Raw genomic sequence first — 72,089 nt, 5'->3', positions numbered from 1 at the left:
AGAGACTAAAAAAAATACCATTTACCATTGCACCAAAAATATTGATACCTAGGAATAAATTTAACTAAGGATGTAAAAGACCTGTATTTGGAAAACTTTAGGACATTGAAAAAAGAGCTAGAAGACATAAACAAATGGAAGAACATACTATGTTCATGGATTGGTAGAATCACCATCATTAAAATGTCCATACTACCCAAAAGAATCTACAGATTCAATGCAATCCCCATTAAAATACCAACAGCAAACTCTCCAAAATTTTATCTGAAATAAAAAAGGCCCAGAATAGCAACTGCAACCCTGACAAAGAAGAAGAAAATTGGAGGGATCACATTATCAGATATTAAGTTATATTACCAAGCCATGGTTCTCAAAACTGTCTGGTACTAGCACAAGAATAGACATATAGACCAATTGAACAGAACAGAGATCCCAGTAATTGACCCAAGCCATTATGCTCAATTTATATTTGACAAAAGAGGAAAGAGCATATAATGGAGTCAAAACAGTCTCTTTAATAAATGATGCTGGAAAATTTGAACAGATACATGCAAAAAAAGAAAAGAAAAAGAAACTAGATCACCAACTTACACCATACACAAAAACAAACTCAAAATGGAAAAAGGACTTAAACGTAAGATGGAAAACCATAAAAATTTTACAAGACTCCATAAGCAGCAAAATAGCAGACATAGGTTGTAGCAATATCTTTACAAACACAGCTCCCAGTGCAATGGAGACTAAGGAGAAAATAAACAAATGAGACTACATCAAAATAAAAAGCTTCTGCACAATGAAAAACCATCAACAAAGCAACAAGAAAGCCAATGCATCGGAGGACATATTTGCCAATGATATTTCAGATAATGGTTTAATCTCCAATATTTACAGAGCACTTATACAACTTAACAAAAGGAAAATAAACGATCCAATCAAAAAATGGTCAAAGGATGTAAATGGACACTTTTCGAACGAGGACATACAAAAGGCCCAGAGACATATGAAATCATGCTCAAAGTCACTAATCTTCCTAAAGATGCAAGTCAAAACAACAATGAGATACTATCTCACACCTGTCAGAATGGCTATCATCAATAAATCAACAAATGACAGGTGCTGAGGAGGATGTTGAGAAAAAGGAACCCTCCTGCACTGTTGATGGAAATGCAAACTTGTGCAACCACTGTGGAAGACAGTATGGAGTTTCCTCTAAAAACTAAAAATGGAATTCCCATTTGACCTAGTTATCCCACTTCTAAGACTATATCCCAAGAAACCAGAAACACCAATCAGAAAGGATATATGCACCCCTACATTCATAGCAGCACATTTTACAATAGCTAAGATTTTAAAACAGCCTAAGTGCCCATCAACAGGTGAGTGGATTAAAAAACTGTGGTACATTTACACAATGGAATACTATGCCACTATAAAAAAGAACGAACTTTTGCCATTTGCAACAACATAGATGAAACTAGAGAGCATTATGGTAAGTGAAATAAGCCACTCTGAGAAAGATAAATATCACATGATCTCACTCATATGTGGGATATAATGACTAACATAAATCAATGAACAAAAATAGATCTATCTAGATACAATTGGTAGGGGAGGCAGGTTTAGAGAGCAACTAAAGGATTTGTATGCATGCATATTATCGTAACCAATGGACACAGAAACTGGGGCATTGAGGACTTGCCCATGGTGGAAATGATGGGTGAGGATGTCAATTGGGAAAAGGGAGACACATTTAAAATTATAGACAATAGTAAAAGGAAAAATAAATTGAAATAAAAGGGAAAAAGAGCAAGAACCATAAATAATGGTTGGATATAAAGATTATTTTACATTGTATAACAGATGTAAGAGAATTAGGTGTGGTAGAGACACCTAAATAATGCAATCCCCATTAAAATATTGGGATAAAATATTCTTTGGAACTAAATAATGAGTTTGAGACAGGTTTGGGGGTAGTGAAAACTATTTCGATGGAGGCTATAATGTGTGGCACAAATCTCAGTAAAAGATAAAATTGTGTGTTTTCCTGGACATTATATAAGTATGCTTCTGCCCTAGATTAAAAGTTGAATTTTCTTTACATTACATTATTTTTAGAAACAAAATCCATAGTTTATAAGGATGACTACATATTTGAATCACATGTTCTATTAGTTATGCTCTATTTTAAATTCATATAAAAGAAAATATAGCAATATCAAAAGAAGTCAGGGAAGGGGTTTTGGGATTAGAGCTCAGAGCAGATAAATATTTAATCTTTAATAATGAAAAATAAGTCCAGAGGTATGCAGTCCTAAACTATTTTGGAAAATCTAGATATATCAAGGATTGGATTGAGGCTGCTTCTTCCTCCCTCTTCTACCATACAGCAGTAACTATAACTTCAACCACAATAATCTCATTTCAGACAGAAGAAAGAGATAGACCTTGTAAGCACCTTCCCTTTTAGAAGTCCTATTTAAAACTTATGATATAATTTAATTGGAAAAAATATATTCAACCTGACCACACTTCTGCAAGTAAAATTGAAGCATCTAGTTTTTATTTCAGGAGGCAAAATGCTCACTTAAGGACTAGGGCTCAGTTTCAAAGATAAGAGCTAACAGATCTTTAGTAGATAACAGGTTGATTCTGCTACAGATGGGCAAACCTGAATCATTATCTCTCTTATTCTCAAAGTGACTTTTCTAACTTTGGTTCCTATCTTAAGAAACTACTCAATTTCTCAAGGAAAAATCCCAGGAATTATCACTGATAACTTTGTATTATCCACCTTCATCACTCCTACATCCAATTAAGCAATATGACTTATTCAATATCTCTTTCCATATTCATTCTTCATTATAATCATTAGGTCATAATACCTATTCTCTCATCTTAATTTAGAATGTAAGCCTTGAAATTTGTGTTTGTGTATTTGGCCTTCCTCTCTCCATGCTCAAATACATAGTAAATACCAGATGTATTTATATAAGCAAATCTGATCACTTTGTGCCCATAAAAAATTACTCAGGGACATCTCATTATTTTAAGATAGAGCTCAAAACCTCTAGAATGTACTAGATAATTTTGCATAGTATAAAACTCATTGTTTAAGGTAATATACTGCTCTGTAACAATTATCTTTCAAATATGCATAATTTCTTTTTCTTGTTCTTGACTTACTATAATGCAAAAGTTTTAACATGGATATTGAGTAAAACTGGTAAGACTGGAAATGCTAACTTTTGTTACAAATCAAGATGGGAATAAACTTTGGAAGAAGAGGTGGAGGGAGAGGACAAAGAAAATGGGCAGGATCAACTCACCACCTTCAACTATTTCCACCACTCTCAGTATTTGAAGAGTGTTTTAGAGAAACTATTTAGGAGATATTAAAAATGACAGTAAGAGTAAGTGTATGATGTATGGACATGCTCCCAGAATCAAACTGAAATTACAACGAAAATACACAAATAATCCTGAATAATCAAAAGAGAACTTGCTAGAGAGAACCCTGATAACTGAGAACAGAAAGTGGAGACCACATTGAGACTGGTAGGAGGGGCAGAGGCACAAAAAAGCTGACCTGGCTCTTACAGACATCAACTAAATAAATATATGCTGTGGGGGGTTTCCAATGAGAAATATGGGGTCTATTCCCCAAGCTGAACCCTTAGCAAACACCAGAACAGATAATAATATCACCCACAAAAATCTGGCTATGAAAAGCAGTGGGGTTTCTGTCTGCCAGGGAGACTGCTATAAAGCAAGCACCCTGTTAAAGGACCAACAGAAAAATCCCCTGTGGAACCCCTCACCTTGTGCTATGGCAGAGGGAGGGCACAATGGACTGGAGCTGTGTGAGCAGAAGTAAGAATAGGGGATCTGAGGTTAGAGATTAGTCTGCAAATAGAGGTGATATCTGGAGGCTTTGATATGTTGCCTGACCTACTTTGTCAGGAACAGCATTTTACACTTTTCTTATACTAGAAATTGAGAGGCATAACAGAGCTACCTAATATATAGTCAAAACCCAAGCCAGCAGCCAAAATGAGGAGACAAAGAAAGAACCCCCAAATGAAAGAACAAGAAAATTCTCCAGAAGAAGAAATAAATAAAATGGAGATAAGAAATTTATCTGATGCAAGAAATGCTAAAGGGTCTGCTGTAAAAAGAAGTAAAAAAGAGAAGGAATACAGGCACAAAAAATAAAAATGGCTATAAACAAGTACCTATCAATAATAACTTTAAACATAAACAGACTAAGTGCTCTAATCAAAAGATATTGAGTGGCTGAATGGATAAAAATACACGACCCATATATATGCTGTCTAAAAGAGACCAACCTCAAAACAAGGTACTCACACAGACTGAAAGTGAAGGGATGGAAAAGTATCTTTCAGGCCAATGGGAAAAAAAGCTGGTGTATCAATACTTATATCTGACAAATTAGAACTCAAAGTGAAGGCAAAAGCAAGAGCTAAGGAAGGCCACTTCATAATACTAAACAAATCAATACAACAAAAAGATATAACTCTGATAAACATATATGCACCCAATGCAAGAGCACCCAAATACATTAAAAAAAGCTCCTGGAAGATATCAAGAAAGAGATCAACAACAATACAATTATGGTAGGAGACTTTAATACCTCACTGACATCATTGGATAAATCCTCTAGATTAGGGGTGTCGAACTCAATCAGAGAAGGGGCCAAAATCTAAAATCCAGCCTAAATCGCGGGCCGAATGGTTTACTGAACAGTCATAAACTGTCATTGTGATGGAAACGCAGCGGAGTGCAGTGATGACAGCGCGGGTGCGGGCCACATTGCAAGGCCTGGCGGGACGGATTTGGCCCGCGGGCCTTGTGTTTGACACATGTGCTCTAGATTAAAAAAATCAGCAGAGAAACAGCAATCCTAAATGACTCACTAGATGAATTTAATTGACATCTTCAGAACATTTCACCCAAAACCATGAATTATACATTCTTCTCAAGTGGACATGGGACATTTTCAAAAATACACTCATATTGGGTCACAGGCAAAGTTTTTCCAAATTCTAGAATATGGAAATCCTATACAGCATCTTCTCAGATCACAATGGTATAATCTTATCTAATAAAAGAATAATATTCAAATTAACCCTCACTCTGCTACACCCACAAGCCACACACATAAGCCACGCCCACCAGCCAATCAGAGCGAGTATACAAATTAACCCCAACCAAGATGGCTGTGGCCACAGAGAAAGCAGGAGGGAGGCTAAGGATTCCCACTCCATGAAAGAATCCAAGCTTTTCACACACCCTGGCTGTCCCAGGCCTCTGCTTAAGGCTACAAAGTTTCAATTATAGAAGGTAAATATTCCCCTGCCACCATAGAATGAGCAGAAAGCTTGGCTCCACTACAGGCTACAAAGTTTCAATTGTAGAAGATAAATAAATCCCAGATACCAGGGCTTCCATTTGGGTCACCAGGGGCCGTGGCCAGCCTTCAAATCACCACAGGGCCCTTGCCCAGGCCACCCCATACCCCAAGGGAACACCCGCCCTGATCCAGGACATCCTATGGGCAAACCAGCTGGCAACCATCCATGCACCAGGTCTCTATCCTATCTAAATAAAGAGTAATATGCAGATTGACCATCACTTCAACACACAAGATGGCTACCCCCAGGTGGTCAAAGATCCTGCCCCCATGTGGACACAAGATGGCCACCAAAAGATGGCCAACAGGGGAGGGCAGTTGGGAGGGACCAGGCCTGCAAGAGAGGGGAGTTGGGGGTGATCAGGCCTGCATGGGAGGGCAGTTAGGGGTGACCAGGCCAGCAGAGGAGGAAAGTTGGGGGCAAACAGGCTCTGCAGGGGAGCAGTTAGGTATCAATCAGGCTGGCAGGGGAGTGGTTAGGGAATGATCAGGCTGGCAGGCAGAAGCAGTTAGGTGCAATCAGGAAGGCAGGCAGGTGAGCAGATGGGAGCCAGCAGTCCTGGGTTGTGAGAGGGATGTCTGACTGCCCGTTTAGGCCCGATCCCACTATGATTGGGCCTTAATGAGCAGTTGGACATCCCTCGAGGGGTCCCAGATTGGAGAGGGTGCAGGCTGGGCTAAGGGACAGCCCCCTCCCTCCCTGTGTACGAATTTCATGTATCAGGCCTCTAGTATTAGAAATAAACAACAATAAAAAACAATAAAAGATTTAAACACTTGGAAGCTGAATAGCATCCTATTAAAGAATGATTGTGTTACCAAAGACATCAAAGAAAAAATAAAAAACGTCCTGGAAACAAATGACAATGAAAACATAACAATCAAAACCTATGGGACATAATGAAAGCTGTCTTAAGAGGGAAGTTTATAGTTCAACAGGTCTACCTCAAAAAACAAGAAAAAAATGGTAGTAAATTGTCTTCTATACAATTTAGAAAGAGAGCAACAAGAAAAGCCCAGAGTGAGTAGAAGGAAGGAGATAATAAAGATCAGAGTACAAACAGTGACATAGAGACCAAAAACACAATATAAAAATCAATGAAACCCAAGACCTGATTTTTTTTTAAAGGAAAAACAAGATTGGTGAACCTCTAGCCAGGATCACCAAGCAGAGAGAGAGGACCCAAATAAACAAAATCAGAAATGAAACAGGTGAAATAACAAGAAACCCCACAGAAATATAGAGGATTGTTAGAAAATACTATGAACAACTCTATTCCAATAAATTGGACAACCTGGAGGAAATGGACATATTCCTAGAAAAATATAACCTTCCAAAACTCAATCAGGAAGTATATAAAAATCTCAATAGGTGATACCAATGGAAGAAATTGAAGCCATCATTAAAAAGCTTACAACAAACAAAAGCCCAGGGCCAGATGGCTTCACAGGGGATTATACCAAACATTCAAGGAAGAACTAAAACGTATTCTCCTCAGACTATTCCAAGCTCATTCTATGAAGCCAGCATCACCCTAATACCAAAACCAGATAAAGACAACACAATGAAAGAGAATTACAGGCCAATATTTCTCATGAACATAGATGCCAAAATCCTCAACAAAATTCTAGCAAATTAGATCAGAAAGATCATACACCATGACCAAGTAGGATTTATCCCAGGAATGCAAGGATGTAAATCAATAAACATGATATATCTCATAAACAAATTGAGAGATAAAAACTACAGCCATATCAATTGATGCAGAAAAAGCATTTGGCAACATCCAATACTCTTTTTTTTTTTTTTTTAAAAAAAGAACAAAAAAAAAAAAACCCCAGCAAAATAGGAAAAGAGGAATCATACCTCAACATAATAAAACCCTTAAATGAAAAACCTACAGCCAATATCATACCAGGACAGCGGTGGAGCAGTAAGGAGTGACCAGGCTGGTGGATGGGGCAGTTAGGGGTGACCAAGCCAGCGGGGAGTGGGGGAAGTGGGGAGGGGGAGAGGGCGCCACAGTTATGGGTGATCAAGCAGGCAAGCAGGTGAGAAGATAGGAGTCAGCGTTCCCAGATTGTGAAAGGGATGTCTGACTGGTAGTTTAGGCCTGGTCCCCAGGATCTGGCGTAAACTGGCAGTCTGACACCACAAGGGGTCCTGGGTTGGATAGGTTTAAGGCTAGGATGAAGGGGACCCCCCCCCCCCGCCTTCATGCACAAATTTTGTGCACTGGCCTCTAGTCAGTAATAATCTTGAATTTAAATGGATTAAATGCTCTAATTAAAAGACATATGGTAGCTGTATGGATACAAAATCATGACTCAACTATTTGCAGTGTACAAGAGACCCACCTAAGAACAAAAGATTACATAGGCTGAGAGTGAAGTAATGGTAAAAAAAATTTACCATGCAAATGGGGGAAAAAAGCTGGAGTAACAATACTCATATCTGACAAACTAGACTTTAAAATAAAAACTATCACAATAGACAAGAAAGTTCACTACATAATACTAAAGAGATTTATGCAGAGGATCTCCTTGGTAAATATATTGGATCTCCAATAGAGGAGCACCTACATATAAAAAAAAACATCTATAGGACTTTAAGGGAGATATCAACAACACAGCTATATTAGGGGTCTTTAACACCCCTCTGACTTCACTGGGTTCATCTTCCAAAATTAGCAAGGAAACAAAAAATTATCAAGAAAATAGTAACTCTAAATAAAATACTGGGACAGATGAATTTAATTTACATTTTAAGAACATTTCAGCCCAAATATGCAAAATATTCATTCTTCTCAGGTGCAAATGGAACATTCACAAAGGTAGACCCCATGCTAGGACAAAAAACAAGTCTCTACAAGTTCAAGAAGATTGAAATATTTCTGATTGAGTTTTAGAAGGTTGTATTTTTCTAGAAATATGTGCATTTCCCCAAGGGTGTCTAGTTTGTTAGAATAGATTTGTTCATAGTATTTTTTAACAATCTTTTGTATTTCTCTGGAGTCTGCTGTTATTTTGCCTCTTTTATTTCTGATTTTGTTTATTTGGGTGCTCTCTCTTTGCTTCTTGGTGAGCCTGGCTAGAGGTTCATCGATCTTGTTTAAAGAACCAGCTCTTGGCTTCATTGATCCTTTGTATTTGTTGTTGTTTGTTTGTTTGTTTGTTTTGTTTTTTGTCTCTATGTCATTCATTTCTGCTCTAATCTTTATTATCTCCTTTCTGGTCACTCTGGGCTTTTTTGCTCTTTCTAATTCTTTGAGTTATAGAGTTAGATAATTTATTATTTTTCTTATTTTTTTGAGGTAGGCCTGTAAAGCTATAAACTTCCCTCTCAGGACTGCTTTTATTGTGTCCCATAGATTTTGGGTTGTTGTGGTTTCATTGCCATTAGTTTCCAGGATGTTTTTAATTTCTTCTTTGATCACTTTGGTAACCCAATCATTGTTTAATAGCATGTTATTCAGCTTCCAAGTGCTTAATTTTTTAAAATTATTTTTATTATAGTTTATTTCTAATATTATGCCATTGTGGTCTAAGAAAATGCTTGATATGATTTCAATCTTCTTGAATTTGGGGAGATGTTGCTTGTGAATTTGGGGATATGTTGCTATGTGGTCTATTTTTGAAAATGTCCCACGTGCACTTGAGAAGAACATATGTTCCATGGTTTGGAGGTAAAATGTTCTGAATATGTTAATTAAGTCTATCTGATCTAGTGAGTCATTTAGAATTACTGTTTATTTGCTGATTTTTTTTGTCTAAGGTTTTTTTTTTAAATATATTTTATTGATTTTACACAGAGAGGAATTGAGAGGGACAGAGAGTTAGAAACGTCGATGAGAGAAAAACATCGACCAGCTGCCTCTTGCACACCCCCCACAGGGGATGTGCCCTCAACTAAGGTACATGCCCTTGACCGGAATCGAACCCGGGACCTTTCAGTCCGCAGGCCTACGCTCTATCCACTGAGCCAAACCGGTCTCGGCTGTCTAGAGGTTTTATCCAGTGATGTCAATGTGGTATTAAAGTCCCCTACTATGATTGTACAATCTTTCCCTTGATATCTTCCAGGAGTTTTTTTTTATTTTTTTTATTTTTTTATTTTTATGTATTTGGGTGCTCCTGCATTGGGTACATCTACGTTTATCAGGGTTATATTATCTTATATAGATCCCTTTAGTATTATTAAGTGGCCTTCCTTATCTCTTGTTAGGGCCTTCACTTTGAGGTGTATTTTGTCAGATATAAGTATTGATACTCCATTTTTTTCATTTCCATTGGCCTGAAAGATACTTTACCATCCCTTCACTTTCAGTCTGTGTGAGTTCCTTGTTCTGAGGTGGGTCTCTTGTAGACAACATATGTATGGGTCATGTATTTTTATCCATTAAGCCACTCAATATCTTTTAATTGGAGCACTTAGTCTGTTTATGTTTAAAGTTATTATTGAAAGATACTAGTTCATAGCCATTTTTATTTTTTTGTGTGCCTGTTTTCGATCTTTCCTTTTATTTCTTATTTTTATACCAGTCCCTTTAGCATTCTTGCATTGCTGGGTTGGTAGTGATAAACTCCCTTGGCCCTTTTTGTGAGACTAAGGAAGGTTATAAAAATCTCAATAGGCCTATAACTATGGAATAAATTGAAGCAGTCATCAAAAAGCTCACAGCAAACAAAAGCCCAGGGCTAGATGACTTCACAGGGTAGTTTCACCAAACATTCAAGGAAGAACTAAAACCTATCCTCCTCAGACTATTCCAAAAAATTCAAGAGGAACACTTCTAAGATCATTCTATGAAGCCAGCATCACCCTAATACCAAAATCAGATAAAGACAATACAATGAAAGAGAATTACAGGCCAATATCCCTCATTAACATAGATGCCAAAATCCTCAACAAATTCTAGAAAATCAGATCCAGCATTACATCAGAAAGGTCATTCACCATGACAAAGTAGGATTTATCCCAGGAATGCAAATCAATAAATGTGATATATCACATAAACAAATTGAGAGATAAAGATCAAAATAGTCATATCAATTGATGAAGAAAAAGCATTTGACAAAAGTCTAATACCATTTCTTGATAAAAACTCTCAGCAAGGTGGAAATGGAAGAATTATACCTAAAAATAATAAAAGCCCTATATGACAAACCTCAGCCAACATCATACTCAATGGGCAAAAACTAAAACCATTTCCCTAAGACCAGGAACAAGACAGGGATGCCCACTCTCACCACTTTTTTTTTTTTTAACATAGTACTAGAAGTAATATCCATTGTGATTAGACAAGAAGAAGAAATAAAGGCATACAAATTGGAAAAAAAAACCTAAAACTGTCCTTATTCGCAGATGACATGATATTGTACATAGAAAACCCTAAATACTCCATCAAAAATTATTAGATTTAGTAAGTTAATTCGAAAAGGTAGCAGGATACAAAATTAATGCCAAGAAATCTATGGCATTTCTATACACCGACGATGACCTTACAGAAAGAGATACTAGAAAAGCAATCCCATTTACCATCACATCTAAATAACATTAGCATACCTAGGAATTAACTTAACTAAGTAGATAAATGACCTATCCACAGAAAACTACAGGCCACTGAAAAAAGAGATAGAGGAAGACATGAACAGATGGAAGAACATATCATGTTCATGGATTAGTAGAATCAACATTATCAAAATATCCATACTACCAAAATCAATCTATAGATTCAATGCACTCCCCAATAAAATACCAATAGCATATTTTACAGACCTAGAACAAACTCTCCAAAACTTCATCTGGAATAAAAAAAAAAAAAGAGTGCAGCAATCCTGAGAACAAAGTGGGTGGGATATCAATACCAGATTTCAAGCTGAATTACAAAGCCACTGTTTTCTAAAAAGCCTGGTACTGGCAGGAGAACAGACACATAGACCTATGGAATAGCATAGAGAACCTAGAAATCAACCCAAACACTATGCTCAATTAATATTCGACAAAGGAGGCATGAACAAACAATGGAGTCATTCAGTCTCTTCAATAAATGGTGTTGGGAAAATTGGACAGATACATGAAAAAAAAATGAAACTATCAATAGTTCACCAATTTACACCATACACAAAAATAAACTAAAAATTCATAAAAGACTTAAACATAAGACCAGATACTATAAAAATTCTAGTGGAATCCACAGGCAGCAAAATCTCTGACATATGCCGAAGCAATTTCTTCAGTGATACTGCTCCTAGGGCAATGGAAACTAAAGAGAAAATAAATAAATGAAACTACATCAAAATAAAAACCTTCTGCACAGCTAAAGAAACTATCAACAAAACAACAAGAAAGTCCACTGCAAGGGAGAACATATTTGCCAATGTTATCTCCAATAAGGATTTAATCTCCAACATTTACAGGGAACTCATACAACTTAACAAATGAAAGACAGACAACCCAATAAAAAAATGGGCAACAAACCTAAATAGATACTTTTCTAAAGAAGACAGAGGGAAGGCCAAGGGACATGCAAAAACATGCTCAAAGTTACTAATCATCTGAGAGATGCGAATCAAAACAACCATGCGGTACCACCTCACACCTGTCAGAATGGCTATCATCAACAAATAAACAAAAGACAAGTATGACAAGGATGTGGAGAAAAAGGAACCGTTATGCACTACTAGTGGGAATGCAGACTGGTGCAGCCACTAAGATTTGGAAAGAGCCTAAGTGCCCATCAGTAGATGAGTGGATTAAAAAACTGTGGTATATCTACACAATGGAATACTACTCTGGGGTAAAAAAGGAGTTCTTACCATTTGCAACAGCATGGATGGAATTGAAGAACATTACGCTAAGTGAAATAAACCAGTTGGAGAAAGATAAATATCACATTATCTCACTCATTTATGGAATATAATGAACAATGTAAAGTGATGAACAAAAACAGATCCAGAGACCGAGAAACATCGATCTGACATTCAAACCTCAGAGGGAAGGTATGGCAGGATTGGGTAATGGGGAGAGATCAACTTGTATGCATCCATATAAGCCTAACCAATGGACACAGACAACAGGGGGTTGAGGACATGAGAGGGCGGTTGAGGAGGTAATGGGGGATTAGGACACATATGTAATACCTTAATCAATAAAGAAAAAATTTAAAAATAAGTTTGAAATCATATCAAGCATTTTTTAAGATCACAGTGGAATCAAATTAGAAATCAAATACAGTAAAAACAATTACCCCAAAGCACTAAAATTCATGGAGGCTAAATATCATGCTATTAAATAATGAATTGGTTACCCAAAGACATCCAGAAAGAAATAAGAAAGTTCCTGGGCACATCACTATCCACAATTTCTGAGACACAGAAAAAGTCATCCTGAGAGGCAAGTTCATAGCACTACAAGCTTACCTGAGAGATGATAGATAGATAGATAGATGATAGATAGATAGAAGTTAAGAATAAACTATTTAACTCTACAACTTAAAAAAACTAGAAAGAGAAAAATAAGAGAAGCCTAGTGTAAGTAGAAGATTCAAATAAATAAAATCAGAAATGAAAGTGGAAAAGTAATCACTAACAAAAATACTATGAACAACAATTTGCCAATGAACTGGAAGACTTGGATAAAATGAAAAAAAAAAATCCTAAAAATATATAATCTCCCAAAACTGAATAAAAAAGAATCAGAAAACCTGAATAGGCCAATAAAAACTGATGAAATACAAGCAGTAATAAAATTTAAAAAATATCCCAGCAAACAAAAGCCTGGATCTAGAAGGCTTCACAAGGGAGTTTAACAAACATTCAAAAGAAAACTAACATCTCTACTCTTCAAATTATTCCAAACAATCCAAGAGGAAAGATTACTTCCAAGCTCTTTTTATGAGGACAATATCAACCTAATTTCCAAACCATATAAAGATACTACAAAGAAAGCGAATTGCAGGCCACTATCCTGACAAGAACATAGACTTGAATTATGCATTATGCTAAGCAAAATAAGTCAGATGGAGAAAGATAAATATCACACAATCTTTCTCATTTGTGGAATGTAATGAACAACATAAATCGATGAAGAAAATCATCCAGAGACAGAGAAGCATTGATCAGACCATCAAACCTCATATAGAAGGTAGGTGAGGGTGGGGGAAGGGAGAGAGGTCAACCAAAGGACTTGTATATAAGCATAACCAATGGACACAAACACTAAAGGGGTGAAGGTATGAGAAGGGGGATAGGGGGCAATGGCGGAGGTAAGGACACATAAGTAACACCTTAATTAATAAAGGGGGAAAAAAGAAAATCCTCAACAAAATATTAGCAAATCAGATCCAACAATGTATTAAAGAGATTGTACACCATGAACAAGTATGATTTATTCTAAGGTTGCAAGGCTGGTACAATACTGGTGAATCATCATATAAACAAACTGAAAGATAAAAATCACATGATCATGTCAATATAGGCAGAAAAAGCATTTGACAAAAATCCAACTTTTTGATAAAAAGTCTCAGGAATAGAGGAAGCATATGGCAACATGATAATGGCCATATATGACAAATCTACAGCCAACATCATACTCAATGTGCAATAACTAAAACCATTTACCCTAAGAGCAGGAACAAGACAGGGTTGTCTGCTCTCACCAGTCTTATTCAACATAGTATTGGAAGTTTTAGCCATAGCAATCATACAAGAAGAAATAAAAGGCATTCAAGTTGTAAAGGAGAAAGTTAATCTCTAATTATTTGCACATGGTATGATATTGTACATGGAAAACAGACACCAAGAAACTACTAGACTTAATAAACGAATTTGGCAATGTGGAAGAATACAAAATGAACACTCAAAAATTGATGGCTTTTTTATACACCAATAATGAATTCTCAGAAAGAGAAATGAAGAAAAAGTCCCATCTACCATTGCAACAAAAAAAAAAATTAAGATATTTAGTAATGAACTTAACCAATGAGGTAAAAGACTTGTACTTGGAAAGTTATAAGATTTTGAAAACTAAGATAGAATATGTGAACAAGTGAAAGAATATATTGTGTTCATGGATTGGTAGCATAAACATCATTAAAATGTCCATACTACCCAAGGCAATCTACAGATTCAATGCAATCCTTATTAAAATACTAATCGCATAGTTCAAAGATCTAGAACAAATACTCCTAAGATTTACATGGAGCAAAAAAGGATCCCAAATAGCTGCAGAAATCTTGAGAAAGAACAATGTTGGAGGAATCACAATGCCAGATACCAAGTTATACTACAAAGCCACTGTACACATCCTGGTACTGACACAAAAACAAACATATAGATTAATGGAACAGAACAGAGACCCCAGAAATTGACCCAATCCATTATGCTCAATTAATATTTGACAAAAGAGGCAAGAGAATACAATGGAGTCAAAATAGTCTCTTTAATAAATGGTATTGGGATAACTGGGCAGATATATGCAAAAAAAAAAAAAAAAAAATTAAACCAGACCACCAACTTACACCATACAACAAAATAAACTCAAAATGGATAAAAGATCGAAATGTAAGTTGGGAATCCTAGAAGAAATCATAGACAGCAAAATCTTAGATATCTCTCATAGCAATATGTTTATGGATACATCTCCTAGGGCAAAGGAAATTAAGAAGAAAATAAATAAATGGGGCTACATCAAAAGTAAAAGCTTCTGCGCAACAAAAGAAATAGTCAACAAAATAATAAGAGAGCCAATAGTATGGGAAAACATATTTGGCAATGATACATTTGATAAAGGGTTAATGTCCAAAATATATAAGGTACTCATACAACTTAACAAAAGGAAGACAAACACTCCAATTTTTAAATGAGCAAAAGACCTAAATAGACACATCTCCAAAGTGAACACACAGATGACCAAGAGGCATATGAAAAAAATGCTCAAAGTCACTGATCATCAGATTGTTTAAAATTAAAATGACAATGAGGTATCACCTCTCACGTGCCAGAATGGCTACCATCAATAAGGTAACAAAGGACAAGTGCTGGCGAGGATGTGGGGAAAAGGAGACCCTAGTACACTGCTAGTGGGAATGCAGAATGGTGCAGCCATTTTGGAAAACAGTATGAAGTTTCCTCAAAAAATTAAATGTGGGGCTGCTATTTGTCCCAGTGATCCTACTTCTAGGATTATATCTTAAGAAACCCAAAACACCAATGAGAAAGAATGCATGCACCCCTATATTCATAGAAGCACAATTTACAATAGCTAAGATCTGGAAACAACCCAAGATTAATGACTAAAAAGCTTTGGTACATTCATACAATAGAATATTATGCAGCATTAAAAAAGAACAATCTCTTATCCTTTGAGACAACATGGACGGACCTGGAGAAGATTATGCTAAGTGAAATAAGTCAGTCAGAGAAAGACAAGTATCACATGAGTGGAATCCAATTAACAAAATAACCTGATGTATGGAGTAGATCCAGATACATGGAAGCATGCAGAGTCTCATACAGAGCAGAGTCTCAGATGGAAAGTGGGGCAGGGTAGGTAGGTGAGAGGTAATTAACCAAAGAACTTGCATGCATATATTCATAACCCATGGACACAGACAGTGGGGTGGTGAAGGCCAGAGGTGGGCTGAAGGGGGAAAAAAAAGTGACATATGTAATATTTTCAACAAAAAATATTTTTTAAAGAAAAAATATAAACTATTAAAAACAAACAAACAAACAAACAAAATCAAATCTAGATGGGAAGTATTCAGTTTTCCAACATTAACTGTGATGTTAGCTGGAACTTTGTTTTTTAATATATATATTTTATTGATATTTGTACGGAGAGGAAGGGATAGAGATAGAGAGTTAGAAACATCGATGAGAGTCATCGATCAGCTGCCTCTTGCACACCCCCTACTGGGGATATGCCCGCAACCAAGGTACATGCCCCTGACCGGAATCGAACCCGGGACCCTTCAGTCCCCAAGCCAACGCTCTATCCATTGAGCCAAACCGGTTTCGGCTGGAACTTTTATTTTTAATAGAGGATCTTTATCATGTAAAGAAAGTTCCCTTACTGCGAGATTTTTTTATTAATGGATTTTTAATTTTCTCAAGTCTATTTTATTTTTGCATCTATCTAGGTGATCTTATTTTTTTTTCCTTCTTTTACTTGTTATTTTAGCAAATTACATTAATTATCGATATAATCCAGAATTTGGACAAGCATTTCATTCTCAAAATAAAAGCAACTTGGTCATAATGTACTTTCATTAATTACTAGAGGCCTGGTACATGAATTTATGCATGCATGGGGTCCAGTTTGTCTGCCCTGATCAGCCCAATAGGGCTGGGGGGAGGGGATGCAGGAGGTTGGCTGGCTGGGCCCACTCTGGATCCAGTGGAGTGGGCTGATCAGGGGTGGAATTGACTTGGGGAAAGGGGCTGTGGGCAGTTTGGTCAAACTCCTGGTCAAACTCTTGCCCGAACTCCCAGTCTAGGGGACAATTTGCATATTAGTCTTTCATTATATAGGATTAAATGAATTTAGTTCCTGGCTTAATTTACTCATATGTTTTTAAGTTCTCTTGTATCTGTGCTCTTGAAGGCTGTTGCTATACTTTATTCTTTTCTCTCTTTTCTTTTTTTTTAATTAAAATTTTTGGGGTGGTATTGGTTAATACTATCATACATGTTTCAAGTGTAGATTTCTGTTACAATATTTGTATATTATATGGTGTGCCCATCACCCAAAGTCAAATCGCTCATCACAATATATTAGGATCCCCTTTTACCCCCACCCCCTTCCGCAATCACACTGCTGTTTGTGTTCATGAATTTTAGTTTTATGTCTCACATATGAGTGAAATCTTATGGTTCTTAGCTTTTTCTGACTCACTTATTTCACTTAGCATAACATTCTTCATCCATATTGTGACAAATAGCAGTATTTCATCCTTTCTTATGGCTGAGTACTATTCTGTTGTATATATGTGCCACATCTTTTTTGTCCAGCCCTTTATTACAAGACACTTTGGTTGTTTCCATGTTTTGGTTACCATAAATAATGCTTTATTGAACATAGGGTTGCATTTAATTTTACAAATACACCTTTGTTTGTTTTTAGTTTTTTGGCTATATACTCAGGAAAGGGATTGGTGAGTCATATGGTAGCATTATTCTTAATTTTTAAAGGAATTGCCAGGATGATTTCCATAGTGGTTATGGCAGTCTGCATTCCCACTAGCAATAAATGAGGGTTCCCCTTTTTCCACAACTTCTCCAACACTTGTTATTGCTTGTCTTGTTGATAACTAACACCCTAACAGGTGTGAGGTGGTATCTCATTGTAGTTTTGATATGCATTTCCCTAATTGCTAGTGAGGTTGAACATCCTTTCATAGATCAATTGGCTGCTTTTTGTATCTTTTTGAGAGAGGTATATTTTTAGGTCCTTTGGTGAATTTTTAATTGAGTTGTTTGTTTGGTGTTGAGTTTTGTAAGTTCTCTATATATTTTTGAAATTAAGACTTTTCAGAGCTTCTTTTTGTAAACATAACCCCTATGTTATTGGCTGCTTTTTTGTTTTGTTATCAGATTCTTATGTTGTGCAGAAGCTTTATAGTTTGATATAGTCCCATTCATTTATTTTTGACTTTACTTCCATTGCCTTTGGAGTCAAGTTCATAAAATATTCTCTACCATCAATGTCCACAGGTCTTATATTGAGGTCTTTGATACATTTTGAATTAATTTTTGTACATGGGGACAAACTATAATCCAGTTTTATTTGTTTGCATGTGGCTTTCCAATTTTCCTAGCACCATTTATTAAAGAGTCTATTTTTACTCCATTGTGTTTCTGGCTCCTATGTCCACAATTGTCCGTTCATATAGATATGGTTTTATAGCTGGATTCTCTATTCTGACCTATTGATCTGTATGTCTGTTTCTCTGCCAACATCATACTGTTTTAATTATCATAGCTTTGTAGTAAAATTTGAAGTCAGGTAGTATGATACCCCCAGCTTCATTCTCTTTTATCAGTATTGTTTTGGCTTTTTGGGGTCTTTCTAGTTCCATACAAATCTGATGATTTCTCATTCTATTTCTTTAAAAAATAATTAGTGTTTTTGGTAATGTAGCTGGTAATGGTTTTCTTTGAGTTCATCATATTATTTGCTGAACTCATAAAGTTCCAGTTTTGTGTTGTTTTTTTTTTAAACAACTTTTGGAAATTTTTTGTAATTATTTCCTCAAACATTTTTTTCTGACCAAATTCTATCTCTTTCACTTCTAAGTTTTAACTAATATTACACACTTTGATATGGTCTCACAAATCTCTGTTTATTTTCCTCTTTCTGTTCTTCAGATTTCATTATTCCTCTTGATTTATGTTTAAGTTAACTGATTCTTTCCTGTCTTGCTTTTATTCTGATAAACATCAAATAAAATTTTGTTTCAAATATTGCTTTTTTATTTCTAGTATGTTTGTTTGATTATTTGGTATGGTTTTTAATATCTAGGGAGAATAATTTTTGAGAGAATGAAATTATTGCCCAATAACTACATGCCCTTGCTCCCAGTCTGATACTGGATTTACAGCTAAAATAAAGCATAATGAACCTGAAAAATAAAAATAATTGTAGCTGATTAGACATTAGAATAATCAAAGGCCAGAGGCATCATGACCAAAACAACCAAACAACCTATCACCATGAGGTGCATGGAACACCTATCGGTTCTTCCACCCAGCTGGCAGGCTCCCGGGAACTAGAGCCATGCTACCATTGAACTGGCCTCTTGGTCCCTTCCCCCCAGTCCCCAGGCTCCAGGGAACTGGAGCCATGTTGTTATCAGACTTGCCTCTGGGTCCCTCCTCCTGGTCCACAGGCACTGGGAAGCCAGAGCCATGCTGTGATTGGACTGGTCTCTTGGTCCCTCTCTTTGGCCCCCAAGCTTCAGGGAACTGGAACCATGCCATGATCAGACTGGCCTCTTGGTCCTTTCCGCTGATCTGCAGGCTTCAGGGAACCAATGAATGCATAAATAAGTGGAACAGCAAATAAACGTTTCACTTTCTTCTTTCTACTCTCTATCTAAATATCAATTTTTAAAAAAGCTTACATATATTGAATGGTAATTATAGTTTTTTTAATGAATAGAGAACTAAAATCATATAATGAAAAGCTGAGGAGTGGATAGACACTAAATATTAAGACTTAAGCCCCTGGATATATATATTTAATATAACATTGGCTCATCATGAAAATTTTATGTGATTGGCATTTTACAAATAGTGCGGAGGAAAAGTGCTGGGAAATGAACAAAGTTGTGGCAGCCTGATGATGGAACAAGAAGAAGGAGTGGAAGGAGTTTCTGCAATGGGAATCTGAGTGGCTGTAGCTCATGAATGCAGAGATGAAAACTCAAATGTATGAGCTGAAGCAAGAGTGGCAGGAGCTCATACTGATGCTCAGCCAGCATCACCCCACCTGCATCATCAGGACCTACAAGGTTAAAATCCCTGACTCAAAAGGCAACCAATTCCTGAAGCAGTTGGAGAAGAAGTGACCATGGAAGACAAGAAGGAGGAGATGAGGATATGGAGGAGGAGGTCAGTCCCAGAGGGTTCTTCCTTGCTGCATGAAAAACTCTTCAATGAAGCTCAGCACAGTCAGCATCAGCCAGGCTTTTTTGTGAAACTCAGATCAGCCACATGTGGGGAAGAAACCCAGGCTGATGAAACCTAGGACCAAGCACTGAGACCAAAGTAGTCCTGAAAGGGGCCTGTTCTGTTAGAGCCAGGCTTGCAGGAGGAAGAACAGAGGATTTGGGCTGGAGAGATGCCCAACCAGGCAGCTGTGGGCACCTCTCTGGCTTCTCCACCAGAGCAGCCACCCAAAGGACCTCTGAGCCACCAGGAAAAGCCATGAATTGAAACCCAAATTAAGCTGAGTATGGAACTCAGAGTGAGACTGCAATTTGCCTGCCCCAATCCCTGACCACGATCCTGACCCTGATCCTGATGCAAGAGCACAGTGTCAGGCCCTGCTATATCCACCCGCCATGGTCCAGCTCAGATCTACCCAGAGTGGCAGCCAGGGCACATGATCGCAGGCTCTGCTGGAGTTGTTGTGGGTTTGAGGCACAGGTGCCCTTCCAAAGCACATACTCACTGAATGTTTACAGACTGGCTGCCCTGGCTGGGCTTTCAACTGCACATGTTTTTTTTTTATATTTTCTTTTTAAAAAATATTTTTTACAAAAAATATTTTATACAACCAATATATAAATGGATTTCTATAATCACTCGATGTGATACAGTATAAATATGCTATAGTTTGTTTGTTACTAACAGATATTCAGCAGTTATGGCTATTGCATGTAACTTATAAGTATTGTAGTCTCTAGGTGTTAGGGGTAGCAGGGGTGGAGTGTGGTGCATTTCCTTCCTGGTAAAACTTCAGAGTACTCAGTTCTGCATTGCTCGGTAAACATTACTCTTACTTAAAAAAAGAAAAAAGAAAAAAAAGAAAAAAAGAGGGAGGCCCAGGCCACTAGCCGGTGACACAGTTGTAGGTGTGCAACTGGCCAGCAATTATCCCACAGAGGGAGGCCCAGGCCAGCCAAGCCATCACATCCCAGGCTTGTTGTGAAGGGAAGAAACTGGTGGTAAGGGAGGGAAGGCAGCACTGCATAGATGGCAAGCAGTGGGAAGGGTATGGTTTGGGCCAGCTGCCTGCAGCCCGGGGAAGGAAAAGCCCGATAGGCCCTGATCTCCTAGGGACCCTACCCAAGGGGTCCTGGATTGTGAGGGGATGCAGGCCGGGCTGAGAGACGCCTGCCCTGGGTGCACGCATTTTCATGCACTGGGTCTCTAGTATTATATATAAGGAGCACTGAGGAAACAATGTAGAGTCTGATAATAGTATTGAAGTCATGGAAAGATGGAGCTCCCCGTAACATTTTCTTAGCTAGGAGGCCTAGTGATATCGGTTGCAAATCTCCGATAAGGGGTAAGAGGTTTATACCCCATGCAGGGGTCCCAGACACAGAGAAGCAGAGACTGGACAAAAACCTCGTGAAGCATTGGGCAGAGGAAACCAGGGGAATTCTATATGCCTGGCAGACTAGGACTACCCCTTCCCAATGAAGAAGCACTCATTTTGTTAGCCACCTTAGAATTATAAGTTCACTCTGAGGTCTAAGTACTGGAAAGGTTGTCCTGCTGTGTTTGGGTCCAGTAGAGGGCTCCATGGCAATACCCAGCAGTGACTTTGAAGGACCTTCTACTTTTTTTTAGTTTATGTCATTTGTTTCTACTCTGACCTTTATTATTTTTGTTTTTCTATTTCTTAGGGCTATTCCTGCTGTTCTTTTTCCAGTTATTTTAGGTGTAGGGTTATACTGTTTAAGAAAAATTTTTCTTGCTTTTTGATATAAACCTATAAAACTATGAAATTCCCTCTCAGTGCTGCTTTTACTCTGAACCCTGTATTTGGGGTGGCCGTGTGTTCATTTTCACTTATTTTAAGGTAATTTTAATTTCTTCCTTGATCTCATTGATAATCCATTCATTATTTAATAATATGATTGTTAGCCTACATGTTTTGGCATATTTTAGGACTTTTTTTGGTTTGTTGTGTTGTTTTTTTTTTGTTATGGTTGATTTATAATTACATGTCAGAGAAGATGGTTAATATGATTTCAATTTTCTTAAACTTATTGAGACTTCTTTTGTGTCCTAACATGTGCTATATCTTCAAGAATGTTACATGTACACTTGAGAAGAATGTATGTTCCTCTGCTTTGAGATGAAATCTTCTATAGATATCAATTAAATCCACCTGGTCTAGTGAGTTACTTAAGGTCTTGTTGACATTTTGTCTGGAAGACCTATCCATTGTTGACTGTGGGGTGTTAAAGTCTCCTACTATGACTTTATTGCTGTCAGTCTCTTCCTTAATATCCACCAAAAACGTTTTAATATATTTAGGTGCTCCTATATTTGGTGCATATATGTTTTATCCTCTTTTTGGATTGAGCCCTTTATCTATCCTTTAGAATAAAGAGGTAATATGCAAATAGACCCTCATGACCTTGCACAAGATGGCTGGCAGGGGAGGGTACTTGTGGGCAATCAGGCTGGCAAGGGAGAGTAGTTGAGGGTGACCAGGCCAGTAAGGGAGGGCAGTTAGGGGTGACCAGGCTGGCAGGGGAGGGCAGTTGGGGACAACGGGGCCTACAGGGAAGGCAGTTGGGGGCGACCAGGCCAGCAGGGGAGAGTAGGTAGGGGCGACTGGGCCAGTAGGGGAGGACAGTTAGGCATGATCATGCCAGCAGGGGTGCAGTTATGCATTGATCAGGCTTGCAGGGGAGTGGTTAGGTGTGACTAGGCTGGCAGGCAGAAGCAGTTAGAGGCAATCAGGCAGGCAGGCAGGCGAGCAGTTGGGAGCCAGCAGTTCTGGATTGTGAGAGTGATGTCCAACTGCCAGTTTAGGCCCAATCCCACATGATTGGAGAGGGTGCAGGCTGGGCTGAGGGACACCCCCTCCCTCCCCCCAGTGCTTGAATTTTGTGTACCAGGACTCTAGTATATATATAAAACCTACAATGCAAATAGACCAAATGGTGGAACAATTGAACAACTGAATAACTGGGCAGTATGTCATGCGCTGACCACCAGGGAGCGCGCGTGGAACATGATGAGCATTGGCAGCAGACTGCAGAATTCAGAACATGGTGGGTGTGGGCCACAGCAGAATGGTGGAGCAGGTGATTGGGGCCACCAGATAAAGATGGGGTGCCAGTCAGTGTCTTAGAGGCAAGCCTCTTGTAGTTACTGAAAATTCTTTGTTCCCACGTGTTATGGCCCCACCCAGAACTTGAACCAGCTGCCAACACTGGCTCTGCTCACACATGCTGCTTGCACTGGAGTGGCCACTTGCACCCACTCCTGGATCCCAGCGCCAGCCATGATTGCTCAGCATTGTCAGCGGGTGAAAGCGGGGCCAGCACTGTCAGCATGTGGAGTGGCAGCAGCAGGACCAGAGCTGCCAGCAGACAGGGGACCAGGGACTGTGGAGGGAGTGGCCTGGCTGGGGCACAAAGCACAGGCTGAGACCTGCCCTTGTGCCCACCACAGCTTCTTGGCCATAGTTCCTTGTAAGATGCACAAATTAGTGCACTGGGCCCCTAGTTATTATATAGTGACCTTCTTTGTCTCTTGACATGGCCTTTGTTTTAAAGTCTATTTTGTCAGATATAAGTATTGCTCCCAAGCTGCTGCTTCTTCTTCTTTTTTTTTTTTTAATTTTAATTTGCATGGAATAACTGTGTGGAGAGACCATACTTCTGCACAGGGCTGACTTTTTAAACCCTTCTGATTGGACCTGTGACACAAGGGTGCCAGGTCCTAGGAGAGCAGTTTTGCAGGACAGCATCCCTGATAAGGTTTATATTGTGAAAACAGACAAGTGAGAGCTGTGTTTGGGACTGAAATTTTGGGTTGGCTGACCTGACCTCTTTGTGAGTTTAAGTCCCAGAAAAAAGAGGTGGAGCATATCCCCCCTCCTATATGTTGGTAACACCACCCCAACAGGAAACAGCTTATATCATTTCTCTGAAGCCCCACAAAACCCTAGTGGATGAAGTTCAATGAGTATTAGGAGAATAGCTAAAAGCAGGATATTCTAAGAGCAAGACCCTCAGAGGCTATTGTCTTGGACAAAGAGAAAATGCCTAGCCCCTTGTGTTGGCTGGGCTGGCAATATTATCAAATGGAAAATATTTTGATTAATCCCATTGAACCTAGACAAATGAAAGTTCTCCTGAAGAAAAGGTAGCAGAATGTATCCAACCTGAACCTATACCAGGACCTAAAGGAATTAGAGTTGAGATATATGGTAGAGACTGAGGAGGGGTGAACTGGAGAAACCCAGCACACATCTCACTCTGAACTACCAGAAAGCAGGGACTGGGTGACGCAGAGCAACCCATGCACACTCAACCCCAAGCCCAGGGTCTGCTTACAGAGCAACCTGGAATAACCCAGCATGTGCCCCACTAGGGCCACAGAAGATGGGTGCATACATGTTCACCAGAGTTATATTCTCTTGTTATATCAACCCCTTTAGTATTATGATTGGCCTTCCTTATCTTTTCTTATGGCCTTCACTTTAAGGTCTATTTTGTCAGTTATAAGTATGGCTACCCCAGATTTATTTTCATTTCCATTTGCTTGAAAGGTATTTTTCTATCCCTTCACTTTCAATCTGTGTGAGTCCCTTTTTCTGAGGTGGGTCTCTTGTAGACAGCATATATATGGGTCATGTTATTTTTATCCAATCTGCCACTCTATGTCTTTTGATTGGAGTACTTAGTTAATTTACATTTAAGGTTACTATTGTTATGTACTTGTGTGTAGCCGTTTTTATTCTTTATGTCTGTGTTACTTATTTTATTTCTATTTTTTTTTTTTTTTTTACAACTGTGCCTTTAGCACTTCTTGAATTGCTATCTTGGTAGTGATAAACTCCTCTAGTTTTGTTTTGCTTTGTTTTCTTGCAAAGCTATTGATGTCCCCTTCAATTTTGAATGATAGCCTTGCTGGATAGAGTATTCTTGGATTCAGTCCCTTATTTTGCATAACTTTGTATACTTCATTCCATTCCCTTCTGGCCTGATGTGTTTCTCTTGATAAATCATTTGATAATTTAATGGGAGTTCCTTTATAGGCAATTTTCTGCCTCTTTTCTGCAGCCTTAAATATTCTATCTTTGTCTTTAATGTTTGCCATTGCTATTATGATGTGTTTGGGTGTGGGTTTATTTGGTTTCATCTTGTTTGGGATTCCCTATGCTTGTGTGACTTTTTTACTTCCCCAAATCAGGGAAGTTTACTGTCATTATTTCTTCAAATAGGTTTTCTATTCCTTGCTCCTCTTGTGCTTCTGCCACCCCTATTATACGTATGTTACTTCATTTCAAGTTGTCCCAAAGCTCCATTAGACTCTCCACCTGCTTTCTAGGAAAGTGCTGATGGGGCAACCTGAAGCAAGACAGTGTGCCCATCCAGGGGTGACAGGACTGTGCCACAAGTGCACTTCCAGAGGAACCTAGGGGCCCAACCTGCCATGGGTACAGGGCCTCACAGAAAATTGCAAATCAGAGAGCTCAGGGTCCTCACAGGGAGTCACATAGAGAAACTGTTCACACGCCTCCACCAACTGAAGTATATGAAGCAAAAAACTGAGGGACCAGATGCATGGGAAAATGGATACAACTAAGAGCAGAGACAATACTAAAGGGATTGTTATATCAATTGTAATATTGCCAGCCCAGCTTTCTATTTTCCCAATTGCTGTTCAGATTGGATATGTTTTTCTGCTTCCTCTTCTAACTCACTAATTCAGTCCTCCCCTTATTCTAGTCCAGCTGTTGCCAACCTTTCAGACCTCAAAGACCATCAGTGGTCTGCAGACTACCAGTTGGTGACTACTGTTATAGTCTGCTGTTGAAACTTTCCATTTTGTTTTTTATTGTATGTATATCATTCTTAATTTATTTTTATTTTTATGTAAGTTCTTGACTTTCTTATCCATCTGGTTTATGAACTGTATGTTCCATATTCTGAATTCTTTTTCTGACATATTGCATGCTTTCATTTCATTTAGTTACATTTCTTGGGACTCCTCTTTTTTCCTTGGAAGTTATTTCTTTGTCTCCCCATTTTGCTGTCTATTTATGGTCCTCGTTACCCTGCTTGGGTTTGAAAGGTTGAATATCCTATCAAAGAAATGGTACAGAAATTATTAGCCAAGATGCTGGGTGTTCCTTGAGTTTCATGCCTTTATTGTCTCTGCTCTTAGTTGTATCCCATTTTCCCATGCATCTGGTCCCTCAGTTTTTTGCTTCATATACTTCAGTTGGTGGAGGCGTGTGAACAGTTTCTCTATGTGACTCCCTGTGAGGACCCTGAGCTCTCTGATTTGCAATTTTCTGTGAGGCCCTGTACCCATGGCAGGTTGGGCCCCTAGGTTCCTCTGGAAGTGCACTTGTGGCACAGTCCTGTCACCCCTGGATGGGCACACTGTCTTGCTTCAGGTTGCCCCATCAGCACTTTCCTATGGCCTGAAGTGAGGTGTGTGCTAGTTTGCTCCAGATAGCCCCATCAGGATTGTCCCAGGGGCTAGAGAGAAGTAGATGCAGGTTACTCAGGTTTCACAGGGAGGAGACACAGAAACATGTCACGAATGGGAGAGATGGAGGAAAGTAAACTACTGAATGACACAGAGTTCAGAATCACATTTATAAGATTACTCAAGAATCTTCTAAAAACCTTTGAAAACTTGATGAGACCTCCAAGAAGCTTGGTGAGACCTTCAAGGACCTTAAAGAGAATACCAAAAATATGGGAAAGGACCAGTCAGAAATTAAGCATACAATGTCTGAAATAAATAATATACAGAAACTCAACTATAGATCAATGTACCCCAAGAATTAAACCAAAGATCTGGAATTTAAGGAAGAAAAAATCACTCAACCAGAGAGGCAGAAAAAAAAAAGAATCCAAAAGTGTGAAGATAGGGTAAGGAGCCTCTGGGATGGCTTAATGCGTACCAACATCCAGATTTTTGGAGTGCCAGAGGAGAGCAAACAGGATATTGAAGGCCTACTGAAATAAATAATGACCGAAACTTTCCCTACCTGGTAAAAGAAATAGACTTACAAGTTCAGGAAGCATATAGAACCCCAAACAAGAAGAATCCAAAGAGGAACACACCAAGACACATCATAATTAAAATGCCAAGGCCAAAAGACAAAGAGAGAATCTTACAAGCAGCAAGAGAAAAACAGCTAGTTACCTACAAGGGAGTACCCATCGACTGTCAGCTGATTTCTCAACAGAAACTATGCAGGCCAGAATGGAGTGGCAAGAAATATTCAAAATGATGAACAACAAGAACCTACAACCAAGATTACTCTACCCAGCAAAGCTATCATTCAGAATTGAAGGTCAGATAAAGAGCTTCACAGACAAGAAAAAGTTAAAGAAGTCCATCAACACCAAACCAGGATTACATGAAATGTTGAAGGGTATTCTTTAAGAAGAGGAAGAAGAAGGAAAAGGTAAAGGTAAAAAATTATGAACAACAAAGAGGTATTAAATACATACCTACCAATAAGTGAATCTAAAAATCAAGAGAATAAAAAAATTCTGAAAAACAAAATGGACTGGTGAATATAATAGAATCAGGGAAATAGAAAGAGGTTGGACTAACAATTCACAGGGGGAAAGAGGTCTGAGGGGTGTGGGAAAAGATTGGACAAAAATCTTACACCTATGGATGAAGACAGTGGTGGGGATAAGGGCGTGGGGTGGGGTTGGGAACCAGGTGGAGAGGAACTAAGGTGGGGGGCTGGGGAGAGGAACACCTGTAATAATCTGAACAATAAAGATTTATTTTTTAAAAAAAGAGCTAAGTAAGTAAATAAATAAATAAAATCTGGGCGGGGGAGAAAGAACTGGTCCCCTATATTAATTGTCAGTCTGCCCGTGTAGCAGAAGCTGATGATTTGTTGGAAGGGATGGGGCTGCACAGTTGCCAGGAGCTCTACCACAGTGCTCTGGCTGCTGCTGAACACATTGCAGAAGAAGGAGCTTCTAGCAGCAAGTACAGCTTGATGGGCCTTGAAGGCATAACCTTTGACCACCACTGACACATCACAGAACAGGCCCTGAAGTCACTGCACATTCAAGCAATCCAGAATGCTGTTGCCCAGTTTGGGATCTCTATCTGCAGGGTCTGGGCCATGGCGGTGCTACAGGGGCTCCTGGCAAGCTCCATGGCAGCAGCTGGGGCCTGACTTGGGTCCCAGGTGCACCCTCCTGCGCTGGAGCCTCTGCCTCCTCCTCAGCAGCAGCCATTCATTCTCTGTACCACAGTTTTCTAATCCACTTATCTGCTGATGGGCACTAAGGCTGCTTCCAAATCTTGTCTATTGTAAATTGTGCTGCTATGAATATAGGGGTGCATATATCCTTTCTGATTGGTGTTTCTGGGAATATATTCCTAGAAGTGGTATTACTGGGTCAAATGGGAATTCAGTTTTTAACTTTTTGAGGAAGCTATACTATCTTCCACAGTGGCTGCACCGTCTGCATTCCCAGCAGCAGTGCACCAGGGTTCCTTTTTCTCCACATCCTCACCAGCATATGTTTTGATTTGCATCTCTCAGATGATTAATGACTTGGAGCACGTTTACTTATGTCTCTGGGCCTTCTGTATGACCTCTTTTGAAAAGTGACTATTCAGATTCTTTGCCCACTTTTTTTTTTTTTAATTGGAACGTTTATATTCCTTTTGTTAAGTTGTATTAATTCTCTGTAAATTTTGGAGATTAAACACTTATCTGAGATATCATTGGCAAATATGTTCTCTCATGCTTTGGGCTTTCTTGTTGTTTTATTGATGGTGTACTTTGCTGTGCAGAAGCTTTTTATTTCGACTTAGTCCAATTTGTTTATTTTCTCCTTAGTCTCCATTGCTCTAGAGTAGGGGTGTCGAACTCAATCAGAGAAGGAGCCAAAATCTAAAATCCAGCCTAAATCGCGGGCCGAATGGTTTACTGAACAGTCATAAACTGTCATTGTGATGGAAACGCAGCGGAGTGCAGTGATGACAGCGCGGTGCGGGCCACATTGCAAGGCCTGGCGGGATGGATTTGGCCCGCGGGCCTTGTGTTTGACACATGTGCTCTAGAGGGATTGGGTTTGTCAAGATATTGCTATGACATATGTCTGCTATTTTGCAGCCTATGAAGTCTTGTGGAATTTTTATAGTTTCCTGTCTTACATGTAAGTTCTTTAGCCATTTTGAGTTTGTTTTTATATATGGTGTAAGTTGGTGATCTAGTTTCTCTCTCTCTCTCTCTCTCTCTCTCTCTCTCTCTCTCTCTCTCTCTCTTTCTTTCTTTTTTTTTTTTTTGCATGTATCTGACCAAATTTCCCAGCACAATTTATTGAAGAAACTGTCTTGATTCCATTATATGCTTTTGCAGCCTTTGTCAAATATTAATTGAGCATAATGGCTTGGGTTGATTTCTGAGTTCTCTATTCTATTGCATTGGTCTATATGTCTGTTCTTGTGCCAGTACCAGGAAGTTTTGAGAACTATGGCTTGGTAATATAGCTCTGTATCTGGTAATGTGATCCCCCTAACTTTTTTCTTTCTCAGGATTGCTCTGGCTATTCTGGGTCTTTTTTTTAAATGTTTATTTATTTATTTATTTATTATTTATTTTATTTTGTTTATTTTATTTTTTAAAGTATTACATCAGGTCTTTTTTGTTGTTGTTGTTGTTGTTCTAGATGAAATTTTGGAGAGTTTGTTCTAGATTTTTGAAATATGCCATTGGTATATTAAAGGGGATTGCATTGAATCTTGAGATTGCTTTGAGTAGTATGGACATTTTAATGATGTTGATTCTACCAATCCATGAACATGGTATGTTCTTCTATTTGTTTATATCTTCCTCTATCTCTTTTTTCAATGTCCTGTAGTTTTCCAAGTATAGGTCTTTACCTCCTATCTCTTTTTTCAATGTCCTATAGCTTTCTGAGAATAGGTCTTTACCTCCTTAGTTAAGTTTATTCCTAGGTATGTTAGTTTATTTGGTGCAATAGTAAATAGGATTGTTTTGTTGTTTGTGTTTTGTTTTGTTTGTTTTTTTAAATTTCTATTTCTTTGAGTTCTTTATTGGTGTATAAAAAGGCCATAAATTTCTGGGTGTTAATTTTATATCTTGCTACATTGCCAAATTCATTTATTAGGGTTAATAGTGTTGTTTTTTTTTATGGAGTCTTTGTTGTTTTCTATCTATAGTATCATGTTATCTGCGAATAAAGACTGTTTTATTTCTTCCCTTCCAATTTGGATAACTTTTATTTCTCCTTCTTGTCTGGTTGCTATGGCTAGCACTTCCAGTACTATGTCAATCAGGAGTGGTGAAAGTGGGCATCCCTGTCATGTTCCCATTCTCAGGGGAAATGAGTTTAGTTTTTGCCCATTGAGTATGATGTTGGCTGTATGTCTGTCATATATGGCTTTTATTATGTTGGGTATTATACCTCTATTCCCACTTTGCTGAGAGTTTTTATCAAGAAAGGATTTTGGATTTTGCCAAATGCTTTTTCTGCATCGATTGATATAATTATCTGATTTTTGTATCTCAATTACTTTATGTGATATATCACATTTATTGATTTGCAGATATAATACCATCCTTGCATTCCTGAAATAAATCTTACTGGTCATGGTGTATGATATTTCTAATATAATGCTGAATCTAATTTGGTAGAATTTTGTTGAGGATTTTGGCATCTGTATTCATGAGAGACTTTAGTTCTCTTTTTTACTATTGTCTTTATCTGTATTTGGAATGAGGTTAATGTTGGCTTCATAGAAAGTGCTTGGAAATGTTGCTCCCTCTTGAATTTTTTGGAATAGTGTGAGGAAGATAGGTTTTTGTTCTTTTTGGTAAAACTTCCCTGTATAGCCATCCAGACAGGACTTTTGTTTGCTGAAAGATTTTGACCACTGCTTCAATTTCTTTGGTAGTTATTGGCTTATTCAGTTTTTTTATTCTTCCTGATTGAATTTTGGGAGATTGTATTTTTCTAAGAATATGTCCATTTCATCTAAGTTGTCCATTTGGTTGGAATAGAGTTGTTCATAGTATTTTTCATAATCATCTGTATTTCTGTGAGATCAGTCGTTATTTCTCCTTTTTCGTTTCTGATTTTGTTCATTTGGGTCCTCTCTCTCTGCTTCTTGGTGAGCCTGGGTAGAGGTTCATCAATCTTGTTTATCCTTTTGAAGAACCAGCTCTTGGTTTTGTTGATCTTTTGTATTTTTTTGTTTGTTTGTTTTTATCTCTGTCTCTCTTTGTTTCTTGATGAGTCTGACTAAAGCTTCATTAGTCTTGTTTATCTTTTTAGTAATTTTTTACAATGTTGAGAATTCACTTCCCCAAATACTTTTGTTCATTGTTCCTAATTTCTCCACTGCATCTGTGGTCTCTTTTTCAGGTGCTTTCTTTCTCTACTTACATGTCACACACTCTGCTAATAAATTGCACCTAGTCTAGATGAAATATATTCAGAAAAACATTAATTATGGTCCTCATAAAAACACTGAAGAAAGTAATGTGTTTAATTTTCTGAACTGAGGATCATGTTTTTCAATAAGCTAAAATGCCTTTTTTTGTATCTAATAGAATTTAATCTCCATATGAATTTCAAACAACTCTATCCACCCAGTATGTTGTAAATATATTCTAATTAATAGTAAGATATATAAAAGTTAAAAATAAAAGTTGTCTTCCTATTATAATTATCAATAGGTTAATAACAAAATTGTACATAAGATCTTTTAGAACTGTCACACAATTTATTGTTTTTATTTGGTTTAAAACATGTAGATTAAATGTAGTACATTACTTTTTTGTTTTTTTACAATGACTATAAAGTGGCAATGTATTCTCCATTCCTATTATTGTTCTAAGTAATCTGCCTTCCAAATTATCATTGCTCTATTCACTATGGAACTGGTTCAAATTTTATCTTCTACTCAAAAATTTTCTTATTTTTCTCTTTTAGAATAACATATTACTTATTTACCTATGAAAGAGAAAATAATACCCAAACACAAGAATGAGATGTAAGAGAGGAACAAAAGTGCAGTTTTCACATTTTTGAAAAAAATCCAATGTAACTTTTATGAGAAAATAAATTAACAAACTTTCTTATTACTTTTATATTTTGGGAGTTGAGAAGGAATGAGAGTTCATGCTATTGAGTGCATACTTTTAAGCAATTAGTGGGAGAATCTGAGGCCTACAAATATTTTAGAGTTCTCTCACTAAAATCTTACAATATTTTCACAATTTTACCATTTTAATATCCAATAGGATATTGGAAAATTATTTTTTTTACATCATAAAGATGGTGGATATTGAGTGTAATTACCAATAGACACTTATCCTTAAGTGAACATTTTCAAGTGTATAATTAGTTAAAAGGGCAATTTCCATTCCATTTGGGTGAATTTAAGTAACTGAATCTTGATGGAAAGAAAAGATTCATTTTTCTAAAAGCAGCTACTTAACAGCAGGCATGTCAATCATTTTCTTTGTATGCGTAGCTTGCAATCTTTACTAAAAACTCTGAAAGGAGGCAATCTTACATGAACAACAAATTAACAGCAAGAAAATTTCGTTAAAGGCAATTGAACAATGTGAAGTGCAATGTAGACACGTATTAAAGGCATCTTTGGAATTCTAAAAAAAAACCCTCAAAATGCTTGAACTTCATTTTTATAAAGGAACACAACAATTTAACACAAGAAATCAGATCAATACATGTGCCCAAATCATAGGGTGATATATCAGTACTCATAAGCATTATGATAAAATGAGACAATTAAAATGTATGCCCTTTTCCCATGAAAAGTGCTTAAGCCAAAACCGGTTTGGCTCAGTGGATAGAGTGTTGGCTTGTGACTGAAAGGTCCCAGGTTCAATTCCGGACAAGGACATGTACCTTGGTTGCGGCACATTCCTAGTAGGGGGTGTGCAGGAGGCAGCTAATGGATGTTTCTCTCTCATCGATGTTTCTAACTTTCTATCCCTCTCTCTTCCTTTCTGTAAAAATTCAATAAAATATATTTTTTAAAAGAAAAGTGCTTACTATAATGAAAAATAAATAATAGGCATTTCAACACTGTTCTATTGACTATTGTAGTAATTACAAATTGTATTAAGCTGTTGGTAACAAAGATCAGAAACTAGATTTAATTTATTTTTCTCTCAATCAAGTTTAAAGGTGAACAGTCTGAACTGTTATGGTAACACATGATTATGGTTATTGCTTCCTATCTTGGCCAAATTACCTTTATTCTAAAGTCATTTCATTGTCAAAGATAGCATCTGGATCTCCATCCAGTTGTATTAGGGAGCAAAAAAAATAAGAAAATGAAACATAGAAAAAGATGTGTCATTTTCCCCCCTTACTCTTAATGAGCTTCTCCAGAAACCACATTCAACAATTTCTTTATGTATTTCACTGGCCAAATGTATTCTTATAATCACATCCAGTTACAAAAAAGGCTAAAAAATATAGTCCTTAAGCTGGTATATTCTTTCTCTAATAAAATCAGTTTTGCTTTGTTTTTGTTTTTTGCTTGAGAAAAAGAGAATAGATATCAAATGGCTAAGCTTTTATTGATAATAGAAAACTTCATCCAGCAGTCTCTGCCACAAAAGGAACAAGAAAGGTTCCTGCAGTTATTTATTAACTCATTCATACATCCTTTCCAAAATACACATTAGTTATTAAATAGCCCTAGCAGGTGGTCGGCAATCTCATTAATCAACAGAGCCAACTAGTATCAATAGTACAACAATTGAAATTTCTTTTGAGAGGCAAATTTTTTAAACTTAAACTTCTTCTAATGCCACTTTTTCAAAATAGACTTGTCCAGGCTGTAGTATTTTGTGGAAGAGCCACACTCAAGGGGCCAAAGAGCTCTTCATGGCTAGCGAGCCACAATTTGCCCACCACAGCCCTAGCCAATGGGGTTTAGTGTTCAGAACATTCCTGATCAAGGGCATGTACTTGGGTTGCAGGTTCAATCCCTGCCACTGGTTGAAGCATATGGGGGAGGCAACCAATCAGTGTGACACATTGATTTCCTCTCTCTTTCTTTGCCTCTTCTTTTCTCTCTATCTCTCACTCTCTCTTCCTAGCTTCCACTCTCTCTAAAAATCAATGGAAAAAATATCCTTGGCTGAAAATTAACAACAAAAAGTTAAATATATATAAATTACTATAACAGAATTCTATATAATAAAAGACTAATATGCAAATTGACCTTAAAGGCGAATGACCAGGAACAACTGATCACTATGATGCTCACTGACAACCAGGGAACAGATGCTCAATGCAGGAGCTGCCCCTGGTGGTCAGTGCACTTCCACAGGGGGAGCACTGCTCAGCCAGAAGCCAACTCATGGTTTGCCAGTGCAGCTGCAGTGGCAGGAGCCTCTTCCCTCTCTGCAGCAATGCCAAGGATGTCCTACTAATAGCTTAGGTGCCCTAAGCCATTAATCAGACAACCCCTGAGGGTTCCCAGGCTGCCAGAGGAATGTCTGACTGCCAGATTAGGCTTGATCCCCTGGGAAGTTGGCAAGTGGACATTCCCAGAGGAGTCCTGGACTGCGAGAGGGCATAATCTGGGCTGGTGACCACCCAAGTGCACGAGTTTTCATGCACTGGGCCTCTAGTGGAAATATAAAGACAAATTCTTGCAAGGACTGTGTAACATAGAGATAATAAAAAAATAGAGAATGACAATAAAATGTGCAATCATGTGTGTGATACAGATAAGCACAGATAGCTAAATTTATTCATTTCATCATACCAAAATATCTAATAATTGTCCCCAAAGTATCAGGTTTTATTATGTACTAGTAATAGTCCACAACTAAGATATAGATCTTTCTTTTGTGATTAATGCAAGCTAAGTGTATTTTTTCTTTTGTCTTATTCTTTATTTTGAATCCTAATCAAGTTTCATCTCAAATACAATCAATTGAAACAGACCCTCCTAAGATAGCGTGATTGAGATTCATTTTTCTGTTATAGTGATTTTCAACTAGCATTAACTTTCTCCCCAGAAACATTTGGCAATGACTGGGGATTTATTTTGATGTCATAATAAGGATGAAAGTAATTGCTGCCAGCATCTAATAGTTAGAAGCCAAGGATACTGCTGAATATCCTATATTGCACAGACTAGTTCTCCTTTTACCTAGACAAATTAAGATTCACCCAATCCAAAATGTCAATAGAGCTGAAATCACTGAAAATCACTGATCTAGGGAGTCAATCTGGCAAGTTAAATGCAATTACAAAATAGGGATTTATGTTCTAGTAGGAAAAGTATTTGATGCTGCTGGGCATTGTGGAGGTGCATGACCCCCGCAGGCTTCTTGGAGGACTTGAAATCTAGTTGATAGAAATTAGCCATGCTAAAGTGCAAAGAGGACAAATGGAGAGAAATAAGTGTGAAAGGTCAGATGCCAGTGTATTTATAGGACTAAAGGAGAAAGAAAGCAGCAAAGTATAGTGCCATAGGAAAGGAGGTTACTTAATTGGATGGCATAGGGTTACCTATGAAATGGTGACTTTGAGGGGAAAAACAGCTAAAATTGACAGTGTTGTCATACTTATCTTAAAATTAGAATTCAATAGTCCCTTTGATTTTGTTAATTATTGAATCAAAAGAATCCATCAGGATAAATAGAACATGAATACTTTAGCTTTAATAGATTTTCCTTGGAGTAAAAGCCAATAGGAGTTTCCTTTCAACAATTCATCTATGGCCATGTCTTTGTAAAAAAAAATATATATATATATTTTATAGTCCATGGTATTCTGCTTTTAAAATATTCTATTTTAGAATTTTTACCACTTTTTACATAATTCTAGTAATAATGTCATTAACATTAATACTTACAATGTCATTAACATCTTTTTAGTATTATAATGTGATAAACTCTTCACTTGTATAATGCTATTTAATCTTCACCAAAAATAAATTAATAAATAGGCAACAATAAGAACATAAAAAAACAAAACAATAACTGCTAAGAGGGTTAAATGATTTGTCATGTTTATATATTGAAATAGTTAGTAGATGATAAAGTCTAAATTAGAGTGGCATCTCCAGAGTTTAAACATTTAGGATCTGTGTTATATTGCTTCTGACTCCATAAAACATAACTATAAAGCAATTAATAAAATGTATTAAGGGATCTACTTAGACCCCATTTTATTTAGAGTCAACTCAAGGAATTCATAGCTATAACGTAGAAAGAGATTATATTGTTGTTCTGGTGTTATTTCTCTTAACTAAGCCCATATGGTTCTAATAGCTTGCAAGAGTTACATTTCAAAGAACCACATTCAAAGAATCTCTTATTCTCATCAGATATATACAAATTGTATTTATTTACCTCCTGCCAAATTCTATTATATTCTTATTTTCTACCCAATTTCCAAATCATTACAGTCATTCTATTCAAATATAATGGCCATATCAGACCTAATTTTATGCATTTGACTTTTATTTAAATACTAGAGACCCAGTGCACAAAATTTGTTCACAGGGGTGTGTGTCCCTCAGCCCAGTCTGCACCTTCTCCAATCTGGGACGCTTCTCACAATCTAGGACTGCTGGCTCCCAACTGCTCATCTGCCTGCCTTCCTAATTGCTCCTTACTGCTTCTGCCAGTCAGCCAGATTATCCCCTCACCAGTCCCCTGCCAGCCTGATTGATGCCTAACTGCTCCCCTGCCAGCCTGTTTGCTCCTAACTTCCCTCCCCTGCAGGCCTGCCCCCCCCCTGCTCTCCCCTGTAAGCCCGGTCACCCCCAACTTAACTCCTCTACTGGCCTGGTCACACTGGTCAACTGCCCTCCCCTGCAGGCTTGATCATCCCCAATGCCCTCCTGTGCAGGTCTGGTCCCTCTCAACTGCCCTCCCCTGCTGGCCATCTTGTGGTGGCCATGTTGTGTCCACATGGGGGCAGCCATCTTGTATGTTGATGTGATGGTTAATTTGCATATCACTCTTTTATTAGATAGGATAGAGGCCTGGTGCACAGTTGGGGGCCATATGGTTTGCCCTGAAGGGTGTCCTGGATCAGGGGGTTAACTTGGGGTATGGGGCTACCTGGGCAAGGGGCCTGTGGTGCTTTTCAGGCTGGCCATGCCCCTCAGTGACCCAAATGGAGGCCCTGGTATCTGGGATTTATCTTCTTTAATTGAAACTATAGCCTTTAGCAGAGACCAAGGCAGGCCAGGGCTGCGGAAGCTTGGCTTCCTCCATTGATGGGGGACAACCCAAGCCTTCTACTCTTTCCAGCTCCATGGTTGCTGCCATTTTGTTGGGATTTATTTATCTCCTATAATCAAAACTTTGTAGCCTTGAGTGAAGGCCTGGGCCAGCCAGGATGTGCGGAAGCTTGACTTCCTCCATTGCCAGGGAAACCCAAGCCTCCTGCTAGCTCCATGGCCTCAGCCATCTTGGTTGTGTTGATTTGCATACTTGCTCCTTATTGGCTGGTGGTCATGCTTGTGGGTGTAGTGGAGTGATAGTTAATTTGAATGTTACTCTTATTAAATAGGCTTTTATTTTTTAAAAAATATATATTTTATTGATTTTTTTACAGAGAGGAAGGGAGAGGGATAGAGAGTCAGAAACATCGATGAGAGAGAAACATCAATCAGCTGCCTCCTGCACCCCCCCCACTGGGGATGTGTCAGCAACCAAGGTACATGCCCTTGACCGAAATCAAACCTGGGATCCTTGAGTTCGCAGGCTGACCCTCTATCCACTGAGCCAAACTGGTTTCGGCTAGATAGGCTTTTAATAGATGCTGTCAATATCTGTTTATATAAAGAGCCACGGTCCTTAACGACTAAAGGCTCAACCGAGTGAGCAGGGACTGGCCAGCAGGCTAAAGTCTGCGAGGTTCCTGTGGCCAAGGATGCAGAGTGGGAGTGAGTGCGAGTGTGTGAGTGTGTGCATGGGTGTGGTCCTGAGTGACACACTCATAGGCCCGCACCCACACAGGGCCCTCAGCAGTGCCACCTGCACCTCCCTGGACTTCAATCTCCAGGTCTTGTACCCCTGGGTCACTTATGTTCAGCAAGAGTTTGCAATTTGCCCAAGGCATACTGAACCGTTTTCTCTTAACCGATTTTTTGGGAGTGTAATCTGATTTAAAACCAATAGACTAAACAAATAGAAGCACTTTCTAGAAAGTCAATTTAGAAATTTGGACCAAAATTCAAGTGAATTAGCTTTGGGCCAATTCGGAGTTGCATGTCTGTGAATGTGTCCTAAGTAGACAAATAAGCAATTATGTTTACTGTGTTGTTGATGCCAGGGGAAACCGGAAACAACTTGCCCCACATTAAAAGGTTAGTAAAGTAAACCATAGTAATGTCAAACTGTCAGTAATAACACTGCAGCCATTAAAAATTATGTCTGTACATTCAATTCATTGACATGAAAAGAAAGCCATAGCAAAATATTAAGTGGAGGGCAGGGGAAGCTCAGCAGAAGGCATGTATATTTATATGTATTTATATTTTATATGTCAGGGAAATGATAGTTTTAAAAACAGTGATTCTTCCTGAGCTCTGAAATTGTGAGTGTTAGAAAACTGTGTTTCAGCTGTGACAAGTGCTCTTTGGTGTCCCATACACACAGACACCCTTGCCTGTGGGACAGCCTGAGCCGTTGCCCTTTGCCACACTTGCCCCTCTCTGCTGTGCAATGGCCCAATCAGACATTCTCTTTTATTGAGATGATTACCTTTTCTCCTTAGCCTTTCAACAAAAGAATATTAACCATGCAATCCTAACAACAAGTTTTGTTGCCAACTGCTACTTATGCCCTTTTATACAAATGTTGTTGCTTTCAAGCTTTCCAGGTTGTATTTCAAAACTTTTATTTTTCTGCAACTTGACCATTTTTATATTTGCTTAAAATATTCTGGAGTATTTTAAATACATATAGAAAAGTAGGGAATAATATGACAAATTCTTATCTATACAAATAAAAGGGTAATATACTAATTAGACTAGACATCTTTCCAGACATCCTTCAGGAAAAAGCCATGGTGGGGGGAGCTGAGGTAGAGGTGGTTAGGGGCTACTAGGTCAGCCAGAAAGGGCAGTTAGTGGTTACCAGGCAGGCAGATAAGTGAGTGATTAGGAGCCAGCAGTCCCAGATTATGAGAGGGATGTCCAAGATGAAGAGGGTGCAGTCTGGGCTGAGGGATCCCACCCTTTGCATAAATTTTGTGCACCCGGCCTCTAGTATCTAACTAAATAAAGCAATGTTTTTATTTAATCTGCTTACTCAAATTATTCTAACATGATTAAATTAACAAAAAAGTATATCTTGAAAAATTAGAATATATTTCTTTAGTTTATTTGAAATAAATTTTAACTATTCTAAGCCCTTCTTTCCCCCTTCTTATGTAATGTGACCATATGATGGAGGAGATTAACTTGGATAATATGAATGGGCCTTACATATGAAGGGTCTTTGTAAGTGCAAAGGTAATGGTAGCATAATGTGATGTAAGGAAGACCAGATATTGTTTTCTTTGAATAAGAAAGGAGGTCATGTGCCAAGAAATGGACTTTAAGAAAGGTAAGAAAATTAATAACCTTATTTAACCTATAGAATAAAAAACAGCCAGGCCAATACTTTGGTTTTAGCCAATTCAGACCCATTTTGGACTTCTGACCTTTAGAACAATAAGATAATAAATTTATGCTGTCTCAACTTACTAAGTTTACAGTTATTTTTTATAGCAGGAATAAGAAATAAATATGTTATACACATATATGTCCTTGTTTTTACCGCTGAGATGGCCTGAAAGCAACCACATTCCACTAACATACCACTGCCATTATCCATTGAAAGGAACCAGGGCTCTTTGGAAAAAAAAAGCTGATCCTAGATCTGGAAATACACAAAATAAATCTGGGGGCATTTTATAGTACCAGAAACTAAAGAAGTGCTCTAACAAGTTTAAAAGATTTCACAGTGTAGGGCATATGACAGAAACACCAAAGTGGAACAATTTGAGAAACAAAATAAATTTGAAATATTTTATTATAATGTGAAATATAGAAAATTATCTATAAGTTCATATGTATAAAAATAAAAAAAAATTAACAAAATAAATGGAAAAGAAGGGACAAAACCCTGGGTAGAAGAATGCCAAATAATTTGCATAGAAACTCCATTCTTAAGGAGGTAGAGCATAACTGCCCAGTCCTTAAGTGTGGGGTGTAGATAGTAACTTTCCCCCAGAGTACAGTATGAAAGGGGTTAGGAGGAAGGGTAACTTTATAATGGAGGAGCACTGCATTAATATCAGCAATGATAGCATATTGATAGTATGTATCCTTGATATGGTATGTTGAAAATTTACCATATGTGGTCTTCCTATTGCAAAATCATAACTTCAGTCTAATTATGGGGAAAGATTATAAAAATCATTATTGAGAGCCATGCTACCAAATACTTAACCAGTACACTCCATAAATGTTAAGGCCAGGAAAAACAAGGTACCACTAAAGAGCTTAATAAAACATGATGAATAAGTATAATGTTGCATCATGGATGGTATTCTGAAACAGAAATAGATATTACATTAAAACCAAGAAAATATGAATATAGTATATCTTTATCTAATAATATTCTATCAATATTGGTTCATTAATTGTAAAAAATCTATCATAAGATTTTAACATTAGGGGAAAATATACTTGAAGTATATTGGGAACCCTCTCAACTATCTTGGCAATTTTTTTGTAAATCCAAATGTTCTGTGAAAAAATAAATTTATTTAAGCAGATGTGTAATTAGTAAATTAGAAAGTGAAAGGTAAAATGGACATTATAGGCAAAGGTGATACTAATCATGATATGACCAACACTGAGAGTTTTTGTATAAATAGAGTTCAGAGTACAAACTGCTTAAGTTTAGTGTGAGAACACAAGTATAGGAAGACAAATTTGTGGCTTGATTTTGAAAAGTGTCACATTAAAAAAGTGCAATGATATCAATAAAAGATTATCTTAAAAGGAGAAATGGGAGACACAACAAAGTGAACAGAATAACTAATCATGAAAACTTCCATTATAGTCTAGAAAAGACTAGTGAGAGCCCAAATCAATGAAACTGTATAAGGTGAAAGACTGCTAGGGACACAGAGACTAGCAATTCAAAAGATATGTATTTTAATGTCTCTTTCAACATTTCTCAGGCAAATAGAGTTATGCTTAAGAAAATTTAAGCTACTACATTTCTGGTAATTTTTTTAACAGCAATAAAAAATTAATATAGTATACACATTCAACTTGTTTTGACAGTTGAGGTGACCTGAAAGCAGCCACACTCCACCAACATATTTAGTACAGAGATCTTGGTTTCTAATATTCTAATTCTCTTTGTTTCTAATCGGTTTTCAATTTTGGATGTACATCAGCATCACCTGGGGCAATGTTCACATTTCAGAGTTATAGGTCTTATTTAAATGGTATACCATATAAAATGACAGAGGCAGGGCCAAGGATATTTAATATATATTTATGGTAATTTAGAAATTACCAATTAAAAATGTTGTGATATAAGCATCTCAGCTTGAGAACTATGTCATTGAGTAATTTAAACACACACACAAACACACCTGACAAGAAAAAATGACAAGAAAAAGGAAAAAATGGTTAAAATAGTACAACCCAATGTAAGAACGTGTTTATTTTTTTAAATTTGTTAAACTGAGAATATAATTCAATAATATCTAAATTAGTATTATAATATCTAATCTACAAAACCATCTAATGCATTACCACATAAATTAATTTAATTTAGTTTATATAAAATTATAATATGTATATTGAGTGTGTTTACATACATTATGTCATATTTCACAAGAAAATGAAACTAAGATGATAGATTCATTATTGATTCATATTATAGCCACAGATAAGATACAATATCTTGTTTAAAATAATAAGTGTATTTGGATTATGAATATAAATGCATTTGAAGAGGTTTTTAAAAGATAATGATATGGGATAGTTTACTTATATTTTGTTAATGTATAACCGACATCTGCAATTTTCAATGCATTAAACTGTGGTTGACTATTTTTCTGTGTACTCATCCCAGTTCTGAAATTTACTTGAAGCTCATAATGTACTATATTTCCGTCTTTAAAAAGTTACTACATGAAGTTGTATTTGAACATGATTTCTAGCTTTTGAAAGTAGAATTATTCTGTGTTTATAGTGAAAGAGACTTTCTAAAGGGAATACATTTTTATAAATCTAGGTTTCTAGTATTAAAAAAAATGAGCTCTGTAAAAATCTCATTCAAAAAAAGAAAACATAGGGATCCAAATGATTGCAGAGTAGGTGGAAGCTAGAGCAACCTCCTTCTGACACCAAGCCAGATTTACAGCTAAATTATAAAGCCATTAACCTGAATGACCAACTGAAGGACAGTGGAATGGGAATATTACATCCAAGGATTTGCAGAAGTAGCTATATAGAGACTGGTAAGAAGGGCAGAGATGGAGATGGTTGAAGATTGCATCCATATGCAGTGACTAAGAAGCTGGAGGTATAACTTGGCTGCAAACATCCACCCTCAGAAGTGTTTGGTCTCAACTCCATGACAAGACTCCCAAACCATAGCATCACAGCTTGGAAGAGGAGCCTGTGTAGCATCTGACAGAAATAAATTAATAGGGACTCTGTCTGCTAATAAAAGGAAGAAGTCTGATAGAATCTCAGTTACTCTTCTAAAGGTTCATTGCACAGAATCTTGTTCTTGGACACTCACCTGGGGTTCTGGTAGAGGGCAGGTGACTCAGAGCATTTGGAAGTCATAAAGAGAAGATCTGGGTGGTGTGGCTATGAAGAGAGATCTGGAGGGTTGGCTAGTGAGGTTCTGGTCCTGAGTAAACATTTCACACCACCTTCAGAGGCCATATTCCAAGGTGGAGCATTTTTATTCTTACAGCACCAGCTGGGGAAGTGAACTAACTTGGTACTCCAAATACTGGTGACACCACACTGCCAAGCTTGAATCGACAGATAGGACTGTTGACTGTACACATGTGATATGAACTTTTTCTGGAGAAAATATAGGCGACTCTAAAATATTCATTGAACTGTACAACTTTGAAAAAGGGCCAATTTTTCACCCACTCGTGGGTATGACAGGCACTACTCCCAACTGAAGATTCCCTTATCAGATTCTCAGATGGTGTGGCTGCAGAGCTAAGGGGAGACATGCAGCTTGCTCTTTTCCCATGGGCCAGTACCAACATCCAGTGGAAGACTGCCTTGATCTCTTTTTACAAGTCCTTTTGGTCCCATCCTACTAGACTCAGTTCCATGGGGATAGGGAGTTTATATATACAGAGTACAGCTCTGTAGGGGTTTCCACAGCAGCACTAGTGGAAGGCGAACAGCTCCACAGTCCAGAGGTCTAACTGGTGCTATCCCTAAAGGAAGACCTCTTGATCTGTTTTCTTAAACCTTGGTGGTCCTGACCTGCAGAGCTTGATGCTATAGTACAGATAGCCGACTGCACGACTGCACCAAACCTGAACATGTGGTGCACTCCTCCTGCAGGAGTTACACTGAGTGGCCAGATTATTATGATCTCTGAATGCATAATAATCTGGCTATATATATATATATATATATATATATATATATATATATATATATATATACACACACTAGAAGCCTGGTGCATGAAATTTATGCCTGGAAAGAGGTGACCCTCAGCCCAGCCTGAGCCCTCTCCAATCTGGGACCCTTTGAGGGATGTCCAACTGCCCGGGCAGTCAGACATCCCTCTCACAATCCAGGACTGCTAACTCCCAACTGCTCACCTGCCTGCCTTCCTGATTGCCTGTAACCACTTCTGCCTGCCAGCTTAATCACCCCCTAACCACTCCCATGCCTGTCTGATTGATGTCTAACTGCTTCCCAGCCAGTCTGTTTGCCCCAACTTCCTTCCACTGCCGGCCTGGTCACCCCTAACTGCCCTCTTCTGCAAGGTCAATTGCCTCCAATTGCCCTCTCTTGCAGGCCTGGTCCCTCTCAACTGCCCTCCCTTGCAGGCCTGGTGCCTCCCAATTTCCCTCCCCTGCTGGCCATCTTGTGCCCACATGGGGGCAGCCATCTTTGACCATATAGGGCAGCCATATTGTGTGTTGAAGTGAGGGTCAAACTGCATATTACTCTTTATTTAGATAGAATAGAGGCCTAGTGCATGGGTGGGGGCCAGTTGGTTTGCCCTAAAGGGTGGCCCGGATCAGGGTGGGGGTTTCCTTTGGGTGTGGGGTGGCCTGAGAGAGGGGCCTGTGGTGGTTTGCAGGCTGGTCATGTCCCCTGGCGATTCAAGTGGTGGCCCTGGTATCTGGGATTTATTTACCTTCTACAATTGAAACTTTGTAGCCTGGAGTGGAGCCAAGCCTCCAGCTTGCTCTGTGGCTGGCAGCCATTTCTTTTGGGACTTATGTATCTTCTATAATTGAAACTTTGTGACTTTAAGCAGAGGCCTTGGCCAGCCAGAGAGTGTGGAAAGCTTTGCTTCTTCCATTGCCAGGGGCAACCCTAGCCTCCCACTCTTGGCTGGTGCTATTACTGTTTGGATTTGTTTACCTTCTATAATTGAAACTTTGTAACCTTGAGTGGAAGCTTAGGCTGGCAAGGGCAGGCAGAAAGCTTGGTTTCCTCCATTGCCTGAGAAATCCAAGCCTCCTTCCTGCTCTCTGTGGCTGTAGCCATGTTTTTGGGTTTATTCACATACTTTCTCTGCCTGGCTGTTGGGCATGGCTGGTGAGTATAGCATATATATCCTATATATGTGTGTGTGTGTGTGTGTGTGTGTGTGTGTATGTGTATATATATATATATATATATATATATATATATATATATATATATGTAACATGCAAATGACCATCACTCTATTATGCTACCAGCCAATCAAGAGTGAGTATGCAAATTAACCCATAGCAGCCAGGCAATACTGGAGCTGCTGGGGGCTGGATTGGAGACACAAACCCACAGGCCTGGCACCCAGAAGCCCCAAGCCCCACCACCATGGCACTGGGGCTGCAAGGAATTGGATCAGAGATACAAACCTGAAGTCCAGGCACCCAGGCACCCAGCATCCCCAAGGCCCACCACCACCATGCTGGGGCTTCCGGGGGGGAGGGGGGGGGCATTGGAAACACAAACCAGCAAGAAACCTGTAGAAAGGGAGATAAACTATCATAACTTTATCTCCCTTTCCACAAGATGAGAAAACTGACCCTGGATTATTTAGTGATGTAGCCCACACCTTCTATAAGTACAGGGTATGTTATGACCACTCCCAGGAAGGTCTGGTCAGAATACTGTTTCCAGGGAATAATGCTACTATGGCAAATCATATAAAAGAAGAAACAAGATTTTGTTTGGTTTATATTGAAGGCAGAGAACATGCCATCCCAACATATGCTGTGTTGTTATATTAATGATCTTGAGCTGCAGATGCTTGAAAAACAGCAAATTCATGCAGAGGCTTTCAATGAAGTATCCTAATCTGCCTAAAATTGGACACCCCCCCCCCCCCCCAAAGGAGCTTAAATGTCATAGGTCCTCTTGATGGGAGAAGTGTCATCAGGCAAAGAAGACTGACTCCTGTCATAGGACAAGAGAGTAGAAGTTGCAAACTACTTCCCCCACCCCTATTCATATTTCCTAAAAATCATTTACTCTCCTCTAAGAGGCCTACATCTCCTGTCCCCTTTCCCTAGGAAGAAGGTATTTAAATCTGCATTCTAAGCCACCTTGGGGAGTTACTCATTTTTCCCTAGGATCTCCAACATATATACAAGGTACACATGTTAATGAACTTTTGTGTTTCTCTTCGTGATCTGTCTTTCATTACAAGGGCCTCCGCTAGGAACTCAGAAAGGTAGAGGAAAACTATTTTCCTCCTCCATAATTCTATCTCAGGAAATCAAGTCCCAAGCTGAACTCTGAGGTTGGCTCAAGTACCAAGCAGTCCTGGCTGACAGGAGGGAAGCTTCTAGGGAGAAATGAATGATATTGACAGAGGGCACACACATGGTTGCTGGTGGGAGTTTAAAGTGGTTCAACATTTTTGGAGGATGATTAGGCAAATTCCATAGAAATGTTCAGGGTACATCCAAGAGTCTTCTTCTAGGAATCACATCTACTGAGATAAAGCACAAGTGCATAAGCCCTGATCAGAACTCAGGATGCTACTGCAGGATCCCCCTCCATAATAGGAAAATCTGGGAACAACGTGCATTTTTTTTTTTTTTTTTTTTTTTTTTTTTTTTTTTTTTTTTTTTTTTAGGACAAGGTGGCATCTATACTAATAAAAAGGTAATATGCTAGACTGAACATCTTCTGGTTGACCTTCTGGACATCCTTCCAGACAAAGCCATGTTGGCTGGGCCAAGGCAGAGGAGGTTAGAGATGATCAGAAAGGCAGGGGAGAGCAGTGACAGGGATCAGGCCAGGAGGGGAGAGCAGTTAGGGGGATCAGGTTGGCAGGCAGGTGAGCAGTTAGGAGCCAGAGGTCCTGAGGAGTCCCAGATTGGAGAGAGTGCAGGCTGAACTGAGAGTACCCTCTTTCCATGCATGAAATTCATGCATGGGAGAGGTCCAGCCAGCCTGTCCATGGGGAGGGGACATGGGCGGTTGGCTGGCCTGCCTGCTGGTTGAACGCCTGCTCAAGGGGACAATTTGAATATCAGCCCTTTAATATATAGGATGTACACTGAGTGGACAGATTATTATATGTTCAGAGATCATAATAATATGGCCACTTAATGTAGAGATTCTAGAAGGGACTGAGTAATATGATTCTGAAGTAGAAGCCACCCTCTCCCCATTGAGTGCCTGACAGTGCTGTCTCCAAGTAGAGGATAAACAAGCCCAACCTCCTGACCTGTGTTTCCATGATCTATTGAGCTTGAGCCATGAGGAAGAGTCAGTTGGGCACTTCTAGTTTAAGTCCACTCTACAGCCTTTCTTCAGTAGGCTCTGGAGAAAGTCCAGACAACTTAGGGAGGAGGGGTGGGTCAGACAACAAGTGGATGTGGACCTCAGGGAACATTGGACTTTAACTGATCTTCCTCTAGCTTAGAACTTCATGGTATACAGCCTGTCCCCTCACACAAACATGCAGACCCAATAGACACAATAACAAACAATGAATAGCATGGTAGCTTAGACAAGTAGCCAAAAGTCAGTTACACACAATGTCTGAAATTGTCATGTCCCAGAACCACAGCCAAGTAGACCCAGAGCCAACACAACCAGTGGTGGGCTTCAAATTACATAAAATCTTAACCTAACTATACACAAATGGCAAAGAAAAAGGAGGCCTCTGGAAGACATCAGACCCTACCAGGAACAATTTTGCCTTGGGGGTCAGCTCTTGAAATTTCACTCAGTCATACAGAGTGAAAGTGGTCTATACTTATAGTACAGCAACCTGATGGTCAACTCTACCCACAAATGGGCCAAAAATATTCAATACTAAATTGAATATAAAAGGAAAGGGTACATAATATACACAATAATAATTTCTGGAACACCTAGTTCAAGTGATCTGGAAGATTGTGGCACTCAGACCCGAAGGCACCAACAGCAAAAAGCCCTTTTAACAAGTTTGGAAGTCATAGCAGATCTACCTTATATACAGAGACAAGAACAAAAAAAAAGACTGACAAAATGGGAAGACAGATAAATATTACCCAAATGAAAGAACAAGAGAAATCCCCAGGGGAAAAAAAATGAGTTAAATAAAATAGAAGCAGACAGACAAACCAATATGGCAGCATAGGTAAACCCAAAGAGGTCCACACTAAGACACATAATAACAAAAATAACAAATGTCAAAGACAAAGAGAAAAGCTTAAAAGCAATGAGGGAGAAACGGTTACCTACAATGGAGCACCCATAAGGCTGTCAGCTGATTTCTCAATACAAACACTTCAGGGTAGAAGGGATTGGCACACATTATTCAAAGTGCTATAAAATCAAGAAGCTACAGACAACACTACCCTATCCACCAAGGCTAACACTTAAAATTGACAGCTAAAGAAAGAGCTACCCACACAAAAAACAAAACAAACAAAAAAATAAACAAAAATTACTAAATTAATTTATTACCAGCAAACTAGTATTTCCAACAAAATTTAAAGGGTCTGCTTTAATAATAAGAGAAAATGTATTAAGAGAGAGAAGAACATAGATATACAGAAATAAATGACACTAAATAAGTACCTATGAATAATCATCTACACTAATAAAAGAGAAAAATGCTAATTGACTGTACCTTGGCTATGCCCACAGCCAATCAGGAGTTATATGCAAATTAAGACAACAAAAATGGAGGGCAAATTTGCATATGTAGGAGAGGTGTGCTGTGTCTGACGTGCTACAGGGTCTAGTCCACCATGGGAGACCAGGCAGGACAGACGGGCAGTGCCTGACCATGCTTTCAATGTCCAGGCCATCATCAGGGACAGGAAGGCTGTGTGGGAAGCACCTCAGGAAGCCTGTTTGGTCCAGGCCACCATTGGGACCGGACAGGCCAGGCAGGCAGTGAATACAATATTTTCTACTTCTTACAACATATACACTGTAACGTATTAGATGCCTTCCTATCACATGAAGCATGTATTATCATAGAGTAATACTGGTACATATGATATAATTATGGCAGTATGTCATATCCTATCTATATTAATAAAAGGGTAATATGCTAATTAGACCATGAGACCTTCCAGAAATCCTTTTGGATAAAGCCATGGAGGTGGATCTGTGGCAGAGGCAGTTAGGGGTGATCCGGCCAGGAGGGTAGTGCAGTTGGGAGTGATCCAGGCAGCTGGGGGCAAGAAGGCCAGCAGAGGGGACCAGTTGGGGGTGCAGGCAGAGTGGTTAGGGGTGATCAAGCAGGCAAGCAGGTGAGTGGTTAAGAGCCAGCAGTCCTGGATTGCGAGGGGGTTGTCCTACTGCCGATTTAGGCCTGATCCCACAGGGGTCTCAGATTGGAGAGATGCAGACCAGGCTGAGAGACACCATCCCTCCTCCCCTGTGCAGGAATTCCATGCATTGGGCCACTAGTTGTAATTATAAATAGATTAAATGCTTTATATAGGGTACTCGAGGTCTGCCATAAACAGCATCTGACATCAACCTGCACCAGATCCCCTAAAGAAGCCCAAAAGCAATAAATCCAGGAACCAGCTTGAGACAACAGCAGAGCAGATCCAAAAAGATTCACAAGCAATAAAACCACAGAGATATAGTGACAGGTTCTAAAATCTGCTGAAGTAAATTCTGTTTCATGGGATCAGCACCTGCATAGCAGCCTACATGGTGTGTTGGGCACTGAACCTCACTCTAAGCCAGTCTGAAGGTAAAACCCATGCAGAGATGAACGGATATCAATCAAAACTAAATTACAAGAGGAACACCCACATAAGGTGCACAAGTTATATTAGTAAAGCGCCCAGGTAAGGTGATCAGGGAGACTCTACTACTGGGTCCCACAGATTACCTTCTATATAAGGACACATTACCAAAATTGGGGTGAATAGCAAATATACCTACTGCGTAAATACAAACCCAAACAGGTAGCCAAACAGGAAGACAAAGAAACAAGACACAAATGAAAAAACAAGGGAATTATTTAGAGGAAAAACTAAATGATATGGAGATAAGCAATTTATCAGCTATAGAGATCAGAGGAATGATTATAAGAATGCCCAACAGCATGAAAAAATATATAGAAACAATGAAAAACAACCAGTCAGAAATGAAGAATGACATAGCAGAAATAAAGAATACACTGGAAGGAATAAAAAGCAGAAGCTAAGGATGGGGTCAGTGAATTGGAAGACAGAATACAAAAGAAAAATCACTCAATCAAAGAATTAAAAAGAAAAACACAGGAGGACAGCTTAAGGGAACTGGGGGTAAATAAGAAACCTAACAATATCCATATTATGGAAGTACCATAAGGAGAAGAAAGTGAGCTAAGAATACAGAAAAATTTCAAAGTAATAATGGCAGAAAACTTCCCTAATCAACTGAAGGAAAAATTCACACAAGTTCAAAAAGCAAAGAGAATCCCAAGCAAAAATCCAAAGAGACCCTTGCCCAGAGATATTATAATTAAAATTTCAAAATTTACCCAAGCTGGCATGTTTTGGTATTGAACATCAACCTATGAACCAGAAGGTCACAATTTGATTCCCAATCAAAGCTTATGCCTAGGTTGTGGGCTCAAATCCCATTGTGGGACATGCTCCTGGTTGTCAGTGTGCTCCCACAGGCAACCTCCCTCAGTCCCTCCCCCTGACAGGCCAACCTCTTGTGACCCCTCCCTCCAACTGGCTGGCCTCCTGATAGGCCAGCCAACTTACCATGGTCCTTCACCTCAGCTGGCCAGCCCCTTGATAGGCCTCGATTGCCAACCAGGCTGAGGGATACCACCAGTGCATGATTTTGTGCACCAGGCCTCTAATCTATCAAAAATAACCTTAACTGTAAATAAATAAGTGTCTTGCCCTAACAAGTTTGGCTCAGTGGATAGAAGAGTGTTGGCCTGCAGAAGGGTCCCTAGTTGGATTCCAGTCAAGGTCATGTACACTGGTTGTGGGCACATCTCCAGTAGAGGGTGTGCAGGAGGCAGCTGGTCAATGTTTTTCTCTCATTGATGTTTCTGGCTGTCTATACCTCTCCCTTTTTTTACTGTAAAAAACAACAATAAAATATATTTAAGATATAAATTAATAAATAAATAAGTGTCCAATCAATAGTCATAGGGTAGCTGAATAGATAAAATACATGACCCATATATATGCTGTCTGTAAGATACCCACCTCAGATTCATTGAGGAAAGAGGGAAATGGTGGTGGACTAGGAAGATGTGTCCCAAGCCTTATCCTAGAGTAGACAGAAGGAGCAACTAAATAGAATAATATCCACCTGGAGTGGGAAAGTAGACATAGCTGGTGAGAAAATTCACAACTGGTAAGGGCCAAGGATGCCTGAATAATGGTAAAATCAGGGATCTTAGTTGAAAAGAATTGTGAGATATCCAAGCCCAGGTGGTCAGAAAGAAGCTGCAAAGCACCAAGGCTGCATTCTTTGGAATAGGCATAACATCTGACTGTGTAAAGGAAGTCTACAGGGCTGCTGGCAGCAGGGGATTTTAGATCTAAGCCCACAGCCACGAGAGGCTGAGCTCAGAGGGGGAAGCCCAAGCTTCACCGTGCTTCCAGTGGCACAGCTCTTTCTCCTCTTTTTAGCTTTCATTTGCTAAACCCAGTTCATGGGACCTTTCAAATATAAACACTCACCCATGGCTGAGGTGCAGGTAGAGGCGCAGACTTGTGGAGTCTGGAGAGAAGCTGGAGAGAAGAGCAAGTTAGGGAGAGGTGGCCAGGAGTTTGGCACTTGAGACATACCTAACACACAGGAGCTAAGCAGCCATTTCCTCCTGTAGAAATAGCCCCTCTCTGCAGTCTCCAAGCAATCAATATAGCCAAACTCAGACCACACCCTGAGTGGTACAAAGGATAAAAAATAAATATAAATAGTCCCTGATAGTCCTCAGGGACTGGACTGAAGAGAGCTCCTTCAGTCCTGGAAAGTGATATGGCAACTCCCTAACTATAGCCCTGTCAGAAACAGCTGCTTGAGAGATTAAAATTGAAAGAGGGCAGACAGGCTAGGTGGGAATATTGGTCCCCTGTGCTGGCAGTCAAGGCTGTGAAGATAGACACAAAAAGAGAGTGGTGGACTGCTTGGAACTTCACCAATCTAACAGGAAACTGAGAAGTGACAAGCAATAAGGAACAGTGGGATCTTAAACCAGCCCCCATGGGGCATTAAAACTCATTGGAAAGGAATAATACCTCACTTTTTCATTTTATTTTATTTTATTTTATTTTATTTTATTTTATTTTATTTTATTTTATTATTATTTTGTTATCTCGGTTTTTCTTTTTTCTTTATTTTCTTGTTCGTTTCTTTACTTTTATTTCTTTTTGCATTTTTTCATCATTCTATTTTTTATTTTTTATTTTATCCTATTAATTTTTTAAATTAATTTTTCCCCAGGGAAAGGACTATTATTTCTTTGTCTCTTAATCATAATGAGAAAGTTCCTTTTTACTCCTGGTTATTGAGAGTTTCTGTCATAAAAGGGTTTTGAATTTTGTTAAATTCTGTCTCTATTGAGATGATCATGTGATTCTTATCCTTCATTAATGTGGGATATCGCATTAATTATTGTATGTTGAACCAACTTTGCATTCACGGGAAAAATACCAGTTGTTCATGGTGAATAAATTCTTTTTATATGTTGCTGTTTTCTGTTTGCTAGCATTAAGTATTTTTGCATAAAATATACTGGTCTATGGTTTTCTTGTATACTTTTTCTGGCTTTGGTATCAGGGATTCATAAAATGAACTGGGAAGTTACTATTCTATTTGTTCGGGAGAGCTTCTGAAGAATTGGTGTTTAATTCTTCTGTAAGTATTTAGTATAATTCACCAGCGAAGCCATTTGGTTCCAGGCTTTTCTTTGTGGGACTTAATCTCCTAAAAGTAGATAGCAAATTCCAATTCTAATTCCTTTAATCTATGAGAAATAATAAAGAGGAACAGAAGACATTACCAGCTAATCAATCATTGTACTGTTGATATTTAGTTCTGTTGACTAATGAGTTTGCTGACCACTGGTTTAAAGTATTACAAATAGTAGTACATATGTCTCCTTTTTTTCCCCGTTGACCTTCCCCCAGTCTCCCCACCCCTGAATTTTATTGGGTGAAGATATGTTAGCTTATTGAACTTGCTCATCACAAGAATCCCAAGATGTTCTATTATTCCCATTTGACAAAGAAGGAATTTAAGACTTAGAGAAGTTACACAAAGTTGTCCAAAGTCACAGTTAGATATACAGTACATAGCAGGAACTCAGAAGTCATACTCATTCATCAGCAATCTAATAACTTGGAATATTGGGTGAATTACTCAGCTCAGGGCCTCAGTTTCATCTCTACATTGAAAATAACAACATGATCTACTTCTTAGGATCATTGTATAAACAAAATGCATGTAACGTGCTTATGACATCAACAGGGAGTTCTATTACTAGTTGTTGCCCAGTGCTGCCATTCAAGCATCAGTGGTTCTAAAATTCCTGAGTTTTAAAGCAAATAAGAAGTCTCAGGTTGAAAAGGAAGCAGTCACAGAAAAACCATTTTACTTTCACTATTACTTTTTGTACTTTCTGACTTTACTACACAATACATCTAGTAAAAACAAAACAAAACAAACAAAAAAAACCCCCCCAAACATTTAAAGGTGAAAAAGTATATAAAATTCAAAATGGACTTTATTGTAAATGTTCATTTATTTAAAAGTACAATAGATCCATATTAGATTTACAGTTTTAAATTTTCTTTTTCATTGACTGAAACATTAGAATTGCTTTTTTCATAGCACACATTTTTGCTATAAAACTAGGTTTATATTATGAATATTCAAAATATATTGCTGAGAATTGTATAAATTCTTTTTTTTTTAATATCCAAATAATTTCACAGCTCGGTTAAGCTTAATTTTAAAGTACATGTGTTGTGCCTGGCCAGTGTGGTTCACTTGATTGGAATGTGCTCTGTACACCAAAAAGTTGAGGGTTCAATTCAGTCAGGGCACATACTTAGATTGTGGGTTCAGTTCCCAGGTAGGGTATGAGGAGAGGCAACCATATTTTTCTTCTCTCTTTCTTCCCTTCTCGAAAATCAATAAACATACCCTTGGGTGAGGATTAAGAAAAACACTACAATGTTGCAGTTAACAAAGCATTCAACCAGCACTTTTTTGACAAAGTTCTATAGTAAACTATATAGATTACAACTATGTTAATGCACTTTATTTCCTAGTTGTTATGTGCTACCAATTCTATTTGTACAGTTAATTACACTACTCAAAGTAGCTCATCATTCTATTTGTCCCTTCCAAATGCCCTCTAGGTAAAGTATACAGGAAACTTCTCATTTCCATTTTAAAGATGTTGAAACCAAGGTGGTTCATAAGCTAGTTATCCATGCTCAGATTGAAACTCAAGTCTCTTTAGCCTGTATTGATACATACCAACTATCACATCATCACCTTAAGCTCTTTGCAGGGCAAAGAGAACTGTGTAACTAAAAGGATGCAACATGCTGATTGTCAAAACTGCAGCAACAACTTCTGTGAAAAAATTTACTTTTGTGAAAAAATTTACTCCTCGTGATCCTTGCAAGATAATGTGCTAGTTGAAACTGCTGAATTAAGATAGTATGGTGTGGAGAAATGCTGACATCCACTTTCAGATAGCTCATAAAATATGTTTGTTGTAGGTCACATTCACTCCAATACATAGTTCACGCTGGACTGCTCATGATCCAGTTACCTGGCTTGTTTTCTTCTGTACTCTGGCTAGTGCACAGGAGAAGAGATTTCCCATATAGTTCTTTACCTCTGGTCTAATTATAGCAAATATACACCATGGCAGTGATTCTATTTATGATACTCAATCACTGTAGGAAAAAAGCTAAGATACAGAATGATTTTAAAGATCAATACAATTTTCCTTTTAAGGAAAAAACAAAAACAAAAACAACAAAACAAAAAAACCCAAACAAGATGTTCCACCTCCTAAATCTGATGTATAGGGACGTTAGCTGTGGTTCACCTTTGTCCTCCCAACCTCTTAATATTCACCTCAGAATAATTTCCCTTGCCAAAACTGGTTTGGTTCAGTGGATAGAGCATCAGCCTGCTGACGGAAAGGTCCCAGGTTCAATTCCTGTCAAGGGCATGTACCTTGGTTGAGGGCACATCCCCAGTAGGGGTTGTGCACTAGGCAGCCGATCGATGATTCTCTCTCATTGATGTTTCTAACTCTCTATCCCTCTCTTCCTCTCTGTAAAAAATCAATAAAAAATATATATTTTTAAAAAGAATAATTTCCCTCAACCAACATACACTTCTGTCATGCCCAGTAGTCACAGGAAGCAGGATTTAACTCTAAGAGTAGGATGTCAGTCAGTATAGTGGACCAATAGCATTCAGACTATAATTTATTGCAATCAATATGTAAGACTTCACTTTTCTATTTTATACACAATTTAATTCTAACAACTTCATGAGGTATTACTATACCCATTATTTGAGGAGAATTGAGGTAAATAAGATAAATTCCCCAAGTTTACATAGCAACAAATGATCAATGAAGGACTTGAATCAGGACCTTAACCAAAACTTAACCTTAATACCAAAACTGCCTAGCCCTCAACTATAATTCGAACATGATCATAAAATAAACCACATGACCCTGGACCAGTCATTTTATAGCTCTGAGCCTATTCCTCCACTATAAAATGACCTGACTACTTTAAGCTTTTGAGTGCTTCACTACTTTTAATGTCTGGTGAAATTCTGACTAGATTACTCACCACACCCCCCTTAAAACCCTGAGCCCTTAAAATCCAGCCCAACTCCCCAGTCCCACCCAGCACCTTTGCTGAAATGCTACATACCCAGATCTGTGGATTCCTTACAGGCCTGAAGTTACACACAGGCCTCCTATCTCACCTCCCCCTCCAAATAGGTGAAAATATTGAGACTGAAGTTTTTCAATCACTATGTTCTAACACATTCACCATATTCTTCAGGGTGCTAGGTTTTTGCTTTGCAGTTCTATATTCAAATACTGAACCTGTAACAATAATCCTAGACATTCCTTGGTCTAATATCATCTATCCCCTCTACCAGAGGGAGCGACTAGGACCAATTCCACTCCAAAACTTTACCAAGTTACTCCAGTCCACCTCTTGGCTTTCCAAGCAGCTAACAAAAGTCCTAAGAAAGCTGTAGAAGCAAAGTCACAGAAATAAATTAGCTGAGGTCAAGGGAGGCTCTAGAGCACATGTGTCAAACACAAGGCCCGCGGGCCAAATCCGTCCCGCCAGGCCTTGCAATGTGGCCCGCACCGCGCTGTCATCACTGCACTCCACTGCGTTTCCATCACAATGACAGTTTATGACTGTTCAGTAAACCATTCGGCCCGCGATTTAGGCTGGATTTTAGATTTTGGCCCCTTCTCTGATTGAGTTCGACACCCCTACTCTAGAGCCTGACTCCCGACTCCACAGCATGACCTGGGCTAGCTCTCCAACTGAGAAAGCCCTGATTAGGGTTACCCTTATGACGCAAGTGCCGGCCAGGGCCTAATCCCTTAAAACCCAGCCCAACTCCCCAGTTCCATCCAGCAGCTCCACTGAAATGCTACCTTCCCAGACCCCTGAGTTCCTCACAGGCCTGAAGTCACACATAGGCCTCCCTTCTTACCTTGAGCCTTCCAGGGACTGTTGGCAGTGCCCTTTAAATTAAATTTTTTTTTCTCTTTCTCTTTCTTCTTATCCACTCATCCTCTTTTCACTTCCTCATTATTAAACTGAGGTCATCTCCATATTCATTCAATTCCTTAACATCCTATCTAATAAAAGAGTAATATGCAAATTCGCCATCATTCTGCTACACCCACAAGCCAATCAGGAGCAAATATGCAAATAAACCCAAACAAGATGGCTGCAACCACAGAGAGCAGGAGGGAGGCTTGGGTTTCCCCAGCATTGGAGGAAGCCAAACTTTCCACCTGCCTTTACTGGCCTAAGCCTCCAATCAAGGGTACAAAGTTTCAATAATAGAAGATACATAAATTCAAGCAGAAATGGCAGCAGCCATGGAGCTGAAAAGAGTGGGAGACCAGGGTTGCCCCCAGCAATGGAGGAAGCCAAGATTGCTGTACACCCTGGCGGGCCCAAGCATTCAATTAAAGCTACAAAGTTTCAATTATAAAAGATAAATAAATCCCAACAGAAATGGCTGCTGCCATGGAGTGAGCAGAAGGCTTGGCTTTGCTCTAGGCTATCAAGTTTCAATTATAGAAGATAAATGAACCCCAGATACCAGGGCCTCCACTTGGATTGCCTGGGGGCATGGCCAGCCTGCAAACCACCACAGGCCCCTTGCCCAGGCTGCACCATGTCCCAAAGGAACCCCCACCCTGATCTGGGATACCCTTCAAGGCAAACCAGCTAGTCCCCACCCAGGCACCAGGCCTCTATCTTATCTAATAAAAGAATAATATGCAGATTGACCATCACTCCAACACAGAAGATGGCTGCCCCCGTGTGGACACAAATGACCACTACAAGATGGCCAGCAGGGGAGGAAAGTTGGGTGGGCAGTTGTGGGTGATCAGGCCATCAGGGGAGGACAGTTGTAAGGGGCCTAGGCCTGCAGGGTACAGCAGTTGTGGGGGGACCAAACCTGCAGGGAAGGGCAGTTCTGGGTGGCCAGGCCTGCAGTGGAGGGCAGTTAGGGGCAAACAGGCTGGCAGGGGAGCAGTTAGGCATCAACCTGGCTGGTAGGGGAGTGCTTAGCACATGTGTCAAACACAAGGCCCGCGGGCCAAATCTGTCCCGCCAGGCCTTGCAATGTGGCCCGCACCGCGCTGTCATCACTGCACTCAGCTGCGTTTGCATCACAATGACAGTTTATGACTGTTCAGTAAACCATTCGGCCAGCGATTTAGGCTGGATTTTAGATTTTGGCCCCTTCTCTGATTGAGTTCGACACCCCTAGCTTAGAGGGTGATCAAGCTGGCAGGCAAAAGCAGTTAGGGGCAATCAGGAAGGCAGACAGGCAAGCAGTTGGGAGCCAGCAGTCCTGGATTTTGAGAGGGATGTTTGACATTTAGGCAGACATACATCCCTCAAGGGGTCCCAGATTGGAGAGTGTGCAGGCTGAGCTGGGGGACTCCCCTCCCCTCATGCATGAATTGGGTTCACCAGACCTCTAGTATCTATATATAAACTCAGCCTCTATAGATTCTGACACACCCTCTTTTTTTTGAGTGTTTGGTTTATCTGCTTCTTCTGTAGTGTATTCTCCATATATATATATATATATATATATATATATATATATATATATATATATATAATTAAATTATTATCTTTGTATATATACCATTGCCCCGCCCCCTCATATATATAATTTCTTTTTCTTCCCTTTTCTTCTTTTTCTTTTCTCTCTTACATTTTTTTTCTCTCCTTAATATCATTTGTGTTTCTTTTCTCTCCCCTAATTCTAATTTTTCTGGGGGCCATTTATTGGGATTATTGGTGTCATGAGTACATTCATGTTTTGTTTCTATTGTGTCATTCTTGTTGAGTTGCATTTTGTCCTATTTGGTCAATGTGATAGAGAGTGAGCCAGACACTCAGAGAGGAGATTCCATCAATGAACATTTCAATAATACTCCAGACTCAACTACAGAGGCAAGAAGATATTGGCAGTGAGGGAGAGAGTGTGAGGGAGGGAGGGTGCAAAAGGAGAGTGTGTGGTCATGTTGGGAAGTTGTGTATGTGAGTGAGGGACACTTAGATCCCACAGGACCTTCCAGAACAGGTGGACCAGGTTCACCTATTTGGGAAGTCTTTTCTACCATTAAAAACTATCCCAGGGTGGCTGGATATATTGCAGAGGCTGTGCCTTCTTGAATGGGACAGCTGCTGTGACTGGGAGCCCAGCCTTACTTCCACACAGGGTGCCCTCAGACACCACCTGGATCTTTACAGCCACCCCCTCCCCAGGGACCTGCTGTCTTGGCTGCAGTCCCACAGACATTGAGACTCCAGCCACACCAGCCATGGGCTCCTGTGAGTTCTGAAGCATGCTCCCTTCTAGCAGACCCAATGCTTTAGCCCAGGGTGCTGTGACCACTCAAACAGCAATTGCACGAGCAGCCCACTCCTGCCCAAGGAGCAGCTTTCATGCAAGCAGCCCACCCCCCACATGAGGAGCAGCAGCCTCATATGGCCTGAACCCCATCTAAGGAACAGCAGCCATGCACAGCCCACCCCCCACATGAGGAGCAGCAGTCCCATGAGCAGCTTGCTCCCACCCACCTGAGTAGCAGCAACAACACACAACCCATCCTGTATGAAAAATAGAAGCCCCATATGCAGCCCAATTCCATTTGAGAATCAGAAACTACATTCAGCTTGACCCATCTAGGAGCAGTAACCATGCAAGCAAACTGCTCCTTTCAGAGGAGCAGCACCTGCACGAGTTGCCTGACAAGTCTGAGAAGCAGTAGCTGCATGAGCAGCCTGTCATCAACTGGGAAGCAGCAGCTGTGTGAGCTGCCAACAACCTCTGAAAATCAGTAGCAATGCGAGCAGCCAGCTGCTGACTGAGGTGCAGCAGCTGCATGAGCAACCCATCCTTATCTGAGGATCAACAGCCTACCCCCACCAGCCAGAGGAGCCACCACTGCTGTGAGCAACTGTGCAAGCAACTGTCCACCTGAGGAGCTGCTGCCAACTGAGGAGCAGCCATTGCTGTGACAGCCGGAGAGTAGTGGCCTCCTGAGGAGCAGTTCCTACAACTCAACACCTAGATCCTCTGGTGAGAACAAAAATGGGGAGAAAAGAAACCCCAAAGGAAAGAAAAGAAAGAATCGCCAGAAAAGGAGCTAAGTGAAATGGAGACATGCAATATATCAGAAAAAGAATTCAGAATAAAGTTCATAAAATTAATAAACAGGATCGATGAAAAAAATAAACAACTTATGAAAGAATCAAAGGAAATAAAGGGTGATATAGCTGCAACAAAAAGCACTATGGAAAGTTTCATAGTAGACTAGGAGAAACGGAGGACTAAATTAGTTAATTAGAAGACAGGGAAGAAAAACACACCCACATTGAAATATAATTGAAGAAAACAATTAAAAGAAAGAAGGATTGCCTAAGGGTGCTTTGAGAAAGCATGAAACAAAGCAACACACCAATAATAAGGGTATAAGAATAAGGGTTAGAAAACCAACTTAAAGAAATAATGTCAGAAAACTTCCTTGATTTGGGGAAGAAAAAAGAAACAAAAGCACAGAGATTCACAAAAAAAGATTAATCCGAAAAGACCCACACAAAGGACATGTCATAATTATGATTGCAAATGTTCAGGACTAAGATAGAATTTTAAAGGCTGTAAGAGAGAGACAGAAAATTATGTACAAGGGATCTCCCTTAGATTATAAGATTATTTCTTTTTGTTTGTTTTTTAATTTCCACCATTCAAATTTTTTTACTTTTTCTTTTTTTTAATTTATTTTTTAAATTTTTTAAATTAAATTATTATCTTTGTATATATACCATTGCCCCGCCCCCTCATACATGCCCTCTCTCCCCAGAGTTTTGTGTCCATTGGTTGTACTTATATGCATGTATACAAGTCCTTTGGTTGATCTATTATCTACCCCAGATCTCCCTAACCTCCCCGGTGTAATTTGACAGTCTGCTTGTTGCTTTACTGTCTCTATATCTATCTTTTGGTTCTTGAGTTTATAATGTTCTTTATTGCCCATAAATAAGTGAGGTCATGTGATGTTTCTCTTTCATTGACTGGCTTATTTCACTCAGCATGATGTTCTCCAATTCCATCCAGGTTGCTGCAAATGATGAGAATTTCTTCTTTTTTATGGCAGCATAATATTCCATTGTGTAGATGTACCATAGTTTTTGGATCCAATCATCTGCTGACAGGCACCTAGGCTGTTTCCAAATATTAGGTATTATAAATTGTTCTGCTATGAACAAAAGGGTGCAAATATCCTTTCTGATTGGTGTTTCTAGTTTCTTGGGATATATTCCTAGAAGTGGGATTACTGGGTCAAATGGGAGTTCCATTTTCAGTTTTTTGAGGAAACTCCACACTGTTCTCCACAGTGGTTGCACCAGTCTGCATTCCCACCAGCAGTGCACGAGGGTTCCTTTTTCTCCACAACCTCACCAACACTTGTAATTTGTTGATTTGTTGATGTTGGCCATTCTGACAGGTGTGAGATGGTACCGCATTGTTGTTTTGATTTGCATCTCTCAGATAATTAGTGACTGAGCATGTTTTCATGTGCCTCTTGGTCTTCTTTCTGTCTTCTTTTGAGAAGATTTTATTTAGATCCATTGTCCATTTTTTAATTGGGTCATTTTTCTTCATTTTATTAAGTTGTATAAGCTGTCTGTAGATGTTGGAGATTAAACCTTTCTCAGTGATAACATTTGCAAATATGTTCTCCCATACAGTGGGCTTTCTAGTTGTTTTGTTGATGGTATCTTTTGCTGTAAAAAAGCTTTTTATTTTGATGTAGTCCCATTTGTTTATTTTCTCTTTAGCTTCCATTGCCTTGAGGCAGTATCAGTGAAGAAGTTCATTTGGCATATGTCTGAGATTTTGCTGCCTGTGGATGGCTCTAGTATTTTTATGGTTTCCCATCTTATGTTTAAGTCCTGTATCCATTTTGAGTTTATTTTTGTGTATGTTGTAAGTTGGTGATCTAGTTTCATTTTTTTGATGTGTCTGTCCAATTTTCCCAACACCATTTATTAAAGAGACTGTCTTGACTCCATTGTATGTTCATGCCTCCTTTGTCAAATATTAATTCTGCATAGTGATTTGGGTTGATAACTGGGTTCTCAATTCTATTCCATTGATCTATATGTCTGTTGTTATGCCAGTACCAGGCTGTTTTGAGAACAGTGGCTTTGTCATACAGCTTGAAATCTGGTATTGAGATCCATCCTACTTTACTCTTCTTTCTCAGGATTGCTGTGGCTATTCGGGGTCTTTTATTGTTCCAAATGAACTTTTGGAGAGTTTTTTCTAGGTCAGTGAAATATGCCATTGGTATTTTAATGGGGAGTGCATTGAACCTATAAATTGCTTTAGGAAGTATGGACATTTTTTTTTAAATCTTTTAAAAAATATATTTTATTGATTTTGTACAGAGAGGAAGGGAGAGAGATAGAGAGTTAGAAACATCCATGAGAGAGAGTCATCGATCAGATGACTCTTGCACACCCCTACGGGGGATATGCCCTCAACCAAGGTACATGCCCTTGACTGGAATCAAACCCAGGACCCTTCAGTCCCCAAGCCGACGCTCTATCCATTGAGCCAAACTGATCTTGGCTGGGAAGTATGGACATTTTAATGATGTTGATTCTACCAATCCATGAACATGGTATGTTCTTCCACCTATTTACATCTTCCTTTATCTCTTTTTTCAGTGTCGTGTAGATTTCGGCATATAAGTCTTTTACCTCCTTAGTTAAATTTATTCCTAGGTATCATTTTTTTTTTTTGGTGCAATGGGATTGATTGCCTTTTTAGTCTCTGTTTCTGCAAGTACAATATTGGTGTATAGAAATGCCATAGATTTCTTGGCGTTAATTTTGTATCCCGCTACATTGCCAAATTCGTTTATTAAGTCTATTAGTTTTTTGATGGAGTCATTTTTTTTTTATGTAACATCATGTCATGTGCAAATAAGGATAACTTTACTTCTTTTTTTCCAGTTTGGATGCCTTTTATTTCCTCTTCTTATCTAATTGCAATGGCTAGTACTTCCAGTACTATGTCAAACAGAAGTGGTGAGAGTGGGCATCCCTGTCTTGTTCCTGTTCTTAGAGGGAATAGTTTTAGTTTTTGCCCATTGAGTATGATGTTGGCTGTGGGTTTATCATATATAGCTTTTATTATGTGGAGGTATGATTCTTGTACTCTCACCTTGTTGAGAGTTTTTATCAGGAAAGGGTGTTGAATTTTATCAAATGCTTTTTCTTCATCAATTGATATGACTATATGATTTTTATCTTTCAATTTGTTTATGTGATGTATCATGTTTACTGATTTGTGGATATTGTACCATCCTTGCATTCCCGGAATAAATCCTACTTGGTTGTGGTGTATGATCTTTGTGATGTTCTGCTGGAGCCGATTTGCTAGAATTTTGTTGAGGATTTTGGCATCTAAGTTCATGAGGGATATTGGACTTTAATTCTCTTTCATTGAGTTGTCTTTATCTGGATTTGGTATTAGCGTGATGCTGGCTTCATAGAAGGAGTTTGGAAGTGTTTCTTCCTCTTGAATTTTTAAGAATAGGTTTTAGTTCTTCCTTGAATGTTTGGTAAAACTCTCCTGTGAAGCCATCTGGCCCTGGGCTTTTGTTTGCTGGAAGCTTTTAGATGACTGTTTCAATTTCTTCCCAAGTCACTCATCTATTGAGGTTTTTAGATTCTTCCTAATTGAGTTTTGGAAGGTTGTATTTTTCTAGGAATATATCCTTTTCCTCCAGGTTGTCCAGTTTGTTGGAATAGAGTTGTTCATAGTACTTTGTTACAATCCTTTGTATTTTGGAGAGGTCTGTTGTTATTTCACCTCTTTCATTTCTGATTTTGTTTATTTGGGACCTCTCTCTTTGTTTCTTGGTTAGCCTGGCTAGAGGTTCATCAATCATGTTTATCCTTCAAAGAACCAGCTCTTGGTTTTGTTGATTTTATGTATTGTTTATTTGATCTCTATGTCATTTATCTCTGCTCTAATTTTTATTATTTCCTTACTTCTGCTTACACTGGGCTTTTCTAGTTGCTCTTTTTCTAACTCTTTCAGTTGTAGAGTTAGATAATTTGTTACCATTTCTTCTTGTTTTTTGCAATAGGCTTGTAGAGATATGAACTTCTCTCTCAAACTACTTTTGCTGTGTCCCATAGATTTTGGATTGTTGTGTTTTCATTGGCATTTGTTGCCTGGATGTTTTTAATTTCTTCATTGATTTCTCTGGTAACCCAGTCCTTGTTTAATAGCATGCTGTTTAATCTCCATGTGTTTGATTTCTTTGGATTATTTTTATTGTAGATGTTTCCATTTTTATGCCACGATGATCTGAGAACATGCTTGATATGATTTCTATCTTCTTGAATTTGAAGAGACTTTGCCTATTTCCCAACATGTGGTCTATCTTTGAGAATGTCCCATGTGCACTTGAGAAGAATGTATATTCTGTGGCTTTGGGGTGGAATGTTCTGAAGGTGTCAATTAATTCCATCTGGTCTAGTGAGTCATTTAGGATTGATATTTCTTTGCTGATTTTTAAAAAATATTTCATTGATTTTCTTACAGAGTGTAAGGGAGAGAGATAGAGAGCTAGAAACATCGATGAGAGAGAAACATCTACCAGCTGCCTCTTGCACACCCCCTACAGGGGATGTGCCCGCTCTTTGCTGATTTTTTGTTTAGATAATTTGTCCAAAGGTGACAGTGGGGTATTAAAATCTCCTACTATGATTGTATCGCTATTAATCGCTCCCTTAATGTCCTCCAGCATTTTAAAAAAAAATGTATTTGGGTGCTCCTTTATTGGGTGCACATATGTTTACCAGGGTTATTTTTTCTTGTTGAATTGCTCCCTTTAGTATTATGAACTGGCCTTCATTATCTCTTGTTATGTCCTTCACTTTGAGGTCTAATTTGTCAAATATAAGTATTGCTACCCCAGCTTCTTTTTCATTTCCATTTGCCTGGAAAGCCTTTTTCCATCCCTTTACCCTCAGTCTGTGTGTGTCTTTTTTTTCTGAAGTGGGTTTCTTGTAGACAACAGATATATGGGTCTTGTTTTCTTATCCAATCTGTTACCCTATATGTTTTGATTGGGCCATTTATTCCATTTACATTTACAGTTATTATTGATAGGTACTCATTTGACGTCATTTTAATTCTATATCCCTGTGTTCCTTCTTCGCTTCCTATTTCTTTATTTTTACAGTAGACCCTTTAGCATTTCTTGCATTGCTGGTTTGGTGTTGATAAATTCCCTTAGTCTGTTTTTGTCTGTAAGGTTTCTGATTTCACCTTCAATTTTGATTGATAGCCTTGCTGGGTACAGTATTCTTGGATTCAGACACTTCCTTTGCATGACTTTGTATATTTCATCCCATTCCCTTCTGGCCTGATTAGTTTCTGTGGAGAAATCTGTTACTAGTCTGATGGGCGTTCCTTTCTATGTAACTTTCTGTCCCTCTCTGGCTGCTTTTAAGATTCTTATTTTGTCGTTGGTGTTTGCCAGTTTAATTATAATGTGCCTTGGAGTTGGTCTTCTGGGGTTCATTTTGCTTGGGACTCTGTGAGCATCTGGGATTTGTGTGGTTTTTTTCTTCTCTATCTCAGGAAAATTTTCTGTCATTATTTCTTGAAATACAATACATTTTCAATGTCTTCCACAATTTCATTTCCTTCTGGAACCCCTATTACTCTAATATTGTTTTGTTTTGTATTGTCCCAAAGTTCACTTAGGCTCTCCTCCTGCTTTTTAATTATTTTTTCTAGAAGCTGCTCTAATTGTTTTTGTTTTTTTTTTCATCCTGTCTTCTAGTTCACTGATGTGGTCCTCTACTTCTTTTAGTCTGTTCTTGATGCTTTATATTGAGTCCTTCGTAGTAGTGATGTCATTTTTCATTTCTTCTTGATTCATTTTCATTTCCTCTTGGTTCTTCTTCATTTCTTCTTGGTTCTTATTCATATTGTCAAATTTGTCTTCCATTCTTTTTAGCCATCTTATGATCATTACTATGAATTCTTGCTCTGGTAGGTTGCTTCCCTCTAACTCATTTACTTCCTTTTCTGGTGATGTCTGCTTTTCTTTCATTTGTGGGCTGTTTCATTGTTTCCCCATGGTCTCTCTTTTCTGGATGTCTGGTTATGTAGATCTCTCTCTCCTGCATTGATTTAAGGCACAAAATACAACACAACCTGGTACAACACACAAGGCACTGAACAGAAATGTATTTGTGATATTAATAACCTTCAATTAAGGTGACCACTAGTGAAAGGCAAATTAGGGGATAGGAGAGAGAGATGAAGAGTAAAAAGAGAAGAGAGAGGGAGCAAAAGAAAAAGATAGGAACAATATATATAAAGGAGTGTCGAAATGAAATTGGGAAACAGGGAGAAGAAAGAGAGAGAGAGAGAGAGAGAGAGAGAGAGAGAGAGAGAGAGAGAGAGAGAGAGAGAGAGAGAGAGAGAGAGAGAGAGAGAGAGAGAGAGAGAGAGAGGAGGGGGGTAGAAATGAGACTTAGAGATAAATGGGGAATAAACTATATATATATATATATATATATATATATATATATATATATATATGGAGAGAATTCCAATAGTACAACCACTAACCCCAGCAAATGCTGGCAGCAGTACCTGCAGAATAATACAATCTACAACACGCCCTAATTTCCAGCAAAGGAAGGAAATACAGAAGTAAAAAAAACAAACAAATAAAAACCAATCAAATAAGAAAATAACAAGCAACAGCAACAGTAAAAGAATAAGCAAAATACTCTCACTAAGAAGCATAAAAATACAATATAATCAACATTCCCCCAGACAGCATCAAAAGGACAGTGAGGAAAACAATTTTTTTTGCTAGTTATTACAGCTCAGAGAGGGGTGTGTATGCACTTGGCACTGGATTGGAAATTAGATATATAAGTAGGGTAGAAATTTTAGCAGGGGGTGACAGAAAGAGTAAGGAAACTCTAAAGCAGGAAAGGGTTAAGATAAACAGGATAGCAAAAGGGGGAAGGTTAGAAAGATAGTGATGGTGTAAAGGGCTTGTTGAGATAGGGTTAAACAATGTTAAAGGAGAAATGAAAATAAAATGAAGAACACTAATTCCAATGTAAAATAAAGAGAAAATAAAATGGCACTTAAAAAATTAAAATAGCAGTAGTAATAATGCTGATTGAATCTAAAAATCTAATAATTACAAAGTTAAAATCAAGTGAGGAAAAAAGGAAAAAAATCGTTTCTTAAAATATGCAAAAAATGAAAAAAATAAAATAAAAGATTTAGGAAAAAAGGGGTGCAGTTGTGAAGGCCATTCACTTCTTCTGTTATTCTGTTTGGCATGCCTGTTTCTCAGTCCAGACAGTATTGCAGTTCCCTGCGTTCTGCTGCACCTCAGTGGCGATTCCTTAGTTTCTTGGTTTTTGATCAAATAAAACTAATAATAAACACAGTCAATTTGTACTCCAGACCCTATGTGGCAGTGTTTCTGGATTGATGTCCCCGTCTTTTGGGCTGCCATAGCCTTCTTTTTCTATGGCACTCAATACTGTTGTTTGTTTGTTTGTTTATTTGTTTGTTTTTGCCTTGGAGCTGAATCCTGGATGATTTTTCCCTGCTCTGCTTCTCAGCTTCCAGAAAAGCAGTTTCCCCCTGCTGTCTCTTAGGGCCAATCAATCTGGGTGATCTCTCCTTTGTAATCAGAAGCAAAGTGTTGCAGGGAAACCAGCCTACGTGCAAGATGGGTCAGTCTGCACTCACTTACAAACAGACTGCTCTCCAACTCCTATGTTCTTCCTCCGTGTCGGATCAGAATGGGTTGCTCCCTAGAGAACCTCACTATTAGCAACCTTAGGGACCCCCATCCACTCTCTTGAATCATGCCAGACCCAACAGCGGGGGGCTTTTGTGGACAGAGATTTTCGTGGTTCCAGCGTGCGCGCTTTTGCCTCTTCTTCCACAGTGGCCTCAGCTTCTGTGGCTGTGGCTTTCGCTGTTGGGACACAGACACCCCAAGTTATCTCTGGCAAAATCCAATCTTTCTGTGGAATTCGCGTGTCCATACTGGTTGGTGCCCCCACAGTTGTGTTTTTTTTCAGGTCTCAGGTAAGATCCCCAGTTGCAGCATTTATGTGGTTATGAGAGGCAGCATGTACAAGTGTTTACCTTGCTGCCATCTTCATAAGATTATTTCTTAACAGAAACAAAACAGGCCAGAAAAAATGGGAGGAAGTTTATAAAGTGATGCAAAGCAAGGGACTGAATCCAAGCATACTCTAACCATCAAGGCTATCATTCAAAATTGAAGGGAAAATCAGGAGCTTTACAGACAAAAAAAGACTAAGGGAGTTTAACACTACCAAGCCAGAAATGCAAGAAATGCAAAAGGGACTGGTGCTAAAGAAGAAACAGAAAGGGAAGAAGAAACACACACACACACACACACACACACACACACACACAAAATAATTTCAACAGATAAGTACCTTTCAATAATAACTTTAAACATAAACTGAATAAATGCTCCAATCAAAATACATTGAGTGACTGAATGGATAAAAAACAAACCAAAAAACCAAAAACAAAAACAAAACAAAACAAAACAAAAAACATCAACCATATAATGCTGTCTATTAGAGACCCACCTCAAACAAGGGACCCACACAGACTGAAAGTGAAGGAATAGAAAAATGTCTTTCAGGGCAATGGAAATGAAAAAAAGAAAAAGAAAAAAGAAAAGCTGGGGTAGCAATACTTATATCTGACTTAATAGACCTCAAAGCAAAGGCCATAACAAGAGGTAAGGAAGGTCATTTAATAATACTAAAGGGATTGATACAACAAGAGGATATAACCTTGGTAAGCATATATACACCCAATTCAGGAGCACCCAAATACATAAAAATACAACTGGAAGATATCAAGGGAGAGATAAACAATAATATAATCACAATACAGACTTTAATACCCCATTAACATCACTGGATAAATTCTCTAGACAAAAAAATCAGCAAAGAAACAGCAATCCTAAATGACTCACTAGATCAGATGGATTACATTGACATCTTGAGAACATTTCACCCCAAAGCCACAGAACATACGTTCTTCTCATGTGCACATGGGGCATTTTCTAAGATAGACCACATATTGAATCACAGGCAAAGTCTCTCCAAATTCAAGAATATTTAAATCATATCAAGCATCTTCTCAGACCACAATAGCATAATATTAGAAATAAAAACAATAAAATATCAAAACACTTGGAGTCTAAATAGCATGTCTATTAAAAATAATTGGAATATCAAATTGGTCAAAGAGGGCATTAAAAACACCCTGGAAACAAATCACAATGAAAACAAAACATTCCAAAATCTACGGGACACAGTGACAGCAGTCCTGAGAGGAAAATTTATAGCTTTAGAGGACTAACTTGGAAAACAAGAAAAAAATTGTAATAAATTATCTAACTCTACAACTTAAAGAATTAAAATGAGAACAACAAGTAAAATCCAGAGTAAGCAAAAGTAAGGCGATAGTAAAGATCAGAGCTAAAATAAATGACATAAAACAAACAAACAAACAAAAAACCACACTAAAACACAAAACAAACAAACAAAAAATACAAAATATAAATGAAATCAAGAGCTGGTTCTTTGATAAGATAAACAAGATTGATGAACCTGTAGCCTGGCTCACCAAGAAGCAAAGAGAGAGTACCCAAATAAACAAAAATCAGAAATGAAAGAGGTGAAATAACAATGGACCTCACATAAATACAAAGGATTATAAAAAAAAATACAATGAACAACTCTATTTCAACAAACTAGACAACCTGGAGGAAATGGACATATTCCTATAAAACTACAACCTTCAAAAACTCAAACAGGAAGAATATAAAAATCTTAATAGGCAGATAACTATGGAGGAAATTGAAGAAGAACTAAAACCAATCCACCTCAGACTATTCCAAAAAATTAAAAAGGAAGCAACACTTCCAAGCTCATTCTATGAAGCCAGCATCACCCTAATAACAAAACCAGATAAAGATAACACAATGAAAGAGAATTATAGGCCAATATCTCTCATGAACATAGATGCCAAAATCCTCAACAAAATTTTAGCAAATTGGATCCAGGAGTACATCAGAAAGATCATACACCTTGGCCAACAGGATTTATTCCAAGGATGCAAGGATGGAACAATATCTGCAAATCAATAAACATGATACATCACATAAACAAATTGAGAGATAAAAATCACATAGTCATATCAATTGATGCAGAAAAAGCATTTCACAAAATCAAACATCTTTGATAAAAATCCTCAGCAAAATAGGAATGGAGGGATCATACCTCAACATATTAAAAGCCAAATATGAAAAATCCACAGCCTACATCATACTCAATGTGCAAAACCTAAAACCATTTCACCTAAGATCAGGAACAAGACAAGGATGTCCATTTTCACCACTCCTGTTCAACATAGTTCTGGATTAGACAAGAAGAAGAAATAAAAGTTATCCAAATTGGGAAAGAAGACATAAAACTGTCATTATTTCCAGATGACATGATATTGTAAGTAGAAAACCCTAACACTCTATCAAAAAACCATTATACTTAATAAAATAATTTTTGCAATGTAGCAGGATATAATATTAACTCCCAGAAATCTATGGCTTTTTTATAAAACAATAATGAACTCACAGAAAGAGAAACTAATAAAGCAATTTCATTTACCATTGCACCAACAATTAAGATACTTAGGAATAAATTTAAGGAAGTAAAAGACCTGTACTCAGAAAAGTATAGGACACTGGAAAAAGAGATAAAGGAAGATATAAACAGATGGAAGAACATACCATGTTTATGTATTGGTAGGATTAACATAATCAAAATGTCCATACTACCCAAAGCAATCTACAGATTCAATGCCCTCTCTATTAAAATACCAAAGGTACGGCCCTTGTGCCAGGAGCCCAGCTTGGTGCTAGCCCTGCGTCCACTCATTTGCACCCCAGCTTTCGCAGCCGCTGCCTCCTGCTCCTCCTACTTCCCCAGCCGCCAAGGCCATAGTGAGAGCGAAATGGAGGGGAGGTGGGGTGGCGCAACAATCGCAGCTAGGCCGCCATGCAGTCGTCCTGCTTGTTAACCTCCACGCTGGTGGGAAATCAGGGGGCATTGTCATCTTGCCGTTTCTTCTGGAGGAGCTCACCAACCGCATGGCCTTGCTGCAGCAGGAGAACAAGGTGCTGAAGATCAAACTGGAAACCTACAAACTCAAGTGCAAGGCACTGCTGGAGAACCGCTACCTGTGCAAAGTCAGCGTGACCATCCAAGCCAGGGCTGAGCAGGAAGAAGAATTCATCAGTAACACGTTATTAAAGATAGTTCAGTCTTTGCCAGAAGGAGAAGGAAACCCTTGCTGTAAACTATCAGAAGGAAGAACAGTTCCTCACTAATGAGCTCTCCAGAAAATTGATGCAGTTGCAGCATCAGAAAGCCAAACTAGAAAAGAACTTTGAGCAGGAGCAGGAATTCCAGGTCAACAAACTGATGAAGAAAATTAAGCTGGAAAATGATACCATTTCTAAGCAGCTGACCTTAGAGCAGTTGAGACGAGAGAAGATTGACCTTGAAAATACTTTGGAGCAAGAACAAGAAGCACTAGTTAATCGTCTCTAGAAAAGAATGGATAAACTTGAAGCTGAAAAGTGAATCCTGCAGGAGAAATTAGACCAGTCGGTCTCAGCTTCCCCATTACCTAGAGGCATCTCCATGGTGATGGACTCTCCAGAAGACATGATGCACCACATCCGGTTTTTAAAGAATGAAGTGAAGAGGCTGAAGAAGCAGCTGAGGACCGCTCAGTTACAGCACTCGGATAAGATGGCTTAGTATCTGGAGGAGGAGCTTCACATGAGGGAAGAGCAACTGCGGCTGCAGAGGAAGCTGCAAAGGGAGATAGACAGGAGCGAAGCCCTCTGTCGACAGCTCTCCAAGAGTGAGTCCAGCTTGCAAATGGATGACCAAAGGTGTTTTAATGAGATGTCTGCCAAGGATGAAGACCTCGCACTGTGTCCAGCCAGATCCCTTACACTCCTTCTAAAAGTTCAAGCAGGCCCATCTCCCCGGTCTACCAGATGCAAGTCACACGGTAGGTTTCACGCCACCAACTTCACTGACAAAAATCGACAAGTCTTACTACAATTCCCTGGGTCTTCATGTGCAGCATATGGGAGCATCCCACAGTATCGCAAGGCCTTTGCCCCGGAGAAGCAACAGTCCTGACAAATTCAAATAAACCACGCCACCTCCCTCTCCCAACACGCAGACCCCGGTCCAGCTGCCTCCATTCCCACCTCCACCACCCATGCAGCCCACGGTCTCCTGGGCAGCCACCACTCAGCCAGTCCCTTCACAAC

The 72,089-nt window shown here is 38.8% G+C and overlaps 1 pseudogene; it reads left to right on the top strand.

Moving 5' to 3' along the window:
* Positions 1–13,689: 13,689 nt before the first annotated feature.
* Positions 13,690–71,349, top strand: LOC118729594 (annotated as a pseudogene).
* The last annotated feature ends 740 nt before the right edge of the window (positions 71,350–72,089 follow it).

The sequence above is a fragment of the Pipistrellus kuhlii genome, unplaced genomic scaffold, assembly GCF_014108245.1.
Source record: "Pipistrellus kuhlii isolate mPipKuh1 unplaced genomic scaffold, mPipKuh1.p scaffold_m20_p_3, whole genome shotgun sequence".
NCBI classification, from domain to species: domain Eukaryota; kingdom Metazoa; phylum Chordata; class Mammalia; order Chiroptera; family Vespertilionidae; genus Pipistrellus; species Pipistrellus kuhlii.
The sequence above is the reverse complement of the archived record's forward strand: the minus strand, read 5'-3'. Positions and strand labels throughout refer to the sequence as shown.